General features: G+C 45.9%; 4 protein-coding genes and 1 pseudogene across 5 annotated transcripts; 3 read left to right on the forward strand and 2 right to left on the reverse strand.

Moving 5' to 3' along the window:
• Positions 1–17,283: 17,283 nt before the first annotated feature.
• On the reverse strand, positions 17,284–21,660 carry LOC100191916 (uncharacterized). 2 transcript variants are annotated; one of them, XM_008675432.3, is made up of 7 exons: positions 21,294–21,660; positions 20,334–20,717; positions 19,503–19,742; positions 18,962–19,073; positions 18,701–18,875; positions 18,241–18,481; positions 17,529–18,158 (listed from the first exon to the last, which is right to left on the reverse strand). In XM_008675432.3, the coding sequence occupies exons 3-7, from the start codon at positions 19,696–19,698 to the stop codon at positions 17,863–17,865; spliced, it is 1,020 nt and encodes a 339-aa protein (XP_008673654.1). In that variant the 5' UTR covers positions 19,699–19,742; positions 20,334–20,717; positions 21,294–21,660; the 3' UTR covers positions 17,529–17,862. The 2 variants fall into 2 exon arrangements, with proteins under 2 accessions (NP_001130812.1, XP_008673654.1); NM_001137340.1 differs by lacking the exon at positions 20,334–20,717 and having other exon boundaries at positions 17,284–18,158; positions 21,294–21,485.
• A 43-nt stretch (positions 21,661–21,703) lies between these two features.
• On the forward strand, positions 21,704–23,719 carry LOC118473162 (extensin-like). Its single transcript, XM_035961892.1, has 3 exons — positions 21,704–22,445; positions 22,557–22,698; positions 22,808–23,719. The coding sequence occupies exons 1-3, from the start codon at positions 21,704–21,706 to the stop codon at positions 22,899–22,901; spliced, it is 978 nt and encodes a 325-aa protein (XP_035817785.1). The 3' UTR covers positions 22,902–23,719.
• An 890-nt stretch (positions 23,720–24,609) lies between these two features.
• LOC109943506 (NADPH--cytochrome P450 reductase-like) lies at positions 24,610–25,579 on the forward strand (annotated as a pseudogene).
• On the forward strand, positions 25,389–36,427 carry LOC109943507 (protein NSP-INTERACTING KINASE 3-like). Its single transcript, XM_020546724.1, has 3 exons — positions 25,389–25,506; positions 25,589–25,626; positions 35,906–36,427. Exons 1-3 carry the CDS (start codon positions 25,504–25,506, stop codon positions 36,159–36,161), a joined length of 297 nt encoding a protein of 98 aa, XP_020402313.1. The 5' UTR covers positions 25,389–25,503; the 3' UTR covers positions 36,162–36,427.
• Positions 36,428–45,788: 9,361 nt separating this feature from the next.
• LOC103645323 (Late embryogenesis abundant (LEA) hydroxyproline-rich glycoprotein family) lies at positions 45,789–46,574 on the reverse strand. The gene has a single exon (XM_008668397.3). The coding sequence runs from the start codon at positions 46,572–46,574 to the stop codon at positions 45,903–45,905; it is 672 nt and encodes a 223-aa protein (XP_008666619.1). The 3' UTR covers positions 45,789–45,902.
• Between the last annotated feature and the right edge of the window lie 24,466 nt (positions 46,575–71,040).

The raw sequence follows: 71,040 nt of genomic DNA on the forward strand, positions 1-71,040 counted from the left end.
AGGGCGAGCGGGGCAACCGACTTGGGTCCTACATCCCAGGGGCCTCACCCCATATACCATACAGAGTACAGAACTAGTGAACTACGACTACATGCAGTTGTAGGCTGACGCCAAACTCAGAAACATGAAGGCACATAAACAATACACGCGGGACGGCGGACAGACACAATGTAAATACACATACGCGCGAGGGAGTACATATTCACAACGCATGGCAATAAGATCAGCAATGAATCAGTCCTCAGACCTCAGCCGATCAGGCTACCATTGTTAGGCAAGGCTATAGTTTTTAATTGTTTTAGCAAGTAATTATGCTTAACAAATTACATGAATTAATTTATTCTATTGATTCCTTGTAGATTGTCATTGATGTTATGCCTCCTAAGTAGTATGCTAGCAACTTTATGTATTGAGAATAATTTGTTAGATAATATTAATATTAAAGCTATCATTGATGATTTTGCATTAAAAAATGTTAGAAGACATTTTTAAGATGATCTATAATATATTTGAGGTAATGATCTGACTTCTTTTTTTAGCGCTCATTTTTTGATACATTAAATTATAAGTAAATATATACTAGTAAAAAATAGTAATTATAATATTGGGGCCTTATTTATAATGTTGTCCCGGGCCCCTCCAAACTCAGGAACGACCCTGCCTCTTCCTCCCCGCGTTGGCTAAAAGAAGAATAAAGATGTCGGCGTTTCGACCCCGGGGGTTCCTGGACCGACGAGTAAATTGTCGCCGCGTGCCCCAGCCCAGATGGGTCGACGCGAGACGGAGCGCGAAAGGGGGAAAGAGAGCTAGAGGGAGACAGACGTAAAAGGGAAAACCCACGGCCTTCGTGTTTGTCCCGAGCCCAGGTCGGGTGCGCTTGCAGTAGTGGGTTACAAGCGTCCGCGCGGGGGGGGGGGGAGCGAGAGGCCTATGCACGCGCCGTCCCGTCCTTCCCCGCGCGGCCAACCCTCTGTAAGAGGGCCCTGGACCTTCCTTTTATAGGCGTAAGGAGAGGGTCCAGGTGTACAATGGGAGATGTAGCAGTGTGCTAACGTGTCTAGCAGAGATCACCGCGTACAGCAGCTTCTGAATTTGTGGGTAGCGGATCTTGGTCTCGGACAGTACCTCACTGATGAAGTAGACCGGCCTCTGGACGGGCAATACATGCCCCTCTTCTCGTCTCTCAACCACGATCGCGGCGCTGACCACCTGAGTGGTAGCGGCGATGTAGATCAAGAGGGCTTCTCCGGTCGCGAGGGGCACCAAGATGGGCGCGTTCGTGAGGAGCGCCTTCAGGTTCCCGAGGGCTTCCTCGGCCTCAGGGGTCCAAGTAAAGCACTTGGCCTTTCTTAAGAGGCGGTACAGAGGCAGACCTCTTTCGCCGAGGCGCGAGATGAAACGGCTCAGAGCCGCAAGACATCCCGTGACCTTCTGTACGCCTTTCAAGTCCTTGATGGGCCCCATGTCGGTGATGGCCGCGATTTTCTCCTGGTTGGCCTCGATGCCCCGCTCGGAGACGATGAACCCCAAGAGCATGCCTCGGGGGACCCCGAAGACGCACTTCTCGGGATTGAGCTTTACGCCTTTCGCCTTGAGACACCGGAATGCCGTTTCAAGGTCAGAAAAGAGGTCGGAGGCTTTCCTCGTCTTGACTATGATGTCATCGACGTAGGCCTTGACCGTTCGACCAACGTGTTCGTCGAACACGTGGTTCATGCACCTTTGGTATGTCGCACCCGCATTCCTCAAACCAAACAGCATGGTAACGTAGTAGTACATGTCGAAAGGTGTGATGAAAGAAGTCGCGAGCTGGTCGGACTCTTTCATCCTGATTTGGTGATACCCTGAGTAGGCATCGAGGAAAGACAGGGTTTCGCACCCAGCAGTGGAATCCATGATTTGATCGATGCGAGGCAGAGGGTAGGGAACTTTTGGACATGCTTTGTTTAGACCAGTGTAGTCTACACACATCCGCCATTTCCCTCCTTTCTTTCTCACAAGCACAGGGTTGGCAAGCCATTCGGGATGGAATACCTCTTTGATGAACCCTGCCGCCATTAGCTTGTGGATCTCCTCGCCTATGGCTCTGCGCTTTTCTTCGTCGAATCGGCACAGAGGCTGCTTCACGGGTCGGGCCCCAGCTCGGATATCCAGCGAGTGCTCGGCGACATCCCTCGGTATGCCGGGCATGTCCGAGGGACTCCACGCGAAAACGTCGGCGTTTGCACGGAGAAAGTCGACGAGCACTGCTTCCTATTTGGGATCGAGCTCGGAGCCGGTCCGGATCTGCTTGGAGACGTCGTTGCTGGGGTCGAGAGGGACGGACTTAACCGTCTCCGCTAGCTCGAAGTTGCTGGCATGGTGCTTCACGTCTGGCGCCTCCTTGGAGAGGCTCTCTAGGTCGGTGATGAGGGCCTCGGATTCGGCGAGGGCCTCAGCGTACTCCACGCACTCCACGTCGCATTCGTACGCGTGTCGGTACATGGGGCCGACGGTGATGACCCCGTTGGGGCCCGGCATCTTGAGCTTGAGGTAGGTGTAGTTGGGGACGACCATGAACTTGGCGTAGCATGGCCTCCCCAACACCGCGTGGTAGGTTCCTCAGAACCCGACCACCTCGAACGTGAGGGTTTCCCTTCGGAAGTTGGAGGGAGTCCCGAAGCAGACGGGTAGATCGAGTTGTCCGAGGGGCTGGATGCGTTTCCCGGGGATGATCCCGTGGAAAGGCGCCGCGCCTGCCCGGACCGAGGACAAATCGATCCGCAGGAGCCCGAGGGTCTCGGCGTAGATAATGTTGAGGTTGCTGCCTCCGTCCATGAGGACCTTGGTGAGCCTGACGTTGCCGATGACGGGGTCGACAACGAGCGGGTATTTCCCCGGGCTCGGCACGCGGTCGGGATGGTTGCCCTGGCCGAAGGTGATGGGCTTGTTGGACCAGTCTAGGTAGACTGGCGCTGCCACCTTTACCGAGCAGACCTCCCGACGCTCTTGCTTGCGGTGGCTTGCCGAGGCGTTCGCCACTTGCCCACCATAGATCATGAAGCAGTCGTGGACCTCGGGGAACTCTCCTGCCTTGCGATCTTCCTTTTTGTCGTCGTCGTGGGCCCTGCCACCTTCCGCAGGTGGCCCGGCCTTGTGAAAGTGGCGCCGAAGCATGGCGCACTCCTCAAGGGTGTGCTTGACGGGCCCCTGATGATAGGGGCACGACTCCTTGAGCATCTTGTCGAAGAGATTAGCGCCTCCGGGAGGTTTCCGAGGGTTCTTGTACTCGGCGGCGGCGACAAGGTCCGCGTCGGCGGCGTCGCGTTTCGCTTGCGACTTCTTCTTGTCCTTCTTCTTGGTGCCGCGCTGAGTAGACGCCTCGGGGACATCTTCCGGCGGGTGGCCCTGGGGCTGCTTATCCTTCCGGAAGATGGCCTCAACCGCCTCTTGGCCAGAGGCGAACTTGGTGGCGATGTCCATCAGCTCGCTCGCCCTGGTGGGGGTCTTGCGACCCAGCTTGCTCACCAGGTCGCGGCAGGTGGTGCCGGCGAGGAACGCGCCGATGACATCCGAGTCGGTGACGTTGGGCAGCTCGGTGCGCTGCTTCGAGAATCGCCGGATGTAGTCCCGGAGAGACTCTCCCGGCTGCTGGCGGCAGCTTCGGAGATCCCAGGAGTTCCCAGGGCGCACGTACGTGCCCTGGAAGTTGCCGGCGAAGGCTTGGACCAGGTCGTCCCAGTTGGAGATCTGCCCCGGAGGTAGGTGCTCCAGCCTCCAGCCAGGCTCGAGCGGTGTCGGAGAGGAACAGGGGGAGGTTGCGGATGATGAGGTTGTCATCGTCCGTTCCACCCAGGTGGCAGGCCAGCCGGTAGTCCGCGAGCCACAGTTCCGGCCTCGTCTCCCCCGAGTACTTTGCGATAGTAGTCGGGGTTCGGAACCGGGTCGGGAACGGCGCTCGTCGTATGGCCCGGCTGAAAGCCTACGGACCAGGTGGTTCGGGCGAGGGACTCCGATCTTCCCCGCTGTTGTAGCGTCCCCCACGCCTGGGGTGGTAGCCTCGGTGCACCTTCTCGTCGAGGTGGGCTCGACGGTTGCGGTGATGGTGCTCGTTGCCGAGGCGACCCGGGGCCGCAGGCGCTGTGTTGCGCGTGCGCTCGGTGTGGACCGAGGCTTCCCGCATGAATCGGGAAGTCGCGGCGCGATGTTCCGAGGGGTACCCCTGCCTTCGGGAGGCAGAGCTTTCGACCCGTCGGACCGCGGCATCCTCCAGGTGATTCTTGAGCTCTCCCTGGATACGCCGCCCCTCGGTGGTTGATGGCTCCGGCATCGCGCGGAGAAGTATTGCCGCTGCAGCCAGGTTCTAGCCGACCCCACTAGAAGCTGGTGGCGGCCTTGCCCTGACATCGTCGGCGATGCGGTGCTGGATGCCCTGGGGTAGATGACGCGCTTCTTCGGCCGGAGGTTGGCCTGCCCATTCCTGTCCGATGTCCCGGCGGAACGGCTCAAGTGTTCCTGCTCCCTCGTCGAGCCTGGCTTGCATCTCGCGGATTTGCTCGAGCTGTGAGTCCTGACCCCCCGCAGGGACTAGGACCACAGCTAGCTCCCGAAGGATGTCAACGTGAGGCGCAGGCCTAGGGGGATCACCGTTCTCCGGTATACCAAGATGGTTGCCTTCGCCGAGACCCCCTAGATCGACGTGGAAACATTCACGACTTGGGCCGCAGTCCTCGTCGCCAAAGTTGCGGCTACCGTCAGAACAATCGGAGAGGCAGTAGTCGCATGCGGTCATGAAGTCCCGCATGGCACTGGGGTTACCAAGTCCAGAGAAATCCCAACAAAAGTCGGGCTCGTCATCTTCCTCGAAACCCGAGGGCCCGTAGGTCGAGACGGCTGTCAGCCGGTCCCAAGGTGACCGCATACCATACCCCGGAGGGTTCGGACTCGCCTCTATGAAAGCGTCCACCAAAGCGAAGTCGCTTGGTGGGGTCGAGGCTGAATCCAAAAGGAACGAGATGGGAATCGGTCGGTACCTCTTGGTCGACGGGCGGTGACGAAGTCACGTCAGGGGCAGACTGCACCGTCGTCTCAGGTATGAGGGTGATGCCCAGCAAGTCCTTTGTGAGCGTGCTGGCGTCGTTCGTTCGCTTGGAGTTGGCGTGTTGCGGGGAAACGACGCTCGTCTTCGTCTCAGGCGCGAGGTCGATGCCCGACGTGTCCCCCGTTGGGGCGCCGGCGCCGTCGACTCGCTCGACAGCCGACAAGGTGCCGCCTCCTGCTTGGCCTTGGTTGCCCCGCCTCCTCCTCCGTCGGCGGGGGAGGCGACGGGACAAACCCGAATGTTGTTCTTCCGCCACGTGGGGAAGACGTCGTCGATTCTGCCGCCGGCGGGCGGGTTATCGGCCGCCATTGTCGCTGTCGCGCGGCGGGGGAAGGAGTATCATGTCGCAGCTGCCGTCGAGGGACATGAACTCAAGACTCCCGAAACGGAGCACCATCCCGGGCTGGAAAGGTTGCTGGAGACTACCCATCTGGAGCTTGACGAGAAGCTGTTCGTCAACACGCAGCAGGCCCCTACCTGGCGCGCCAACTATCGGCGTTTCGACCCCGGGGGGTCCCTGGACCGACGAGTAAATTGTCGCCGCGTGCCCCAGCCCAGATGGGTCGGCGCGAGACGGAGCGCGAAGGGGGGAAAGAGAGCCAGAGGGAGACAGGCGTAAAAGGGGAAACCCACGGCCTTCGTGTTTGTCCCGCGCCCAGGTCGGGTGCGCTTGCAGTAGGGGGTTACAAGCGTCCGCGCGGGGGGGAGCGAGAGGCCTATGCGCGCGCTGTCCCATCCTTCCCCGCGCGGCCAACCCTCTGTAAGAGGGCCCTGGACCTTCCTTTTATAGGCGTAAGGAGAGGGTCCAGGTGTACAATGGGAGATGTAGCAGTGTGCTAACGTGTCCAGCAGAGAGGAGCTAGTGCCCTAAGTACATGCCGTCGTGGCAGCCGGAGAGGTTTTGGCACCCTGTTCGTGTGATGTCGTGGCCGTCGGAGGAGCGCTGGAGCCTGGCGGAAGGATAGCTGTCGGGGCTGTCGAGTCCTTGCGGACGTCTCCTTGCTTCCGTAAGGGGGCTGAGAGCCGCCGTCGTCATGGAGCACGCGGGGCGCCATCATTACTTGTTTTACCGGGGCGAGCCAGATAGGACGCCGGTCTTGTCCCCCGTAGCCAGAGCTAGCTTGGGGTAGGGTAATGATGGCCCCTCCTGTGGCGTGGTCGGTCCAAGCCCTGGGTAGGGCGAGGCGGAGGCTCCTCTGAGGTCAAGGTCGAATCTGTCTCCCGAGGTCGAGGCCGAGTCCGAGCCCTTGGGTCGGGCGAGACGGAGACCGTCGGCTGAGGCCAGGACTGAGCCCTGGGGTCGGGCGAGGCGGAGTTCGTCGTCTTCCGGGGCCGAGCCCGAGTCCGAGCCCTGGGGTCGGGCGAGGCGGAGTTCGTCGTCTTCCGGGGCCGAGCCCGAGTCCGAGCCCTAGGGTCGGGCGAGGCGGAGTTCGTCGTCTTCCGGGGCCGAGCCCGAGTCCGAGCCCTGGGGTCGGGCGAGGCGGAGTCCGTCGTCTTCCGGGGCCGAGCCCGAGTCCGAGCCCTGGGGTCGGGCGAGGCGGAGTTCGTCGTCTTCCGGGGCCGAGCCCGAGTCCGATCCCTGGGGTCGGGCGAGGCGGAGTCTGTCGTCTTCCGGGACCGAGCCCGAGTCCGAGCCCTGGGGTCGGGTGAAAGTCGCCTAGAGAGGGGGTGAATAGGACGAAACTGAAATTCTCAAAAATAATCACAACTACAAGCCGGGTTAGCGTTAGAAATATAATCGAGTCCGCGAGAGAGGGTGTAAAACAAATTGCAAGCAAATAAGGAGTGAGACACGTGGATTTGTTTTACCGAGGTTCGGTTCTCGCAAACCTACTCCCCGTTGAGGTGGTCACAAAGACCGGGTCTCTTTCAACCCTTTCCCTCTCTCAAACGGTCCCTCGGACCGAGTGAGCTTTTCTTCTCAATCACTTGGAACACAAAGTTCCCACAAGGACCACCACAAGATTGGTGTCTCTTGCCTCAATTACAAGTGAGTTTGATCGCAATGAAGAATCAAAGAAAGAAGAAAGCAATCCAAGCGCAAGAGCTCGAAAGAACACAAGCAAATCTCTCTCACTAATCACTAGGGCTTTTGTGTGGAGTTTGGAGAGGATTTGATCACTTGGGTGTGTCTAGAATTGAATGCTAGAGCTCTTGTAAGTAGTTGGAGTGGGAAAACTTGGATGCAATGAATGGTGGGTGGTTGGGGTATTTATAGCCCCAACCACCAAACTAACCGTTTGGTGGGGCTGTCTGTCGCATGGTGCACCGGATAGTCCGGTGCGCCAGCCACGTCACCAGGGTCGTTGGGTTCCGACCGTTGGAGCTCTGACTTCTGGGCCCGCCTGGATGTCCGGTGGCGCACCGGACATGTACTGTAGAGTGTCCGGTGCGCCAGTATGGGCGTGCCTGACTTCTGCGCGCGCTGGCGCGCATTTAATAGTCAAAGGTAAATCCTAAGATATGCATGGCGCGCAAAGGTTGCTTGAAATTGAGCCAATATAAATACTTATAAGATATGCATGGTTTGTTTCTTCAATTTTTTGACATTTTGGACCACGCTTACACCACATGTTTTGTTTTTGCAAATTCTTTTGTAAATCCTTTTCAAAGTTATTTTGCAAACAGTCAAAGGTAAGTGAATAAGATTTTGCGAAGCATTTTCAAGATTTGAAATTTTCTCCCCTTGTTTCAAATGCCTTTTCCTCTGACTAAACAAAACTCCCCCTAAATGAAATTCTCCTCTTAGTGTTCAAGAGGGTTTTGGTATATCAATTTTGAAATACTACTTTTCTCCCCCTTTTGAACACAATAAGATACCAATTTTAAAATTATCAATTTGAGAATCATACCAATTGAAAAACTCTTTTAAATTAGGTGGTGGTGCGGTCCTTTTGCTTTGGGCTAATACTTTCTCACCCTTTGGCATGAATCGCCAAAAACGGAGTCATTAGAGCCCTTGAATTACTCTCTCCCCCTTTGGTCATAAATAAATGAGTGAAGATTATACCAAAGACGGAGTGTTGCTCGGAGTGATGGCGAAGAATGAGTTACGGAGTGGAAGCCTTTGTATTTGCCGAAGACTCCAATTCCCTTTCAATACACCTATGACTTGGTTTGAAATAGACTTGAAGACATATTAGTCATAGCAAATGAAAGAGACATGATCAAAGGTATATAAATGAGCTATGTGTGCAAATCAGCAAAAGAAGTTCCTAGAATCAAGAATATTTAGCTCATGCCTAAGTTTGTTAAAAGTTTGTTCATCAAGAGGCTTGGTAAAGATATCGGCTAATTGATCTTTAGTGTTAATATATGAAATCTCGATATCTCCCTTTTGTTGGTGATCCCTTAAAAAGTGATACCGAATGACTATGTGTTTAGTGCGGCTATGCTCAACGGGATTATCCGCCATGCGGATTGCACTCTCATTATCACATAGAAGAGGAACTTTGGTTAGTTTGTAACCGTAGTCCCTAAGGGTTTGCCTCATCCAAAGTAGTTGCGCGCAACAATGGCCTGCGGCAATGTACTCGGCTTCGGCGGTAGAAAGAGCTACGGAATTTTGCTTCTTTGAAGCCCAAGACACCAAGGATCTTCCCAAGAACTGGCAAGTCCCCGATGTGCTCTTTCTATTGATTTTACACCCCGCCCAATCGGCATCCGAATAACCAATCAAATCAAATGTAGATCCCCTAGGATACCAAAGCCCAAACTTAGGAGTATAAACCAAATATCTCAAGATTCGTTTTACGGCCGTAAGGTGAGCTTCCTTAGGGTCGGCTTGGAATCTTGCACACATGCATACGGAAAGCATAATATCCGGTCGAGATGCACATAAATAGAGTAAAGAACCTATCATCGACCGGTATACCTTTTGATCGACGGGTTTACCTCCCTCGTCGAGGTCGAGATGCCCATTGGTTCCCATGGGTGTCTTGATGGGTTTGGCATCCTTCATCCCAAACTTGCTTAGAATATCTTGAGTATACTTCATTTGGCTTAGGAAGGTGCCCTCTTGGAGTTGCTTCACTTGAAATCCTAAGAAATACTTCAACTCCCCCATCATAGACATCTCGAATTTTTGTGTCATGATCCTACTAAATTCTTCACATGTAGACTCGTTAGTAGACCCAAATATAATATCATCAACATAAATTTGGCATACAAACAAGTCATTTTCAAGAGTTTTAGTGAATAAAGTAGGATCGACCTTTTCGACTTTGAATTCATTAGTGATAAGGATATCTCTAAGGCATTCATACCATGCTCTTGGGGCTTGCTTGAGCCCATAAAGCGCCTTAGAGAGCTTATAGACATGGTTAGGATACTCACTGTTTTCAAAGCCGAGAGGTTGCTCAACATAGACCTCTTCCTTGATTGGTCCATTGAGGAAGGCACTTTTCACGTCCATTTGATAAAGCTTAAAGCCATGGTAAGTAGCATATGCCAATAATATACGAATTGACTCAAGCCTTGCTACAGGTGCATAGGTTTCACCGAAATCCAAACCTTCGACTTGGGAGTATCCCTTGGCCACAAGTCGAGCTTTGTTCCTTGTCACCACACCATGCTCATCTTGCTTGTTGCGGAAGACCCATTTGGTTTCTACAACATTTTGATTAGGACGTGGAACTAAATGCCATACCTCATTCCTTGTGAAGTTGTTGAGCTCCTCTTGCATCGCCACCACCCAATCCGAATCTTGAAGTGCTTCCTCTATCCTGTGTGGCTCAATAGAGGAAACAAAAGAGTAATGCTCACAAAAATGTGCAACACGAGATCTAGTGGTTACCCCCTTATGAATGTCGTCGAGGATGGTATCGACGGGGTGATCTTGTTGGATTGCTTGGTGGACTCTTGGGTGTGGCGGTCTTGGTTCTTCATCCTCCTTGTCTTGATCATTTGCATCTCCCCCTTGATCATTGCCGTCATCTTGAGGTGGCTCATTTGCTTGATCTTCTCCTTCATCAACTTGAGCCTCATCCTCATTTTGAGTTGGTGGGGATGCTTGCGTGGAGGAGGATGGTTGATCTTGTGCATTTGGAGGCTCTTCGGATTCCTTAGGGCACACATCCCCAATGGACATGTTCCTTAGCGCGATGCACGGAGCCTCTTCATCACCTATCTCATCAAGATCAACTTGCTCTACTTGAGAGCCGTTAGTCTCATCAAACACAACGTCACAAGAAACTTCAACTTGTCCAAAGGACTTGTTAAAGACTCTATATGCCCTTGTGTTTGAATCATATCCTAGCAAAAAGCCTTCTACAGTCTTAGGAGCAAATTTAGATTTTCTTCCTCTTTTAACAAGTATAAAGCATTTGCTACTAAAGACTCTAAAATATGAAATGTTGGGCTTTTTACCGGTTAGGAGTTCATAAGATGTCTTCTTGAGGATTCGGTGTAGATACAACCGGTTGATGGCGTAGCAGGCGGTGTTGACCGCCTCGGCCCAAAACCGATCCGAAGTCTTGTACTCATCAAGCATGGTTCTTGCCATGTCCAATAGAGTTCTATTTTTCCTCTCCACTACACCATTTTGTTGTGGGGTGTAGGGAGAAGAGAACTCATGCTTGATGCCTTCCTCCTCAAGGAAGCCTTCAATTTGAGAGTTCTTGAACTTCGTCCCGTTATCGCTTCTAATTTTCTTGATCCTTAAGCCGAACTCATTTTGAGCCCGTCTCAAGAATCCCTTTAAAGTTTCTTGGGTATGAGATTTTTCCTGCAAAAAGAATACCCAAGTGAAGCGAGAATAATCATCCACAATAACTAGACAGTACTTACTCCCGCTGATGCTTATGTAAGCAATCAGGCCGAATAGATCCATGTGTAGGAGCTCCAGTGGCCTGTCGGTCGTCATGATGTTCTTGTGTGGATGATGAGCACCAACTTGCTTTCCTGCTTGGCATGCGCTACAAATCCTGTCTTTCTCAAAATGAACATTTGTTAATCCTAAAATGTGTTCTCCCTTTAGAAGCTTATGAAGATTCTTCATCCCAACATGGGCTAGTCGGCGGTGCCAGAGCCAACCCATGTTAGTCTTAGCAATTAAGCATGTGTCGAGTTCAGCTTTATCAAAATCTACTAAGTATAGCTGACCCTCCAACACACCCTTAAATGCTATTGAATCATCACTTCTTCTAAAGACAGTGACACCTACATCAGTAAAAAGACAGTTGTAGCCCATTTGACATAATTGAGATACAAAAAGCAAATTGTAGTCTAATGAATCTACAAGAAAAACATTGGAAATGGAATGGTCAGGAGATATAGCAATTTTACCCAATCCTTTGACCAAACCTTGGTTCCCATCCCCGAATGTGATAGCTCGTTGGGGATCCTGGTTTTTCTCGTAGGAGGAGAACATCTTTTTCTCCCCTGTCATGTGGTTTGTGCACCCGCTGTCGATGATCCAACTTGAGCCCCCGGATGCATAAACCTACAAAACATGTTTAGTTCTTGACTTTAGGTATCCAAATGGTTTTGGGTCCTTTGGCATTAGATACAAGAACTTTGGGTACCCAAACACAAGTCTTTGACCCCTTGTGCTTGCCCCCAACATACTTGGCAACTACCTTGCCGGATTTGTTAGTTAAAACATAAGAAGCATCAAAAGTTTTAAATGAAATGTTATGATCATTTGATGCACTAGGAGTTTTCTTAGGCAACTTAGCATGGGTTGGTTGCCTAGAACTAGATGTCTCACCCTTATACATAAAAGCATGGTTAGGGCCAGAGTGAGACTTCCTAGAATGAATTCTCCTAATTTTGCTCTCAGGATAACCGACAGGGTACAAAATGTAACCCTCGTTATCTTGAGGCATGGGAGCCTTGCCCTTAACAAAGTTGGATAATTTCTTAGGAGGGGCATTAAGTTTGACATTGCCTCCCTGTTGAAAACCAATGCCATCCTTAATGCCAGGGCGTCTCCCTCTATAAAGCATACTACGAGCAAATTTAAATTTTTCATTTTCAAGATCATGCTCGGCAATTTTAGCATCTAATTTTGCTATATGATCATTTTGTTGTTTAATTAAAGCCATGTGATCATGAATAGCATCAATGTTAACATCTCTACATCTAGTGCAAATAGTAACATGTTCAACGATAGATGTAGAGGGTTTGCAAGAATTAAGTTCAACAATCTTAGAATGTAATATATCATTTTTATCTCTAAGATCGGAAATAGTAGCATTGTAAACATCAAAATCTTTAGCCTTAGCAAGCAATTTTTCATTCTCAATCCTAAGGCTAGCAAGAGATATGTTCAATTCTTCAATCTTAGCAAGCAAATCATCATTATCATTCTTAAGATTGGGAATTGAAGTATCACAAGCATTTGAATCAACCTTAGCTAATAAATTGGCATTTTCATTTCTAAGGTTGTCGATTGTCTCATGGCAAGTGCTTAGCTCACTAGATAATTTTTCACATTTTTCAACTTCTAGAGCATAAGCATTTTTAACTTTAACATGCTTTTTGTTTTCCTTGATTAGGAAGTCCTCTTGGGAGTCCAAGAGATCATCCTTCTCATGGATGGCACTAATTAATTCATTTAATTTCTCCTTTTGTTGCATGTTTAAGTTGGCAAAAAGAGTGCGCAAGTTATCTTCCTCATCACTAGCATTTTCATCACTAGAGGATTCATATCTAGTGGAGGATTTAGATTTAACCTTCTTCTTTTTGCCGTCCTTTGCCATGAGGCACTTGTGGCCGACGTTGGGGAAGAGAAGTCCCTTGGTGACGGCGATGTTGGCGGCGTCCTCGTCGTCGGAGGAGTCGCTAGAGCTTTCATCGGAGTCCCACTCCCGACAAACATGGGCATCGCCGCCCTTCTTCTTGTAGTACCTCTTCTTCTCCTTCCTTCTCCCCTTCTTGTCGTCGCCCCTGTCACTGTCACTAGAAATAGGACATTTTGCTATAAAGTGACCGGGCTTACCACACTTGTAGCAAACCTTCTTGGAGCGGGGCTTGTAATCTTTCCCCATCCTTTGCTTGAGGATTTGGCGGAAGCTCTTGATGACGAGCGCCATTTCCTCATTGTCGAGCTTGGAGGCGTCAATGGGTGTTCTACTCGGTGTAGACTCCTCCTTCTTTTCTTCCGTCGCTTTGAATGCGACCGGTTGAGCTTCGGACGTAGAAGGACCGTCAAGCTCGTTGATCTTCCGTGAACCCTTAATCATAAATTCAAAGCTCACAAAGTTCCTGATAACTTCCTCGGGGGTCATTAGTGTATATCTTGGGTTGCCACGAATTAATTGTACTTGAGTAGGGTTAAGGAAAATGAGTGATCTTAAAATAACCTTAACCACCTCGTGGTCATCCCACTTTTTGCTCCCGAGGTTGCGCACTTGATTCACCAAGGTCTTGAGCCGGTTGTACATATCTTGTGGCCCTTCCCCTTGGCGAAGACGGAAGCGACCGAGCTCCCCCTCGATCGTTTCCCACTTGGTGATCTTGGTGAGTTCATCACCCTCGTGCGCGGTCTTGAGCACGTCCCAAACTTCCTTGGCGCTCTTTAACCCTTGCACCTTGTTGTACTCTTCCCTACTTAGAGAGGCGAGAAGTATGGTTGTGGCTTGGGAGTTGAAGTGCTCAATTTGGGCCACTTCATCAATATCATAATCTTCATCCCCTACGGATGGTACCTGTACACCAAACTCAACAACATCCCATATACTTTTGTGGAGTGAGGTTAGATGAAATCGCATTAAATCACTCCACCTAGCATAATCTTCACCATCAAAAGTTGGTGGCTTGCCTAATGGGACGGAAAGTAAAGGTGTATGTTTAGGAATGCGAGGGTAGCGTAGGGGGATCTTACTAAACTTCTTGCGCTCATGACGCTTAGAAGTTACGGAGGGCGCGTCGGAGCCGGAGGTGGAAGGTGATGAAGTGTCGGTCTCGTAGTAGACCACCTTCCTCATCTTCTTTATCTTGTCGCCACTCCGATGTGACTTGCGGGAAGAAGCTTTCTTCTCCTTCCCCTTTCCCTTTTTGCGGGACTCTTCCGATGAAGCCTTCCCGTGGCTTCTAGTGGGCTTTTCGTCGGTTTCCATCTCCTTCTTGGCTTGTTCTCCCGACATCACTTCGAGCGGTTAGGCTCTAATGAAGCACCGGGCTCTGATACCAATTGAAAGTCGCCTAGAGGGGGGTGAATAGGACGAAACTGAAATTCTCAAAAATAATCACAACTACAAGTCGGGTTAGCGTTAGAAATATAATCGAGTCCGCGAGAGAGGGTGTAAAACAAATCGCAAGCAAATAAGGAGTGAGACACGTGGATTTGTTTTACCGAGGTTCGGTTCTCGCAAACCTACTCCCCGTTGAGGTGGTCACAAAGACCGGGTCTCTTTCAACCCTTTCCCTCTCTCAAACGATCCCTCGGACCGAGTGAGCTTTTCTTCTCAATCACTTAGAACACAAAGTTCCCACAAGGACCACCACAAGATTGGTGTCTCTTGCCTCAATTACAAGTGAGTTTGATCGCAATGAAGAATCAAAGAAAGAAGAAAGCAATCCAAGCGCAAGAGCTCGAAAGAACACAAGCAAATCTCTCTCACTAATCACTAGGGCTTTTGTGTGGAGTTTGGAGAGGATTTGATCACTTGGGTGTGTCTAGAATTGAATGCTAGAGCTTTTGTAAGTAGTTGGAGTGGGAAAACTTGGATGCAATGAATGGTGGGTGGTTGGGGTATTTATAGCCCCAACCACCAAACTAGCCGTTTGGTGGGGCTGTCTGTCGCATGGTGCACCGGACAGTCCGGTGCGCCAGCCACGTCACCAGGGTCGTTGGGTTCCGACCGTTGGAGCTCTGACTTCTGGGCCCGCCTGGATGTCCGGTGGCGCACCGGACATGTACTGTAGAGTGTCCGGTGCGCCAGTATGGGCGTGCCTGACTTATGCGCGCGCTGGCGCGCATTTAATGCGCTGCAGGTAGCCGTTGGCGCCGAAATATCCTTTGCTTCGATGTCACACCGGACAGTCCGGTGAATTATAGCGGACTAGCCGTTGCGAATTCCCGAAGCAGGCGAGTTCCTGAGGCGCCGTTCCTTGGAGCACCGGACACTGTCCGGTGGCACACCGGACAGTCCGGTGTGCCAAACCAGGGCACACTTCGGTTATCCCTTTGCTCTTTTGTTGAACCCTGTTCTTGGTCTTTTTATTAGCTAAGTGTGAACCTTTAGCACCTGTATAACTTATGCACTAGAGCAAACTAGTTAGTCCAATTTATTTGTGTTGGGCAATTCAACCACCAAAATCATTTAGGAAATAGGTGTAAGCCTAATTCCCTTTCATCGGGCGAGGCGGAGTTCGTCGTCTTCCGGGGCCGAGCCCGAGTCCGAGCCCTAGGGTCGGGCGAGGCGGAGCTTCCTATGGCGCCCGAGGCCGGACTTGGCTGCTGTCAGCCTCACTCTGTCGAGTGGCACAGCAGTCAGAGCGGCGCAGGCGGCGCTGTCCTCTTGTCAGGCCGGTCAGTGGAGCGGCGAAGTGACTGCGGTCACTTCGGCTCTGTCGACTGAAGGGCGCGCGTCAGGATAAGGTGTCAGGCCTTCTTTGCACTAAATGCTCCTGCGATATGGTCGGTCGTCGTGGTGATTTGGCCAAGGTTGCTTCTCGGCGAAGATTGGGCCTCGGGCGAGCCGAAGGTGTGTCCGTTGCTTGAGGGGGCCCTCGGGCGAGACGTGAATCCTCCGGGGTCGGCTGCCCTTGCCCGAGGCTGGGCTTGGGCGAGGCGAGATCGTGTCCCTTGAGTGGACCGAGCCTTGACTTAATCGCACCCATCAGGCCTTTGCAGCTTTGTGCTGATGGGGGTTACCAGCTGAGATTAGGAGTCTTGGGGGTACCCCTAATTATGGTTCCCGACAAAAGAGAAAGACGACTCGGTCAGTTTTGGACCAAGTAGGACCTAAACAGTGAATATGTGAATGACTCTAATAGGCACACTTTAAAAATTTATAGATCGAGTTGACACACTCGCACAAGTTAAGGGACCAGAAATACACTTTACTCAGTATTTAATATGTTCACAATTTAGAAAAACAAACTTAACAAGATTGTATTAATATGAACAAAATAAGTCTAAGCTTGCCCAAACATCATTATATAGGAGAAAGGACATCTCTGAAGGCTACGCTTGTGCAAAATAATGTATTACACTGTAGGCTATACATTTACAAAGTGAAGTTTATAATAAAAGATAAACATCCTGTTCGCTTGGCTGGCCTTGTTCGTTTGGCTATAACTACTTTTACTGTTTCTACAATATTTTTGTCTCTATGGATTATAGCTACAGCAGTCCAAACAACTGGTTTTAATATGAAATGAACAGTGCATTAAGTCGTTGGAAATAGCCTTTAAGCAGATGGTACTCATCGTTGGAGGCGTCAACTAATGTGGCTAGCAACACGTCTTGGCCCTCAGGGCGTGTATAGTGGAGAGACACCGAAACGGTTCTCCAAGCACAAGAGACAACTAACTCTATTATATAATTTAGTGTCTATAAATATAGTCTATTAATAAATACAGAAGTAAATGCGTTTGTACAACATTGTATCGATACAACAGACGACGAATTCGTACAATAGGAAGTGAGGCATCTGTTGATACATGGGTTTCGAGCCAGAGAGTTTCTTCATGGAGAGACGACTTTACGATTTTTTGCAAATACCCTCTTTAAATATCTCAAGAGCATCTACATTAAACATCACTATACATGCCCTCATGCTTTCGTTCTCAGTAATTTTACCCACCCACTAATCTCTTCCTAGAGGCACACAATCCAAAACTGCAATCATCCGCGCTACATGTGTATAAAAGCATGTACAAACTATATACTATATCACGGTTCTTCAAACTCTAAATATATCTAAGAAACTTCTTCATACATAACTCAATGTAGGTAAGTCTTATATCTTATTAATAACCCCTCAATATACGACTCATTTATATGAGTTGTATGAGTGAAAATATACAACTCATTTAGGGCATGTTCGGTTAGCTCTCAATCCATGTGGATTGAGTGAGATTGGTTGGGTTTAAATCACAAAGAAGTCAAACTTCTTATTTTTTTCAATCCCATCCAATCCATGGGTAAGGGAATTAACCGAACAAGACCTTATATGAATTGTATGAATGGAACATATCTAGACTTAGAGAATCGAGATATTACTTAACCAAAATACGTCTCTTTATTTTTTGTACTTACCCCTTAAGATATAGGGTTTTTAAGCTGGTATCCTCAGTTTTGCTAGTGTTCCTCATTTTACCCTTAGTTTTGTTTTTCTGCTCAGTTTTGTTTTTCTGCTCTATAACACTAGAAGGACAAAACTGAGAAAAAAAACACGACTAAGAATAAAAATGAGGACATTAGCAAAACTGAGAGCACCAACTTTAAAAACCCTAAGATATATGTTATTTATGTATTTATGTAGTAGGTTGTAGATGCCCTAAACACAAGCTACAGTCGTAGTTATTACAACATTACGAGCAATAGACGTATTCTTACACATGATAATTGTCGTCATTACACACAACCGCGACTTGACATCAGGTCAAGTATAGCTATATGACTTTAAAGTCCACAACCTACACTCGGTCGAAATATATTCTATACAAGGCCATACAAACAGGTACTAACCAGTGCCATCACATTAGGCATGCCAGATAGCATACAGAGACAATACCAGATCCCTACCAGCTCCCAGCTTCGGCTTATTCATATTCACAATCGCAACTAACACCACCAAACAACTCATAGGCTATGGGTGCGTGGGTGCCTAGGAGAAATCACGGTCTGGGAAGAGCAGTGGGGCGATGAGGGTCCAGATGTACAACCCGGCGGTGACCCATTCCGTGCAGATGCGCACCCAGACGGTCGTCCATCCAACATCCATCAGCTCGGAGCTCTCTGATGCAGCGCTCGTCCAGCCGGTCAGGAGCATGGCTGAATACATGCTTGCAAGGGCGAAGATGAGGTGGAAGAAGGTGTAGGAGTAGCTCACGGGTCGCGGTTCGCTTTCTTTGCCATCGCCTTTGCCGTCCTCCTCGTCACCGAGTAGCGGGTTTTTGGCTCCTGCATGCATTTTTTTTCATCACAGTGACAGTCGGCCAAGCATCCGGCTGTGCAGGCGGTTGTAATTGGAGAGTATCCTTACCAGATCTAGGAGATGATGGCGGTGAAAGGAATGTAGTCGAGGATCCAGCACGGACTGCTGAGTACACAACAGAGAGCACCGTAGTGAGCATCCCGAGTATAAGAGCACTCATTGAAACCTGCTTAGAATGCCTGTGAAGCCCATTGCACTCATAGTCATCCGGTTCACTCGAGAGACTCGTGTAGCACAGGTATGCGCAGTAAACAGAAATGACAGAAGCAGGCATAACGCTTCCATGGACCTGGGAAACAAAATGGTATTCCATTACGCATATAAACAACAACATTTATGAGGCATCAGCAGAAAACTCTATGGACCGATGCATTAGAAATTTGGATCATTAAGACAAATCAAATGATTCAGGTTTCTTGGAGCCTACCAATAGTTATTTCAAAATTGCACATAAATACTTGTTCTTATTATAGCTTGAAGAGATTTGATGTTTGAAGAGGTATGTTACCTGAGGATGTAAAGCAACTATTGCAAACGCAAAAGCAAGGATGAGTGTCATGACGATAAAGAACACATTGAGACCACAGTCATGACCGGATGGATTAAACCACATGAAGAGCACACCAGAGAAGGCCAATGTAGAAAGATAGCAAACCACAGTCACTACCAGCAAAGCTATTTCCCTGAAATATCAAATAAGATGCCGTGATCAACATCACAAGAGATAAAGTGTGTTCAAGCATCACTAGCTTGTGCTCAGCACACTAACCATTTCCGCTCTTCTTTCTCAACCCATGAGTCATTCCAATTATTTGTGAAGTCTAAAAGCATCACAACCTGTACTAGAAGAAAGAAGCCAGATCCAAACTTCGAAAGTACCTCTGCAAACCAATGTAAAAAAATAGTGAAACTTCACTGAAAAAGACAATTGGCTCATAAGGATTACAGGGCACCACGAGAATCTACCAGTAGTTAGAAATGCAAAAGGAGGTATATGTAGTGCAATCTATGAATTAACTGAAGCTGTCTGAAGTTCTCTGGCTTTGGAGATAATGTCAACACAAGGAAAAAAAAGAAACCGACAAATTGAGGTATCAGCCTGAACATAATCTATCGGTATTCGGTAATGCAAAACTTTCAAGCCCAAATACACAAGTGATAAAATTATCATGAAAAGAGATTATTTTAGATATCTGCAAACAATATTCATAAGCATCTTGTTACAACAAACATGTTAAGATATGCACACTCAAATTTGCACTAAAGATAGCATAATATGAATGATGAGGAAAACGAGGTTACTGACTTACCGTAAATAGTAATGACAATGTTCGGCACACAGAACATAAGAACAATGAGAACAGCCCATACAGCAATCTTTGCAATCCAGCCACCATGGTGCCAGGCATCTCGCCGGTCATTCTGGTCTTTCACACCAATCATCACGAGAGAAAATATTGCAAAGAACAAGAAGTTCCCCAGGCTTACACGAAGAACAGCATTCATTTGAAACCATTCTTCTGGTGGTGTTTGATCAAACGCATTTATCCCTGCAATGCAATACATTACAGACTTACTAGACCACTTACAGGACCATTAAATCAATGCCTCAAAAGTCCATCTGATTTATCATAAGCTCAATAATTTGATGGAACAAAATTCCAAAACAAAAATTCGACAGTTTTACAAATCAAACATTCTCTGCATCAGTACACCAGCATGCATTTATGGTAAATAGGCAAAGTTGTTCCCAGTGATGACAACAAGACCACACAAATCATCAACGATGCATGTGTCAAAATCATGCTGAAGTATTTTAAAAAAACATTAATGCCCTCTTAGGAAAAACGGATGGGATTTTTTTTCTTGAATCCTGTGTCTTCCTTTCAAAATTCCTACACAGTTCCCATGAAATTCCTTAAGTTTCAAAGAGGCTCTAAGGAGTAAACAGCCATCTGTGCTCGATTCTCAACCTGTGCAAGACTTATGGCTTATGAACATGCACTGTAACAAAAATCACAGTTCTAGATATTTACAGCACAAGAAAGGAATAACACTCAGGGGCTGTGCCTAAGAAAAAAAAACCTGGTAAATGTCAATCCCTTGTGGAAAGTTCTATAGCATCCTTTTGGTTTACATACCAGATGTCTTTTCTGTACAGCACCGAACTTTAAGGGATTTGCAATTTTGCCATCATCATCATTGGGCTTCACCACTTTGCCATTGGTCCCACAAATCATAGACAGACGGACTCACAAATCATAGACCGAGGTGGTATAATAGCAAAGAGTCAACACTTGTGGGTTGCAAAATTGCAAATATTAGAACTTTCGACAACAACTAGTAGCAACCTCTGCTGTTGTTGTCCAGAAAAAACCCTCTGCTGTCTGCAAGTACTCTATGGGAACGACGAAACAGTAAAATATTCAACTGAAGGAATGCATTTCATTTTGTGGAGCAAAAGGACACTCCACATTACTTTTCTGCATCTTAAGCCTTCAGGACATGGAGAAATTTAGTGAATCCTACACATTCGAGAGAGCAAATGTTTACAAATTACACGTAAAGCTCATGAAATTATCTGACTTCCGAACTCAAAATCATCATCTAGATCAAGCTAAAAACTGAAATCGTGCATGTTGAGGAACATAAAAAATGTTAAATGGATGACCCACAACAGTGACTAAAATAGGAGGCATCCGTGGCGGGATTTCTAGGGAATAAGTTTTAGTCCCATCATTTTATTCCATTTAATCCCTAATTTGCTAATAGTTTCCGTATTTGGCAACTTAGGAAATAAAATGAAAATTAGTCCCGGAAACCAACCATCCCCGAATTCCCCAAGTCAGCCCACAGCAAATAGGAGGCATTCGGTGGCGAATTCCCAGCCAAACAAAGGGTAAGGTCGATCTAGCGGCACGCTACATCGCAATTAACAAAATTAACTAGCACTGCCACAAAAATTGAAGATAGGAACTCCACGCAGGTTTATCGATCTTAGCAATTGGAGGGAGAAACAGCAAGAGCATTCAAAGGAAGAGAAATTAGGGCTATAGGATGGGGTTGGGGTTGCTGGAGAGAGAAGCAATTGTGGGACATACATGGGATATGCTTGAGGAGCGGCGCGGCGAACTGGCGGAGCAAGAAGGAGAGGATAAGGGAGGCGGCGAAGAGGCCGCAGTAAGCGAGGCGCGCGGAGCGGCGGGACACGGCCGATGCCGCCGACGTGCAGAGGTTGCAGGTGCAGCCCGCGCAGGCGGACGCCAAGCACGATGCGCACCACATCCTGCGCCGGCGATCCTCTCGCTCCCGCGTGCGGAGCCGGGCTCCTCTTTATCCTCGTCGGCTTTGGAGCCCGCTGAGTCCTCCCTCTCAAAGTCCCAGCTCTGTGGTGCTTAAAAAAAAGTCCCAGCTCTGTGCGACGGTGCCTATGCCTGTCTCGTGGATCTACAAATGGGAAATGGCAGCGTTGACGGGTTTCCTATACCCACTAATATTAATATAAAAAATAATGCATCCAATTAATATCTTTACTACTACTTATATTAGCAGTATAGACGTCCACACAGAACGTTCTGCCGCCGCAACCCGCAGCCACCCCGCAGGCAACCGCCCGCATCCGCGGCAGCGCCGCAGCCGCGGCTTCCATCAATCGCCAGCGCGCCCTCCGCACTCCTGCCATCCGAGGAAAGCCTTCCATCCATGGGGCCGTTGCTGCAATTCCCCCTGCGATCCGCGCTCCCTCCATTGCCCATGTGATCCGCGCTCCCTCCATTGCCACCACCTCCTCTCCCGAAATCTCGCACCGCGCGTCCGCGCCCCTACGCCACCACCTCCTCCTCCACTCCTCACTGCGCCGCCACCACCTCCTCCTCCTCTCCCCTCACTGCGTCGGCCCCTGGATCCTCGCCCCATCCTCTCCAACCGCCTCTGCGCCGTCCCCTGGATCTCGCGTCGCGCGTCCGCACCACGCCCACCGCACACGCCGCGATGGGTGGAAAGCTGTCCGCGGACCCCCCCTAATCTCTCGTTGCCCCAGCCTCTCCAACCGCCGCCTCATCCCCTCAAGCGCGTCAATAACTGGATCGTCAAGAACTCGTGGGGATACATCCGCCTCAAGCGCGACGTCGGCACCCAGGGCGATCTCTGTGGCATCACCATGAAGAACTCCCATCTGTGTCCGCGCCGCGCTATCCAAGGAAGGCGATTCATACGCCCCGGATCGACGCACGATTTGCGCTCTCTACGGAACAGTAAGTCAGCCTGACCACTCTCCCTCTGTTTCCCTCTCGCCGAGTTCTACTGGTTAGGGTTTTGGTCTCACGCCCTAGCAAGGCACATGTCTTCGCCTCCCCCTCCTCCAGTCGGCCTCCACCGCTCTTCTTCGGTGCCGAGGAGGAGATCCCAGGTGCTCGATGGAATGCCCAAAGGACACACGGTGACCCCCACACCAAACACTTCTTCCTCCACCGCTCTTCTGTCCAAGCACTACAGGCTGCATCCCAGGTGCTCGATGAAATTCCCAAAGGGCTACAGCAATAGTAATTCACATGAGTAGGATGCTTGATTTCTAATAAAAGGATAGTAATGTTTAACATGTGTTTTGTTTCTTCAGTATCATGGAGGCACCAACTTCGACAGGACCTCCGGTGGGTCGTTCATCGCCACTAGCAAATGCGTCGATCGACGAATACGGTAGGTCGTCATGACTGTTTCAGTTTCTGCATGTTCTAGTCCGCTGAGGCAGTCAAAAAATAATTAATTAGAACAATCAGCTTGACATGAAACTGGATGCCGAGGAAAAAACTGACAAGTAAATTGTGTGTCCAAGTTAGAAAACCAATGTATAGCAACTTGTAGTGCAAGTGGCGTAGTAAATATGTGTTCTGTAATCTGTAGCAGCTTGATTTTGTAGTCCTATAATAAGTTAACAACTAACAGACCACTTCTAAAGTAGGCTTAGAAACTGCATATGATTTATATTCAAGAATAGAAATAGGCACTATTAGTGTCGGTCCGATTAAAAAAGAGAAAAATGTTATGATGGACATGCTTTAATTATTCCCTTTAGCTGAAAAGCCACTCGGGAGGTACAAATACGACCAAATCATACTCTAGAACATGATTCAACAAATAAAACTTATAATGAGAAGTTTAGAATTTAGAAAATAAAATAGACATAATCATACTTACTCATTTCCGAAGTTCATCCACATTGGATGATAACCAACTAGTGCAGATATACCATTAACCACATGACCACTGGACACCACATGCCATTGGGTCCATGTGAGGTTGGCTGGGAGCGGGCCTGATAGGTTGCTGAAGACTAAAGTACTGGATATCCCATTGGTACATTGCTAACTGCAATGGAACCATGTTATATGTTGATTTGTAGTACAACAATTGTTGGTTTGAAGTGCTCTACAAACTGACGATTCTCCCAACTTTTTGATCGATTCCATGATCATATTCTTATAGAAGGCTTTTGCTTGCAACTTCTGGAAGCAGTAAGGGTACCAGTAATCACAAAAACAACTAACAGGAGAGGTCGACACCTTCCTGGATTCTCAAACCACAGCAAAGAAGAATGAACCGGGTAAGTGTTTGGGAATATGCAACATTAGAAACTTTAGTTATATCAGAATCAAGTGGAACAGAATCACAGAGTGAGACATGGAAGCATGAAGTAGCATAATGTAACCATCAATCCAAACAGACTTTTTATCATGATAAAAAATTCTGAGTTCATATCATGTTTTTAAAAGATCACACTCCAGAAAAGAGAAAACAACAAGCTGCCAAAATTCTAAATGTTTCCATAGGTCACAGAAATCAAAGTAAGCTTGCAGCGGTGGATCAAGCATGTCAAAGCACACGTGTACATTGTCAAAACTCAAAAACAACTAAAATGATATTGTTTGAGAATGGCATTACCACTAAAGCATTGATCCTCATTTATTTGATGGTTGTCATGTGAGTCTATTCACATCTTTCTTTTTTTGGATGATTCGTTTAAACCTCACTGTGTACAGGGCAGAATCACAGTCCCTGCATCGCTGGCTTGCCATGTTTTTATCTCTTTTGCCACATCCTAGGTCAACTATTGCTATTGCTTTGAGTTCAGATGGAAAAACACTTGCATCCACAAGATCATTTTATACAAACTGAACTGAAAGACATTTATTTTGTTAGTGGCAACCATACAGTGAAATTAATTGACTGTCATATAGGAGGTGGCACATGTTCTCATTTACATTAATTACATTCCTCAAACCTTTTAATTTATCTATGATCTATCTATGGTCATCATACCCTAATGTGATAATGTTGGACTGTCTTGTTCATATCGGTGTGGCATATCATTATGCTTGAGGTGGTGGTATGTACCTTCCATTAGGGAGGCCTCTTGACAACTTATGTCTCAGTAGGATGGCTCCCTCCAGAATTCATGTAACATGTGCATTAGTTTATGAGCCTTCACCAACAGGAAGGATCCACCAAGGAGTTTGTTCAACATGGATGAAGGTAGGCTCTTCTAAAAATTCCTTTGTTGGTCATTGAGCTCCTGAATTTCCAGCAATAACGAAGTTACTAATAGTATGATTTGTTATTCTTTGGTTTGATCATATGCTTGACAGAATACAATTCCTCTGGAATATAGCGAAGAATGCAGCTGGGCTCTCATCTTTGTGCGGTAGTCAAATTTCAAGTTACTTGCTGATTCGTCCACGCCTATTATCATGATTGGTCCTGGGACAGGGCTGGCTCCTTTTAGAGGCTTCTTGCAGGTTTGTTTTCCAAGAATCTAGTGGATGTGTATTTGCAAGGCTGCTTGAGAGTAGTTTAACTTATTCTTTCACTCCCTCCCTTCTGGCATGAAAGGTTAGCATTGAAACAATCTGGGGCAGAATTGGGCACTTCAATTCTTTTCTTTGGATGCAGGAACCGTAATATGGTAAGGGTCGCTGGTTATGAACACAATTGATTGTGTTATCGTTGTGTTTATCAGCAAAAATTGATAGAATTTGTTCTGAATTACCACCCTTCAGGACTACATATATGAAGATGAGTTGCAAACTTTCCTTGAGGAGGGGGCGCTTTCTGAGCTAATTGTTGCATTCTCTCGGGAAGGGCCAACGAAAGAATATGTGCAACATAAGATGGTGGAAAAGGTCAGATACAACATACACCCTTCCTTAATATACTGTCACTTTTTTGTTTCCTTGACCTCTTGTTTGCCTTCTTCCACAATGGATCTTGATTCTGAAGATGAAGACGAGGAGCTGAATGTTCCAGTAGTCAAGGAAAATGGTATTTATACCTTATCTGTTGCCTGTTTTTGCTGGTGGTGTTTTGGGTTGTTTGGATTATGAATGCATTTACTTGTCTCTAGGCAAAGCTGGTGGGAAGAAACAGAAAAGTCAAGAAAAGGTAGTTCCTTGAATTTTTCAAAAAGAAAGGTCATTCTTGGTTTCCTACCTATTATAGTTTCTTGGTTGTTCTATGAGAACATAGTTGAAGTAGAATTGGCTGTTGACAGTGATAGTCGCCTAGAGGGGGGGTGAATAGGGCGAAACTGAAATTTACAAATATAAACACAACTACAAGCCGGGTTAGCGTTAGAAATAAAAACGAGTCCGCGAGAGAGGGCGCAAAACAAATCGCAAGCGAATAAGTAAGTGAGACACGCGGATTTGTTTTACCGAGGTTCGGTTCTCGCAAACCTACTCCCCGTTGAGGAGGCCACAAAGGTCGGGTCTCTTTCAACCCTTCCCTCTCTCAAACGGTCCCTCGGACCGAGTGAGCTTTTCTTCTCAAATCAAAGCCGGGAACAAAACTTCCCCGCAAGGGCCACCACACAATTGGTGCCTCTTGCCTTGATTACAATGGAGTTTTGATCTCAAGAACAAGTGAGAAAGAAAAGAAGCAATCCAAGCGCAAGAGCTCAAAAGAACACAAGCAAATCACTCTCACTAGTCACTATGGCATTGTGTGGAATTTGGAGAGGATTTGATCTCTTTGGTGTGTCTAGAATTGAATGCTAGAGCTCTTGTAGTAGTTGGGAAGTGGAAAACTTGGATGCAATGAATGGTGGGGTGGTTGGGGTATTTATAGCCCCAACCACCAAAAGTGGTCGTTGGGAGGCTGTCTGTTCGATGGCGCACCGGACAGTCCGGTGCACACCGGACATGTCCGGTGCCCCCGCCACGTCATCACTGCCGTTGGATTCTGACCGTTGGAGCTCCTGTCTTGTGGGCCCGCCTGGGTGTCCGGTGCACACCTGACATCTACTGTTCCTTGTCCGGTGTGCCGGAATGGGCGCGCCTGACTTCTGCGCGCGCTGCGCGCGCATTTATTGCGCTGCAGGTAGCCGTTGGCGCGGAGAAAGCCGTTGCTCCGGAGTTGCACCGGACAGTCCGGTGCACACCGGACAGTCCGGTGAATTATAGCGGACTAGCCGTTGGAGTTTCCCGAAGCTGGCGAGTTCCTGAGGCCGTTCTTCCTTGGCGCACCGGACACTGTCCGGTGTACACCGGACAGTCCGGTGAATTATAGCGGAGTCGCCTTAGGAAATTCCCGAAGGTGGCGAGTTTGCGTTGGAGTCCTCTGGTGCACCGGACATGTCCGGTGGTGCACCGGACACTGTCCGGTGGCACACCGGACAGTCCGGTGCGCCAGACCAGAGGTGCCTTCGGTTGGCCCTTTGCTCCTTTGTTGAATCCAAAACTTGATCTTTTTATTTGCTGAGTGTGAACCTTTGACACCTGTATAATCTATACACTTGGGCAAACTAGTTAGTCCAATTATTTGTGTTGGGCAATTCAACCACCAAAATTAATTAGGGACTAGGTGTAAGCCTAATTTCCTTTCAATCCCCCCCTTTTTAGTGATTGATGCCAACACAAACCAAAGCAAATATAGAAGTGCATAATTGAACTAGTTTGCATAATGTAAGTGTAAAGGTTGCTTGGAATTGAGCCAATATAAATACTTACATGATATGCATGAATTGTTTCTTTCTTATTTAACATTTTGGACCACGCTTGCACCATATGTTTTGTTTTTGCAAACTCTTTTATAAATCCTTTTCAAAGTTCTTTTGCAAATAGTCAAAGGTAAATGAATATGATTTGCAAAGCATTTCTCAAGATTTGAAATTTTCTCCCCCTGTTTCAAATGCTTTTCCTTTGACTTAAACAAAACTCCCCCTAAATGAGATCCTCCTCTTAGTGTTCAAGAGGGTTTTGATATGCCCTTTTTGAAATGCTACTTTCTTCCCTTTTTGAACACAATAGGATACCAATTGAAAATATTCAACACTAAGTTTTTGAAATTGGTGGTGGTGCAGTCCTTTTGCTTTGGGCTCTTACTTTCTCCCCCTTTGGCATGAATCGCCAAAAACGGAATCATTAGAGCCCTTGAAGTGCTATCTTCCCCTTTGGTCATAAATAAATGAGTCAAGATTATACCAAAGATGAAGTTCGGTCCTTTTGCCTTGGGCTCTTACTTTCTCCCCCAAAGACAAAGTCCTTTTCTTTGATGCTCAGGCTTTTCTCCCCCAAGAATGGAGAAACTCTTGGAGCGACGGCGAAGGATGAGTTACGGAGTGGAAGCCTTTGCCTTTGCCGAAGACTCCAATACCCTTTCAATATACCTATGACTTGGTTTGAGATAGACTTGAAAACACATTAGTCATAGCATATGAGAGAGACATGATCAAAGGTATATATAAAAGAGCTATGTGTGCAATCTTAGCAAAAGAAATTGCGCGAATCAAGAATATTGAGCTCATGCCTAAGTTTGTTAAAAGATTGTTCATCAAGAGGCTTGGTAAAGATATCGGCTAATTGATCTTTAGTGTTAATGTAAGAAATCTCGATATCTCCCTTTTGTTGGTGATCCCTAAGAAAATGATACCGGATGGCTATGTGTTTAGTGCGGCTATGCTCGACGGGATTGTCGGCCATTTTGATTGCACTCTCATTATCACATAGCAAAGGGACTTTGGTTAACTTGTAACCGTAGTCCCGCAGGGTTTGCCTCATCCAAAGTAATTGCGCGCAACAATGGCCTGCGGCAATGTACTCGGCTTCGGCGGTGGAAAGAGCGATCGAATTTTGCTTCTTTGAAGCCCAAGACACCAAGGATCTTCCCAAGAACTGGCAAGTCCCCGATGTGCTCTTCCTATTGATTTTGCACCCCGCCCAATCGGCATCTGAATAACCAATCAAATCAAATGTGGATCCCCTAGGATACCAAAGCCCAAACTTAGGAGTATAAGCCAAATATCTCAAGATTCGTTTCACGGCCGTAAGGTGAGCTTCCTTAGGGTCGGCTTGGAATCTTGCACACATGCATACGGAAAGCATAATATCCGGTCGAGATGCACATAAATAGAGTAAAGAACCTATCATCGACCGGTATACCTTTTGATCCACGGACTTACCTCCCGTGTCGAGGTCGAGATGCCCATTGGTTCCCATGGGTGTCTTGATGGGTTTGGCGTCCTTCATCCCAAACTTGTTTAGAATGTCTTGAGTGTACTTCGTTTGGCTAATGAAGGTTCCCTCTTGGAGTTGCTTCACTTGGAATCCTAAGAAATACTTCAACTCCCCCATCATAGACATCTCGAATTTCTGTGTCATGATCCTACTAAACTCTTCACATGTAGACTCGTTAGTGGATCCAAATATAATATCATCAACATAAATTTGGCATACAAACAAGTCATTTTCAAGAGTTTTAGTAAAGAGTGTAGGATCGGCCTTTCCGACTTTGAATCCATTTGCAATAAGAAAATCTCTAAGGCATTCATACCATGCTCTTGGGGCTTGCTTGAGCCCATAAAGCGCCTTAGAGAGCTTATAGACATGGTTAGGATACTCACTGTCTTCAAAGCCGGGAGGTTGCTCAACATAGACCTCTTCCTTGATTGGTCCATTGAGGAAGGCACTTTTCACGTCCATTTGATAAAGCTTAAAGCCATGGTAAGTAGCATAGGCCAATAATATGCGAATTGACTCAAGCCTAGCTACAGGTGCATAGGTTTCACCGAAATCCAAACCTTCGACTTGGGAGTATCCTTTCGCCACAAGTCGAGCTTTGTTCCTTGTCACCACACCATGCTCGTCTTGCTTGTTGCGGAAGACCCATTTGGTCCCTACAACATTTTGGTTAGGACGTGGAACTAAATGCCATACCTCATTCCTAGTGAAGTTGTTGAGCTCCTCTTGCATCGCCACCACCCAATCCGAATCTTGGAGTGCTTCCTCTACACTGTGTGGCTCAATAGAGGAAACAAAAGAGTAATGTTCACAAAAATGTGCAACACGAGATCGAGTAGTTACCCCCTTATGAATGTCGCCGAGGATGGTGTCGACGGGGTGATCTCGTTGGATTGCTTGGTGGACTCTTGGGTGTGGCGGCCTTTGCTCTTCATCCTCCTTGTCTTGATCATTTGCATCTCCCCCTTTATCTATGCCGTCATCTTGAGGTGGCTCATTTGATTGATCTTCTTCTTCATCAACTTGAGCCTCTTCCTCATTTTGAGTTGGTGGAGATGCTTGCGTGGAGGAGGATGGTTGATCTTGTGCACTTGGAGGCTCTTCGGAATCCTTAGGACACACATCCCCAATGGACATGTTCCTTAGCGCGATGCATGGAGCCTCTTCAATACCTGTCTCATCAAGATCAACTTGCTCTACTTGAGAGCCGTTAGTTTCATCAAACACAACGTCACATGAGACTTCAACTAGTCCAGTAGACTTGTTAAAGACCCTATATGCCCTTGTGTTTGAGTCATAACCAAGTAAAAAGCCTTCTACAGTCTTAGGAGCAAATTTAGATTTTCTACCTCTTTTAACAAGAATAAAGCATTTGCTACCAAAGACTCTAAAATATGAAATGTTGGGCTTTTTACCAGTTAGGAGTTCATATGATGTCTTCTTGAGGATTCGGTGAAGATATAACCGGTTGATGGCGTAGCAAGCGGTGTTGACCGCCTCTGCCCAAAACCGATCCGAAGTCTTGTACTCATCAAGCATGGTTCTTGCCATGTCCAATAGAGTTCGATTCTTCCTCTCCACTACACCATTTTGTTGTGGCGTGTAGGGAGAAGAGAACTCATGCTTGATGCCCTCCTCCTCAAGGAAGCCTTCAATTTGAAAATTCTTGAACTCCGTCCCGTTGTCGCTTCTTATTTTCTTGATCCTTAAGCCGAACTCATTTTGAGCCCATCTCAAGAATCCCTTTAAGGTCTCTTGGGTTTGAGATTTTTCCTGTAAGAAGAATACCCAAGTGAAGCGAGAATAATCATCCACAATAACTAGACAGTACTTACTCCCGCCGATGCTTATGTAAGCGATCGGGCCGAATAGATCCATGTGTAGGAGCTCCAGTGGCCTGTCGGTCGTCATTATGTTCTTATGCGGATGATGAGAGCCAACTTGCTTTCCTGCCTGGCATGCGCTACAAATCCTGTCTTTCTCAAAATGAACATTTGTTAGTCCTAAAATGTGTTCTCCCTTTAGAAGCTTGTGAAGATTCTTCATCCCAACATGTGCTAGTCGGCGATGCCAGAGCCAGCCCATGTTAGTCTTAGCAATTAAGCATGTGTCGAGTTCAGCTCTATCAAAATGTACTAAGTATAGCTAACCCTCTAACACACCCTTAAATGCTATTGAATCATCACTTCTTCTAAAGACAGTGACACCTACATCAGTGAATAGACAGTTGTAGCCCATTTTGCATAATTGAGATACAGAAAGCAAATTGTAATCTAAAGAATCTACAAGAAAAACATTGGAAATGGAATGGTCAGGAGATATAGCTATTTTACCAAGACCTTTGACCAAACCTTGATTTCCATCCCCGAATGTGATAGCTCGTTGGGGATCTTGGTTTTTCTCGTAGGAGGAGAACATCTTCTTCTCCCCTGTCATATGGTTTGTGCACCCGCTGTCGAGTATCCAACTTGAGCCCCCGGATGCATAAACCTACAAAACAAGTTTAGTTCTTGACTTTAGGTACCCAAATGGTTTTGGGTCCTTTGGCATTAGACACAAGAACTTTGGGTACCCAAACACAAGTCTTGGAGCCCTTGTGCTTGCCCCCAATATATTTGGCAACTACCTTGCCGGATTTGTTAGTCAAAACATAAGATGCATCAAAAGTTTTAAATGAAATGTTATGATCATTTGATGCACTAGGAGTTTTCTTTCTAGGCAACTTAGCACGGGTTGGTTGCCTAGAGCTAGATGTCTCACCCTTATACATGAAAGCATGATTAGGGCTAGAGTGAGACTTCCTAGAATGAATTCTCCTAATTTTGCTCTCGGGATAACCGACAGGGTATAAAATGTAACCCTCGTTATCCTGAGGCATGGGAGCCTTACCCTTAACAAAGTTAGACAATTTTTTAGGAGGGGCACTAAGTTTGACATTGTCTCCCCTTTGGAAGCCAATGCCATCCTTGATGCCCGGGCTTCTCCCACTATAGAGCATACTTCTAGCAAATTTAAATTTTTCATTTTCTAAGTTATGCTCGGCAATTTTAGCATCTAATTTTGCTATATGATCATTTTGTTGTTTAATTAAAGCCATATGATCATGAATAGCATCAATGTTAACATCTCTACATCTAGTGCAAATAGATACATGCTCAACGATAGATGTAGAGGGTTTGCAAGATTTTAATTCTACAACCTTAGCTTGTAGCATGTCATTCTTAGTTCTAAGGCCGGAAATAGTAGCATTGCAAACATCAAGATCTTTAGCCTTAGCAAGCAATTTTTCATTTTCAATTCTAAGGCTAGCTAGGGAAGCATTCAACTCATCAATCCTAGCAAGTAAATCAACATTATCATCTTTAGGATTTGAAGTTGAAACATTGCAAACATGAGAATCAACCTTAGCATTTAAACTAGCATTTTCATTCCTAAGGTTGTCAATCATCTCACGGCAAGTGCTTAGCTCACTAGATAATTTTTCACATTTCTCAATTTCTAGAGCATAAGCATTTTTAACCTTAACATGCTTCTTATTTTCCTTAATAAGGAGGTCCTCTTGGGAATCCAAAAGGTCATCCTTTTCATGAATAGCACTAACTAATTCATTTAATTTTTCCTTTTGAGCTATGTTAAGGTTGGCAAAAAGGGAACGCAAATTATCTTCCTCATCACTAGCATTATCATCACTAGAGGATTCATATTTAGTGGAGGATTTAGATTTAACCTTCTTTTTGCCGTCCTTTGCCATGAGGCACTTGTGGCCGACGTTGGGGAAGAGAAGCCCCTTGGTGACGGCGATGTTGGCGGCGTCCTCGTCGTCGGAGGAGTCGCTAGAGCTTTCATCGGAGTCCCACTCTCGACAAACATGGGCATCGCCGCCCTTCTTCTTGTAGTACCTCTTCTTCTCCTTTCTTCTCCCCTTCTTGTCGTCGCCTCGGTCACTGTCACTTGATATAGGACATTTAGCAATAAAATGACCGGGCATACCACATTTGTAGCAAACCTTCTTGGAGCGGGACTTGTAGTCTTTCCCCCTCCTTTGCTTGAGGATTTGGCGGAAGCTCTTGATGACGAGCGCCATTTCCTCATTGTCGAGCTTGGAGGCGTCTATTGGTTGTCGACTTGGTGTAGCCTCCTCCTTCTTTTCCTCCGTCGCCTTGAATGCGACGGGTTGAGCTTCGGATGTGGTGGGTTCGTCAAGCTCGTTGATCTTTCTCGAGCCTTCGATCATGCACTCAAAACTTACAAAATGCCCGATAACTTCCTCGGGGGTCATTTTAGTATATCTAGGATTACCACGAATTAATTGAACTTGAGTAGGGTTAAGGAAAATAAGAGATCTTAGAATAACCTTAACCATTTCATGGTCATCCCACTTTACGCTCCCGAGGTTGCGCACTTGGTTCACCAAAGTCTTGAGCCGGTTGTACATGTGTTGTGGCTCTTCCCCTTTGCGAAGCCGGAACCGACCGAGCTCCCCCTCGATCGTTTCCCGCTTGGTGATCTTTGTTAGCTCGTCTCCCTCGTGCGCGGTTTTGAGCACATCCCAAACCTCCTTGGCGCTCTTCAACCCTTGCACTTTGTTATACTCCTCTCTACTTAGAGAGGCGAGGAGTATTGTTGTCGCTTGAGAGTTGAAGTGCTCGATTTGGGCCACCTCATCCTCATTATAATCCTTATCCCCTACAGACGGTACCTGTGCACCAAACTCAACAACATCCCATATACTTTTGTGGAGTGAGGTTAGATGAAATCGCATTAAATCACTGCACCTAGCATAATCTTCACCATCAAAAGTTGGTGGTTTGCCTAATGGGACGGAAAGTAAAGGTGCATGTTTAGAAATGCGAGGATAGTGTAGGGGGATCTTACTAAACTTATTACGCTCTTGGCGTTTAGAAGTTACGGAGGGCGCATCGGAGTCGGAGGTTGATGTTGATGAAGTGTCGGTCTCGTAGTAGACTACTTTCCTCATCCTCTTTTGCTTGTCCCCACTCCGGTGCAGCTTGTGGGAAGAAGATCTTTCCTTCTTCTCTTTGTGGTGAGAAGAAGATTTCTTCTCCTTCCCTTTGTTGGAGGAGCTCTTCTTCTTCTCCCTCCTTTTGGTGCGGGACTCTTCCGATGAAGTGCTCCCGTGGCTTGTAGTGGGCTTTTCGCCGGTCTCCATCTCCTTCTTGGCGTGATCTCCCGACATCACTTCGAGCGGTTAGGCTCTAATGAAGCACCGGGCTCTGATACCAATTGATAGTCGCCTAGAGGGGGGGTGAATAGGGCGAAACTGAAATTTACAAATATAAACACAACTACAAGCCGGGTTAGCGTTAGAAATAAAAACGAGTCCGCGAGAGAGGGCGCAAAACAAATCGCAAGCGAATAAGTAAGTGAGACACGCGGATTTGTTTTACCGAGGTTCGGTTCTCGCAAACCTACTCCCCGTTGAGGAGGCCACAAAGGCCGGGTCTCTTTCAACCCTTCCCTCTCTCAAACGGTCCCTCGGACCGAGTGAGCTTTTCTTCTCAAATCAAAGCCGGGAACAAAACTTCCCCGCAAGGGCCACCACACAATTGGTGCCTCTTGCCTTGATTACAATGGAGTTTTGATCTCAAGAACAAGTGAGAAAGAAAAGAAGCAATCCAAGCGCAAGAGCTCAAAAGAACACAAGCAAATCACTCTCACTAGTCACTATGGCGTTGTGTGGAATTTGGAGAGGATTTGATCTCTTTGGTGTGTCTAGAATTGAATGCTAGAGCTCTTGTAGTAGTTGGGAAGTGGAAAACTTGGATGCAATGAATGGTGGGGTGGTTGGGGTATTTATAGCCCCAACCACCAAAAGTGGCCGTTGGGAGGCTGTCTGTTCGATGGCGCACCGGACAGTCCGGTGCACACCGGACATGTCCGGTGCCCCCGCCACGTCATCACTGCCGTTGGATTCTGACCGTTGGAGCTCCTGTCTTGTGGGCCCACCTGGGTGTCCGGTGCACACCGGACATCTACTGTTCCTTGTCCGGTGTGCCGGAATGGGCGCGCCTAACTTCTGCGCGCGCTGCGCGCGCATTTATTGCGTTGCAGGTAGCCGTTGGCGCGGAGAAAGCCGTTGCTCCGGAGTTGCACCGGACAGTCCGGTGCACACCGGACAGTCCGGTGAATTATAGCGGACTAGCCGTTGGAGTTTCCCGAAGCTGGCGAATTCCTGAGGCCGTTCTTCCTTGGCGCACCGGACACTGTCCGGTGTACACCGGACAGTCCGGTGAATTATAGCGGAGTCGCCTTAGGAAATTCCCGAAGGTGGCGAGTTTGCGTTGGAGTCCTCTGGTGCACCGGACATGTCCGGTGGTGCACCGGACACTGTCCGGTGGCACACCGGACAGTCCGGTGCGCCAGACCAGAGGTGCCTTCGGTTGGCCCTTTGCTCCTTTGTTGAATCCAAAACTTGATCTTTTTATTTGCTGAGTGTGAACCTTTGACACCTGTATAATCTATACACTTGGGCAAACTAGTTAGTCCAATTATTTGTGTTGGGCAATTCAACCACCAAAATTAATTAGGGACTAGGTGTAAGCCTAATTCCCTTTCAGACAGCTATGAAGTTACTCTGATGTCATGTCAGAATTTCTTCAACCACTATTTTTACCTAGGAACAATCTTGTATATCCTGTGAAGCCATCTCACATCTTATTGTGGAAAAAAGAGTTAATTGATTCAGCATAGTAAAGCATAAGAATATTTTGGAAATTAGATCATGCTTCCAAAAAATACTTGTCTTTTTCATATTCTTATTTAGAAATTAGATCATGCTGCTTTTGCATCATAAGAAAAAAAATAGCCATGATTATTAGCCCCTGTAAACAACGAACCATAAGCATCATTGTGACCCATCTCACCTCAGCATCCCAGATACGACCAGTCATCAAAGAAGTCTGATGTGTTTGGATTTGGGGTTCTGTTAGTCAAGTTGATCACTGGTTAGAAAGCGTTGGATTTTGGAAGAGTAGCAAAACAGAAAGGTAGAGTGCTCGACTGGGTAGGCATGCATCTTGTGTTTACTTATCCAATTTCAGATTTTCTTTAAAACTTATAGATAAAAATCGCCTATGTTTCCTTTATTATATTTTATACCTTGTTTTGCTTTGCCCTTCAGTTCAGTCTCTTGAGAGTTCTTTGAGAATTGCAAGCTTTTGTCATTGCCATGACCATGTTTCCAGGTTAAGAAGGTGGACAAAGGCCTGGGTAGCAACTAGGACATGGTTGAGTCAGTACCACCTATCTCACTGGCCTAGAATGTCCGAGGTGATCAGGATGTTGGAAGGAGACAGGCTCACAGAGAGATGGGAGGTGTCGCAGAACGTGGACACGCCAGAGTTCGTCTCATCGGAGCTCCTACTTCAAAAGTACATGGATTTTGCAGCGGACGAATGCTCGCTTGGTGTAGAAGCCATGGAGCTCTCTGGACTAAGGTGACCATCTGATCGATCGGATCGGCCATCGCACAGGTCGCATAGGTGTCTTGCCATATCAAGCCTATATTATTGTTGTATTACATTGGACAGATAGGGAAGGGAAAAAATCCAGTGAATTGTAGGGTGTGATCTGTCTGCCTATACTTGTGGTGGCATTCATTTGTGCAAATGATTTTGATATATTGATGTCGAGAATATATATGTTGTTTATTTCTATGTAATCGTTGCACACTATAATTTTATCAAACAACTTTTGTATTGTTGCAAGGGGCGACAAAAATCCGGTGGATTGTAATGTGTGATTTGTCTATATATAGTTGTGGTGGTATTCATTTGTGCAAATGATTTGTGGTATATTGATGCCGAGGATATATATGTTTGTTTTTATGTAATTGTGCGTACGTGGCAACGCACGGGCACATACCTAGTATATTATTAAGCCAGTATAAAAAGGTGATAACTAATTTTAGTTTAAACTTTATTATATGGAGTTTATTTTACCTAGAGTTTATTTTAACTAGAACATATTCAATTAATAATATTATAAAACATATTTATAAGTTAGGTTGATTTTAATGTGGATTTTTTTAAAACTTGAGTTTGCGGGTATGGACAGTGGAAGAATAAATTCATATCCATATACTTGTTAAGTTTTCATTTGAACCCATTAACTAAACATATAGATAGAGAAATTAGTTCAAACTATGCTATAATAGAGCAAAAAAACTACTGGGTTTCGGATAGCGAGTATTCATTGCCATCTTTACGTGGATAGCTTATTCCACACACCATGCCCCATTGATCGCCTGCATCTAGGTTGGTAATGCATGATATAATTGTTTCTTTACAATTTGTTTGAGCTCTTAAATAATTTTAGTTTAAAAATAAATAGAAATAAAGTTTGATCTTAATTTGATCTAACTCTTAGATTTTATATTGTAAAATTTAAAGCTCATTACTACCCCTATCGACAACAGCATCGGATGCTAATTCCTTCTTTAAAAAGTGTTTATCTTAGTTTAATTGTCTTTCTCTTCACTCTTACTTCCTCTATTCTTTTAAAAACGTGAGGGTCAAACTTTCTTAAAATTTAATTAAAAGATATTGTCGGTACCGTGTAACCGGGTACCCACTTGTACTGTGTCAAAACATATACCCATGTGATTAGCTCTAACCGCATGCTGAGTAACTGAGCAGCCGAGCTCACGGGTCCAGACCCGCCTAACAGGACTACTGGCATCGAGGCTAGCTCCCCACTCGGGGAGAGGTCCGGTGCTACCACGTGTCCCTAGGGTGAAAGTGCTCATGGACCACTACCATGGGTCCGGACCCCCTTAGGTGGGACTTGGATCCCTACGTATGTCGTCTGGACCTCATGGGCGGGTCCTTAACCTCCACGAGTACTATCCGAACCCCCGCACAAGGGTCCCGGTCTTCCCCGCCTGGCATCCAGACCCCCAGTAGATGGGACCCAAGTCTTCAGGCCAACATGTGTGCCCTTAGTTCCCATTTTCCACTCGGGCTAGGGTCCGGTGCCGCCACGTGGCTCATAGACACGTGGCAGGAGCCTTCGGCTAGAAGCAAAACCGTCGCACGGTTTGGGAAATGGAGACGAGTCCGATTTGGGAGCTAGGTAGAGCTTCTACAGGAGCCAGGTCCGGTTTGGGAGCCCTCCTATATAGGCTCTTAGACTTATTTTTCTTGCTGAAACTTTGTCACAAGTGGCCTTCAACTTAATTCACCAAACTTTCCGTGTCAGCTATAGTTTGACGAAAATTTGGTATAACAAACTGTGGCACCAACCAATAGGCCTTAGGGGATAATTGGGACTGCTCTAGGTTCCAACTCCAGCATGGAGCTATAGTTTATAATATAACTTTAAGTAGTCTAAAAGGTATTTTTAATTTAAATAATAAACAAATGGCTTATATAAATGTCTTTTAAAAGTTCACAACTCCAGCTCCACGATTTTCTAGAGCACCTAATGACCTACTCTACTAACTCTACCAAATTTTCCGGAGCTAGAGCAGTCCCAAACACCGCCTTAATAAAAATTGACTATCTAGTTATCTGTCAATTAGTTAGCTGAAGGTTTAACTAAAAATAGCCCATCTATTAATACTCACTAGTACAATGCCCTTCCCTTGAAGCACATAATTTGACAAAATATTAGTGTACAACGATTATATCAAAACGAGCAATACATATTATCGTCAACCTTAATATGTTACAAATAATTTATTAATATCCAATACAAAACTAAACTCGGGATCTGAAATGCATGCTCCTCTCCCTCAACTGTTTAACCACACATCGTCAGCGGCGACACCTCCTTTCTCCTCTCCCTCGGTTGTTCTTGCACCGCTGCCTACATGGGTGCATGGAGGCAGAGAGTCACAACAGCGGTTCGAAAGTATGCCAATGGAGGGAGGTCAATGTTCTATGGTGATACAACTGGGTGAGGGAGATGGAGATGGGAAAAGATGGGAAGTTGGGGGGTCAATATACGACGATAACAACAAGAAGGAGGAGGAAGCACTCATGATGGTTGCATGGTTGGTTGCGCATGTAAGAGATATGGCACATCTTATCTGGTTGTTAGGCAAGACATGGGAGACAAAACATATCTATGTGATTTAAAGGAGTACAGATGTTTGAATACACTAGATTAATTTAGCTATTTTTCTACTAGATAAAACTTAACTCTTGTATTAAAGAATTCTAAGCTTGTGAAAAAAATATTAGCAATATTTGTATTCTAGATAAACTTATTATGTTTTTATATATGTTCTGTTAAGATTTAAAATATTTGACTTCTAAAAAAGTGAGAATGGTGTTTTTATGACTTATGGGATAGAGAGAGTAACTCATCTCTACTTTAATAAAGCACCACTTTCAACAGTCGTGTGTTGCCCCCTCTCCCCGCTCTGCGTTATTCGTCCCATCCCCCTCCCCAACACACCATTGAATTCAACCCCCTTCCCGAGTCAACTCAATAAGATCGGTGTAGGCAGGGCAACAACCACCATGTGGGCGGCGTGTGAGGCATGCCAGACGATGGTCACCAGCATCGGTCGTCGCTCCGCCTGCTTCACCTAATGCGGCCTCTTCACGCTCTCACTCTTCGCATTCTAGGCGCTCCGCAAGGTCGTCGCGCCCCTCCTCTAGTTAATCCCATGTGCATGGCCCTGACCCGAATCCCTACTGAAAGTTCCCTTTGCACGGGAACAAGATCTTGGATGTCGCCTAGAGGGGGTGAATAGGCAAATGAAAATTATCACCGAAAACTTAGAAATTCTTACGTTACTGGAAGTCTGATCGCAGCAGTATGAAGATCACATCGAGTAGGTTGTAGCAGAATCGAAGTCCCTATCTCAAAGTAGCTTGTACTTCAAAAATGACTTGTACCAAAGATAAAGTATAGAAGTGCAAAGAGTAATCAAAGAAAGAGACAAAGAACAACACAGCAAGAGCACATAACACACATGGATATATCTCGTGATTCGACCAAGCCTGAAATGCTTGCCCAGTCCACATTGGAGTTACCCAACCTAGCTTGAAGCCTATTTCAAATCCTTCCTCCGTTTGCTCAGATCTTTCACCAAGTGGCAGATCGAGGCTTCCACTATGTTAAGGTCGGTTACAGCAGGGCCGAGGCTGGTTACAATCTCCTCGACAGCACTCTGACAGAGTAACACCTTCGCTTGCTCTTGCTCTCTCTAACTTGTAGCAGCACCCCTCTACTCTCTTTTGGCTTATAACTGCGCCAACACACAAGCTAGAGAGAAATATACAAGATAGGGAGGTAGAAATGATTTGCAATAAGACGAATTATTGCTGGACTTGGGAGCCTTGGACACTTGATTATGGGCGCCTAGGGGTCCTTTTATAGCCCCAAATGAGCCCCTAGGTGTTGCCCTTCCTTGCAAAGAAGATGCCAAATCTTGGAAAAACTGCTATGTTCACGGAGGCACCGGTCTAGGTCCATGTACCCTGAGTCCGGGATCCGATTGACACTTTCCTTCCCTAAAAACTAGTCGTTGTTGCACCGAACCAGTCCTGTAGTAGGCCATGTGCGCCACAGACTAAGTCTTGTAGTAGGTCCGGTGCACCACAGACTAAGTTTTATAGCAGGTCTGGTGCATCACGGACCAAGTCCTGTAGAGAGCCATATAGATGGTCTGGTGCACAGGATCGACACTGTAGCTAGTCTAGTGATTTTTATCCAAAAAAACACGAGACCAACCAGTTCACTCTTGGCGCATGGACCCACTACTAGAGATGGCCAAACGGGTCGCCCAGCCCGGTTCGGGCCCGATGAAGCCTGGCCCATTTTGGGCCCGGTCCGCCAGGCACGGCTAGAAAACCGGGCCGGGCCATCTAAGCCCACATGCTCGTTTTCCTGTCCGAGCCCGGCCCACAGCGGGCCTAAACGGGCCGGGCCAACCCGTTTAGCATGGAAAAAGCGGGCCGAAAACGGGCTAAATGGGCTGGTAAGCACGATTTAGTGCAAAAAGCGGGCTAACGGGCTTAGAGGTAAACGAGTCGTGCCGGGCTAGCCCACCGTGCCTAGTTTCCTGTCCGAGCCCGGGCCCGCTTATTCGTGCCGGGCCAGGCCGAGCCCGCATAAATCCAGGCCGTGCCGGGCTCGGATCGGGCCCAAACAACGGGCTTCATGCTGGGATCGTGGGCCTCGTGCTTATTGGCCATCTATACCCACTACTGTAGCAGGTCCGGTGCACCATAGGACCAGTCTTGTAGCAGGTCTGGTGCACATAGAGAGGCTGTAATGAGTCCATTTTCTCCATTTCTTCTCCAATCGATCTCAACTCTTGAGAGGACCTTCTAGTGACTTATACACACACAACTACAGTATAATCAAATTGACTAAGTCCCAGAAAGTTACACTTTTCCCATTCTTTTCTTAGCTTTTATGTTTCTCCTCAAATAGAGCTCGGAATGGCACTTTCTCTACAAACTGAGTTAGAGAGCAAACCAAAGCATAAAACATGTAGTAAAAGGTGTATGCAACATAGTTGAACACTCAAACCTTGCATACTTAACATTTTTTATCGTTTTACCCATTTTGGCCTGTTTGAGGTTGATGTTGGACTCCAAATCATATTATCATCCATGAGCTGCAACACATTGTAAAGGTCACATAGAACATATCCAAACATAGGAACAACTCAAACTAAGGTCAAAGTAAACTTAGCTCCTTTTGGGTTGCTTCTAGGTTCTGGCTTTGACACTACTCCACCTTCTAGTGACCTTGTTCATTTCTTGAGCTTGATCTTGAGCCTTATGATTTACACCACATAACCATAGATGTTACCTCATTTGTTGTAAGCCATGTCCTTACGTAGCGATTCTCGATGCACCGTAGCGATTCTCAACTCGATCAACCTTGACTTAGCAAGTCTTCTTCTTCACCGTTAGCTTTGGGTTCCTCGGCCACCTTGACCTTCTCCTGTGCACTTGGTACCTCGAAGCTCTTCTTGCCTCCATCCTTGGCTTGATCAGTTGTCTCTAAGGTATGCACATAGAGTCTCCACATAAGCAATGTTCTCCTTTACTTATGATGTCCGCAACCATAATCAATTCAACCTTTGGACCATCAGACTTGAACTCTTCTGTTGAACTATACAAGCTTTGCACTACGTACCTGTTTCAACACTTAGCACAAATGTTAGCCCTTTAATTGGGTTGTCATCCAAACCACCAAAACCCACAAGAGAGATTTCACCTACCCCCACCTTTCAATCGGCTCCATTTGTCGATTCATTTGATCCAAACCTTCATGGAGACTTCTCCCTGCTCCCGCAGGGATTAACCAGCTCCACAAGACTCCCAATCGCGAGTGGTTTGAGACCGACACGCACTATAGGAAAACTAGGAAAAAATGTTGGCCTCGTTAAGAATGTCGGTTTTTGTAGGCCGACGTACCTCAAATTAAGTACGTCGGCTAGATCTCTTATCGATGTTCCTAAAGTTAAGAACGTCGGCCTTGCCTAGCTGACGTTCTTAATTGATTTAAGAAATTGCGCATCGGCTTTCCCCTCTTCTCCTTTCTCTCTTTCGTCTTTTCTCGTGCCCACACCCGTGACCTATTCACCACCGCCGCGTTCCCTCCTGCTCGTGCCTCCACCACCACACATTCGTGCCCACGCGTTTATCGTTATCACGTCTCTGCCACCGCGCGCCTGCCCCAGCGCCTCCATCGCCCGCGCCTACGCCTTCCACCATGTTCACGTGTCGACGTCGCCATCGCGCACGTACGTGTGCCTACGCCAATGTTGCTCCTGCCCCCTCGCCGCCTCGCGCCTACTCCACCACGGCGAAGTGCCTCGTTGCCAGTCGCCTCGTTCCGTCTCCGGTGAGGGCCCCTGCTAGCCACGCGCCCACAATACAACCACCATGTCACTTGGTCATCCTTGTGGCCTCGCCCAAGCACCGAAACGACGCCTTTGAAGGCCACGTTACCACCAGAGCCCCTATTCAATGACACCACCGAAGAAGCATCGTTCTTGCCGGTAGAACTCTCCTTGCAGTCATATTTTTTTAGCAGCCTTGAATTACTACTGTTGCCCTTATGGGTGTCCTGTATGGTGGTGTTTGTCATGTGTATCCTTCTGTGTATGAGGGGACAATGGTTAATATAAGTTGGTATATTTATTAGGAATTGATTCATTTTGATGTTTGGATAGCCAACAAAAGACTAGTTGGGTTGTGGAAATGGTGATAATGGTTTATAGAAGTTGGTATATTTATTAGGAATTGATTTATTTTGATGTTTGGATAGCCAACAAATCACTAGTTAGGCTGTAGAAATTGATTCCTTTATAGATGAAGAAAGTATTGTGGTTAATGTGGCCACTTACACATAAATTGATGTCATGATATTCGTATTAGAGATCATTTTTGTTGGGTGTTTCTATATCTCTACAAGAGTTAGTGATATATCATGTGTCACAAGAACCTAGAAATAGAATACATGCTTAGTGATGTTAAAATTTTCCTAAGAGCTCACCTAATGCGTCTTCAAAATGAAGGACCACAACTTTGCACTATTTCTTTAGTTTCTTTTGTTAGACAGCTAACATTACTATGGTGAGTATTTTTGGAACAAAGGAAGGTGCACATAAGTTTGAATAGGGTAATCATATGTTATTTGTATCATTTACATATTTAATATCTCTATTTGGTTGCTAGTGATGTGTAGGTACTACCATTTACCTCAAGCACTTCTGCTTAAGGTAAATGGTGCTACCTATTTTTCACGCACACACTTAGGAAATGTAGTGATAAAACAAATCATAACAAAATAAATGATAATTCACATTTTTCTGAATAAGACAAGTAGTGAAAATTTTCAAAAAAAATCAACGACATCATGTATTTAGAACAAAGGTAGTATTAGAAAAAAAATTACTTTGGAAAGTAGGAAGGTCAAGTATTTTAGGATAAGTTCATTTGTTTTGGGGCACAAGTAGTAAAACACCCGTGCTTTCCTACGGGGATAGTTTATTTATTTATTTTGTATTTTAAGTTTATTTGTGAGGAGTCTAGGAGTTCCACACACCCTAGGCCCAGATGAGTCCCTATGTGTTGTGGAGTTCGAGCACACCACATGCCCATGGGCCCGTGCCGCCCTTGGACAAAGGGGTTGTCGATGCCCCTTGTTAGGAGGGCTCTAGACGAGCCATGTCTACCAACCACCCACGTCACGACTAGTAAGAAGTTGGTGGAGATAATGACTTGTTGCGCTTGTGCGACAGAACAGGTACAATTATGGCCGCATCGTGCCACTTGCTGGTTGTCAAGACCGGACATTTTGGATGTGGCACCAGTGTGCCACTATGGTTGCATGGATGACGTGTGCCACGCCTTGAGAAGTCCTTGGTCAACCGCAATGTGTAGGAAACGCTTCTATAGGGTCGCGAACTGTAGTAGCCAGGGTCAAGCTACAAGTCTGACCCCACATGTCAGTTGTAACACCATCTCCCTTGTTCTGTAAAAGGGAGATGGTGGCCCCTACATAGGCAGGACTTATTCCAATATTCTTTTCCATTCTTCCTTTCGAACACCTACACACATAGGCTGCTAGGGACTTCTCCTTGGATGGACTTCTTCTCACATAACACTTAGGTGCTCTCGCAACTCAAGCAATATAAAACAATCCATAAAGGGGACGTCGGGTACTATGCATTAGCGACCGAAACCTTTTCACATCGCTATCTTTTAGGCATTGTCCACACTCCCTTGTTGCGCTCTCTCTCTCTCCCTGGTTACCTGGGCGGGGCCTAATCGACCATTGTGGTGTCGATATCGCGGTGGTCGCCAAACCTCTATTGAACCTAAATGGGGTACTCGTTGTATCCCTAACTATCGCACGATGGCACTTGTGATGTGATCCTCCCTTGTGATCGCCAAACCCCTGCTCGAAGCTTCTCGTAGTTGGTCGGGATCCCCACCATCAGATAGGCGAGGACCTCCTCATCATGTAAAGGGACAGCGGTGAGCTCGGTGGCAAGCCTCATGATCTTGTGAAAGAAGTTGGCGGCTGACAAGTTATGTTTCTTTGATGTAGCAAGGTCCACGAGAATTTGTGTCGTGTGCGCCTTCGTGGATGAGACGATTTTTTAGGGAGTCATAGACCTCCTTGGAAGACATGACAATGATGATGTCTTGAAAGACTTCCTCAGTCATCAATGAGAGAAGGCCACTCAATAGTTATTGATCTTGATCATACCAGCTAGCATACGCCAAATTAGACTCCAACTGTACCCGAGACCATTGATGCAGCGATCTTCACGGAGGCGGCATTGGATCCATCAAGGTATTCTAGAAGCTTGTAGCTCCATAGATACGGAAGAAGTTGAGCACATCATATGAAGAAATTGGATTCAGTTAATTGAATTGTGATGTCTTGGTATATGGGGATCGACGCATGGTGGTAGAAGCAATGTCGTTTGACATGGGAGGAGGAAGAAGGATGCATGGTAGAGAATTTAAAAAAAAATCTTAGCTCTGGTACCATGTTAAAGTGACGCAAGACAAAATTCTATTGGAACTATACTCATATATGTACATAGTTGTACATTAGGATATTTTATATGGCAAGTAACAATACTGACAAGATTAGAAGACACAGTCTCAAGTCTTTATATGACACATAACAGTACTATCAAAGTTAAGGAGACAGTTCTAGATCCAACATAATCAAGAGTCATGACATTTTACTGCTATATACAATCTTCTATCTTTAAGAGCATCTCCAACAACATGACCTATAAAAATGCCTTATAATTTAAAAATAAGTAAATTTTATAGAATTTAGGGCACCAACAAAACACCCCGCTCCAACAGTAAAGCCTCAAATCTAGATTATAGGGCAGCCCACTACGGTGTAGTATATTTGAGGCACTTGAGAGGGTGCCCTATAGTTTTTTGACAAAATTTGTTGAATTGAGGCACTGTTGGAGTGATTTTTCCTGTGTAGAGCCCTATATTTCGATTTGATGAATTAGTTTGAGGCATTGTTGGAGATGCTCTAACAACCGTGACCGTATTTATAAAAACAATACATCATCATCTACAGCATTAATTCAATTACACCCTACTCTCCACGAAATATATTTTAATATATATTTTTAAAAACTCTTAAAATTAGGTAATTTAGAACAAAGCCAATGCAAAGGGAACTCGAGCAGCGAATCGGAGACCCCGGCAGTGGATCCGATCAGAGCTTGGTGTGGTCGTGGCACACCTGGCTCTGGACTTTCATCTCTGGTACGCCGAAGATGATGTGGCAGTCAGAGTACGCCACCGCGCTCAGCTTGAGCACGCTGAAGATCGCAACCTTCCCGGGCACCCTGGCGCTGGCGTCCAGCGGCACCGCGCCGGCCTCCATGTCCTTGACCAGCTGCGTCAGCTCGGCGCCGAAGCTGCCCGACATCACCGTCATCACCAGCTCCATGGTGCCGTCCCCCTTGCTGGGGATGCGGCCGGGGTCGACGGCGGCGACGGCCACCAGGACGCCCCGGTACAAGAGCTGGACGGACCCCGACGCGTACGAGAAGGACGCCAGGTTAGGGTTGTGCACGTCGACGGTGAGGAGCATGGTGAGGTTGAACTGGAACTCGGGGCCCGGACCCGGGACGAAGCCGATGACCCGCGAGGAGACGAGCCGCGTGGTGGGGTCGCGGACGCGGAGCACGGTGAGGAAGAGGACCAAGAGGGTGATTCCCAGCAGCAGGGCGGCGCCCAGTGAGACGAGGAGGCAGACGCAGACGCAGCGGCGCCGGCGCCGGCGGATCTGGCTGCGAAGCTCGTCGGCCTGGTTCTTGGAGTGGTTGGAGGAGCCCGGCGTGGTCGCGGTGTGCGTGGGGAGCACGGCGGCGTCGGAGTCCATCGGGACGGACGTGGCGGTCGGCGGCGTGCACCGTCTGGGCTGAACGTAATGGGCGCGGGAGTGATGGTGGATGGATGGAATTACAAATTTGCGATGCGTTTGGAAAGCAAGGGGGGAGGGAGTTTTTAACGAGGCGGTTGGCTGGTTTAGTGGTGCACGAACGGGGCTACGGGAATGGTACTTTACTGAACTGAAACCGCACGTATTTGAGCTCCGTGGCGTCTAAATTGGTCCGTTGAATTTATGGGTACACTGCTCCTCCATCCCTCCTCGTTCGTATTTGAGCTGCTGTGCCGTGACGTAGCATCAGTAAAAGTTAACTCAGGCGTGGGTAAAAATAAGTAGTTTTATAGATTCTAGGCAACACTGTAGTTTTTAGTAATAACATAATATTTTATAGCTAAGGTGTCTGGTTGTATTCCTAGAAATTATGATTTCAAAACTATGGTAGTCTAGATACCACAATATTTTTGGAACATTGGAAACTACACTTCAACCCAAAATTTACATAGCAATGGCTATCTTTTGTTAATATCTTGATTTACAATGTTGTATCCAAATAATGTTTCAATAAACTATGGTATTTTTAGAGCGGGCTAAAATTATAGTATTGTCATGACAATTGTGAAGTAAAGTATCGTAAAACCATAGTTTTGAGAAAACATTGTTGCCAAACATGCCTAGGTAAAATGAGCATGAAACAAAAAATGGTGGATAATTTGGTAGTGCACTGCATAAACATTTGCACAAACAATCAGAACTCAGATATACGAAGCCAAATCATGTGCAATAGTATTCATAAACCTTGTTAAATTTCCATTGATTCGGACTAAAGTCATTAGTAACATATAATGTTAAATCACGAGTATTAGGGCGTGTTTGGCATGTCTCCACAGCGAAACTCTAAGGAGGAGTTGGCTAGAGCCTACCAAACACCTTAATTCTAGAGTTGCAAACTTGATGGAGTTTTTTTGAACCGCAGTATAAAATTTTGGAGTACCTCTTTTGTTGCTCCAAAATCTTTAAAAAACAACCTAGACATAGAGTTTGAAGTCATTTACCTACCATTGCCACTGTTTATGAGAAAGCAATCTAAACTCTGAAGCAGAGATGCTCTACCTAGAGTTTTGGAGTAAAGCTACTCTAGAATGGAGCAAAGTGATGCCAAACCTGTTGGAAAATTAACAGGGCCTAAGATTAATTTGATAATGCAACATAAAACGAAAAACCCGGATCTACTGGCAGATAATATCCACAACATTAGAACAGAACATATCTGAACTAACTCAACAAGATTAACACATAAAAGAAGAATCGACAATGGGTATAACCATAAGACTGTCATTGCAATAAACTAAAAATACAGATTTACTCACAGTGATATCCATGAGTGTTGGAGAAGCACCCGAGCGGACGTGTGTGAAGCACTTCCCAGAAACCTGATTCGTCGACACCCGTGCGGGTCGTCAAAACACTAGCGGTGGTTCGGAGACACCACTCTCCCTTGATCTGCTGCACGACAAACGAAGGGACGACAGGGCAGAGAAGCGACGACGTAGAGAATTGAGAAGAAGAGGACGAGTTAGTTGCTATTCGCCTATGTCCTCCGACTGAAGGACGACTACCCTTTTATAGACAGGCCGCTGCAACCCCTTGATTCAGTATGCTAAATTCCAGGAATCGCCCCTGAAATATCTCTACGTGCAACCGTCCGGAAATCTCGCACGTAACGTGCGTGCCCATTACTCCTGGTTGACGTGACAGTCTAGGTGTGATATTTGATAACCAAATAAACAAAAGGCAAAACTTTAACTGTCGTTCAGAACTCGTCATGACACGATCGCACATCGTCGCAAGTCACGCGATAAATAACGCGAAAAAACGTGAAACGCGAGCGAGCGAGCGCGTGGCAGCCTCGATAGCCCTTTATTTGTCTCATGTGAAGAGTATGGAACACTCCCACATATAAGCTGGTTCTGTCCTACCTAGATGGACGATATGGGACTAAAGTCTCATGTCATCTCTACACACCACCTTGGCTTCCTTATTGAATTGGGCCACACACTAGTGGACCTAATTCCAGCAATCCCCACCAAAGCCAAGGTCACCAATTGACTCAATCTCTACGCTTTCATATACCAACTTTACAGTGCAGACCCGATACGGGTTGAGCTACACCTTGTAGTACAGGATTCACCTCCTCACGACTTTGCAATGGACAAAGTCTTGAATTGCTAGTCTTGTGTAAGATGGTTTCACCTATAGGCATCACTGATACTATGCCGCATAAAGCCATGCCTCTGATTGGAGCGTTACAGTCCCATGTCTTTTAGTGAATTTATTTGAGATTACCCACATCTCATAGACTGTGACCTCACAATCAAACTCATATAGGTGTATTCTTACAAGTGTACCCTGTAGGACAGTACCTTGCCTGTTACAGGCCTCAGAATACATTAAGAAAAAAGTTAACCTCCTTTGTAGTACGGAGAGTACGCATCTTTTAGCGGAAAACGAGTAAAATAAGTGGGCCTAATTCCAACAACCCCCCTTTGGGCAAAGCCTTTATGCTTTAGAATGTCCATTGTGACTTCATGTTTAATTTTGTCAAATGCTTTCTCAAACTCTTGTTTTAAGACGACCATCTCTTTTTTATTGCTTGCAAAGGTGCAGTTACTCAAAAAACCAAGTGGGGCAGTCTTGTATGACCTACCCTTGATGAATCTATATTGATTGGCGTGAATTAGCTTTGTGATTACTTTCTGTAGTCTGTTGGTAAGCAGCTTGGTTAGGAGTTTGACACTAGAGTTCAATAGAGAGAGGTTTGTAGTCACTGATAGTGATAGTGAATGGTGTGTCCTTTGGGATGAGAACAACATAAGATCCATTAATACTTTGCATGCAGATTGTCCCATCGTAAAAGCCCTGGCAAAGTGCATAGAAGTCAGGAGAAACTATAGGCCAACACTTCTTTATGAAGTCTATGTTGAAGTCGTCCGGGCCTAGCGATTTGTCTGGTGGAAGCTTGCTAACAATAGAGTTAATTTCATCGAGAGAGAAAGGCTCCTCTAAGCAATTCAAGTTTTCTACGGTATGGATCAGGGAAGGCATGTCAAAGGGCATCGCCTTGTATTCAGACGTACCTAGGGCCTGTTTGGTTCGTGACTAACTACGCCACACTTTGGCTAAGGTTAATCGTTCAAATTGAAGAACTAACCTTAGACAGAAAAGTTAGGCAAAGTGTGGCAAGTTAGGCAGGGAACCAAACATGCCCTAGTCTTTCCTTGTATGCCTCAAATAATACTTTAGATTTGTCTTCATGGCTAAAGACTTGTTGGCCATTGCTATCCTCGATGGAGGCAATAGAGTTATGTCGGTGCTTAACTGTTGCGTTGGCATGGAAGACTTTCATGTTTGTATCTCCACAGGTGGCCGATTTGATGGTCCCTCTTTGTTTCCAGTAGATTTTTTAGAGATTCAGGAGAGTTTGCAATCTGTGCAGGAGGAGGTATTTAAAGTTCCATTCTTGAAATAGTGAGATCTTTAGCTTCTTCAATATAGTCCAGGAATTGAACTATTAGTTTGGTATTCTCAGTTGTATCCATTCGATTGCGTAGACTCTTGTGCCAGCCTTTTGAGTGCCTTCCTTGTTTTATGAATTTGGCAATCAACCTTTTAGTCGGGTCATGGTGTGATACGCCTGGGCCTTCTAGGAGTGCGTAAGGGCGAATAGAGGAGCAGCGCAGCCTGGGACAGGGACCTGAGAGCGTATGGTGGAGAAGAGCGAGAGGAAGAAGCAGGAGCAAGATCACCGTCGGCCAGGGTGACCGAGGTAATCGCCCCACAGGGAGATTGTATTTCCTTCGATGCCTAGTTACATGCTACTGCTTCCCCTTTATAGACCAGGGTCGGCATCAACTGATAAGAGATAAACTTGCTTAACAACTCCCTGCTATTATTTAGCTAACAACTCCCTGCTATTATCTAGCTAACAACCCAGCTATTATTTAGCTAACAACTCCCTGCTATTATCTAGCTAACAACCTAGCTATTATTTAGCTAATCCTTATCTGCTGGAACTTAAGAATTATCTGCTGGAACTTAGGAATTATCTGCAGCAGACTTATCTGCTAGAGCAGAGCTGCTGGCTTCACTGCCCCGGGTCTGGATCTGGCTCTCCCTCTGCTGCCTCCTAGTATAAGTCTGCCCCACAAATGCATCTGTAACATTTCTCCCCTCCTGGAGAAACAGGTCGTCCGCGACCTGTATAGCTGGATATCGTAGTTGGAAATCCTCTAGCTGAACCCAGGATGCTTCTGCTGCTGGACGGCCCACCCAGTAAACTAACACTTCCCACACACCTCTGTTAAGCCTTGCCTTGGATACCTTCTCAGGTGTAGGTACCACCCTGCCATGTAACAGATCTGGAAGAGGCACCACCTCGTCTGGCAACTGTCCAATAAATTTCTTTAATAGTGACACATGAAAAACATCATTAATTTTTGCCTTTGGAGGGAGCTGCAATTTATAAGATACGTCCCCCACTAACTGTGTAACCTGGTAGGGCCCAAAGAAACGAGGTCCCAACTTGGATGTAGATGCTGGTGTCACGCCCACGGCCGACCTTTGCTGTAACCGGAGCCACACCCAATCCCCAACCTGGAATTTCACCTCCCGTCGAGTCTGGTCTTGGTACTGCTTCATTGTGACTTGGGCCTGGACCACCCTCTCCTTGATTTCTACTAAGAACTCATCCCGATCGCGAAGCTGGCCATCCACCGCAGCTACTCGCGCTTTACCCGGCTGGTAAGGTAGTAATGGCGGGGGGTCACGCCCATAGACTACCCGGAAGGGTGAACACTTGATGGCAGTTTGATATGAAGAATTATAGCTGTACTCCGCCCATGGCAGCCACTGGAGCCAAGTCTTCGGCCTGTCACCTGCTAAGCAGCGCAGGTACATTAATATCACTCTGTTTGTGACCTCCGATTGACCATCTGTTTGTGGGTGAAATGCGGAACTCATCTGCAGCTTTACCCCTGCCATCCGAAACAATTCTGTCCAAAAGTTGCTGGTAAATACCACATCTCGGTCACTTACTATCGAACAGGGCAGGCCATGTAACCTGACAATATCGTCAAAAAATGCCCGTGCTACTGAAGCTGCTGAATAAGGGTGACCCAGGGGAATGAAGTGAGCAAATTTGGAGAAACGATCAACCACTGTGAGGATAACCGATTTACCCCCCACCTTTGGAAACCCTTCTGAAAGTCGCCTAGAGGGGGGGTGAATAGGCGAAGCCTGTAGATTAAAACTTTATCCCCAACTAGATCCTTTGATTAGTGGTTAGAACAAGAAATATGATTATCGGAGTATAAGAACTAAGTCCTTTGCTTGAAACCAAAGTTGCTATGAAATAATGCGGAATTGATAAACAATACAACTACTAGATATATGGATAGTAAAGCAAGAAGGCTTAGATGAGAAGAGCAATAAGTAAAGTTCTTTCTTGCGAAGGGTTGCTCCACCAAATGAGAATTAAACTTGAAGCAACACCAAAAGATGTTAGTGGAGAATGGCGCAAGAAAACTTAGAGAAGGGAAAGCAAACAAATCACAAGCAAGAAACACAATGAACACGGGTGATTTGTTTTACCGAGGTTCGGCCCTCGAAGGCCTAGTCCCCGTTGAGGAGTCCACTCAAGGACGGGTGTTGGGGACCTTCGGCGTCCGAAGGTCCTCAAAAACAGAATTTAACAGTATTTCTGTAGTACAATATGTGAACAGGTACCCTCAGACTAAAATCGGCATTGCAGCAGACCGGAATAATACGAAGCTTGATACAGAGCCGAAGGTGTTGAGCAGGAAAGCTTCGGCGTAACGGCAGAGAGTGAAACCGACTTAAAGATGAAAAGGCTATTCAGACCTCAATAGATTACTATAGAGTTATTGTCAGATGTAAAGGGCATGAATGTAATTTTGTAAGGGCTGTGTCCCGTGTCTATAAATAGGTGAACAGTATCCCCGTACTGTTCACGCTGACTTGGCATTCGCTTTTTGCGTCACGCTTGTACAATCATTTCCTTCCGATTGAAGGTACACCTGTTGTTCAATAATATTTTTGTTTATACTCAACAATAATAAATGATTGTTCATGTTTTCCTTTACATTCTTCATATTTCATCCTTCGTCATTATTTAATTAATTTATGAAGGTATGTCCTTCATAACCTTCGTCCGCAAGTCATTATGTCCTAAGGGAAATAGTGCTTCGGAGGACGAAGGGCATTAACGATTAATACTTTCTATGTTGCCTTGTTCTTAAACTCTTAGCACTTGAGAACAAGTCCCCAACATTGGCGCCCACCTCCGGTGAACTCACTTCCATTTCTTGAGCTTTTCAACATCTTCGGCAAGCATCACCTTCGTCATGCCGCCGAAGAAGGCTTCAGCACCAGGGGCTAGCACGCTGCAGCCGTTGGACCCCAATCAAGATGTCCTTTCTCTTAGAGAGGCACGAAGCCAGAAGAGGAAGGCTGCCAGTCCAACACCTCCAGAGGATGATCTAGATCAGGAGATTCAAAATCTGGAAATCCTTCAGCAGCAGGTTCAACGCAAGAAGGAAAAAATGGCCAGGGTAGCTGAATTGCAGAGGCAGATAGACGAAGCCTCTGAAGAAGTTCGTCATCTTGCTCAGGACGAGCAACATCGAAGGCCTCAGCATCAAGACCTTCATCAGGACGGTTTTCCCAACGAAGATGATTGGTATGATAATTTTCATCATGGGAATTTTGTTTTTGATGATGCTTCTCCTCTGTCCGCTGAGCTGCAGGCTACACCTTGGCCCCCGTCCTACAAGCCGCCTCAGCTCCCTGTATTTGATGGCCACTCAGATCCGAAGCAGTTTTTGATGAGCTACGAAGCAACAGTGTCTTCGTATGGTGGCAATGCTTCAGTCATGGCCAAATCTTTCGTTATGGCTGTCAGAAGTGTTGCTCAAACCTGGTATTCCTCCCTTCGGCCAGGAACGATCACTTCATGGCAGAAACTGAAGGATTTGTTGTTAACCAGCTTTCAAGGATTTCAGACGAAGCCGGTCACTGCTCAGGCTTTGTTCCAGTGCACTCAGGACCACGAAGAATACCTTCAGGCATATGTCCGAAGGTTCTTGCGTCTGAGGGCACAGGCACCAACGGTGCCCAATGAAATTGTCATCGAGGCCATGATCAAGGGGCTTCGGCCAGGTCCGTCAGCTCAGTACTTCGCCAGGAAGCCTCCTCAAACTTTGGAGAAGCTTCTCCAGAAAATGGATGAATACATTCGGGCTGACAATGATTTTCGCCAAAGAAGGGAGGAGGCTTTCAGGTTTTCTGAAATGACCAGGGGCTTCGGAGGAAGGTTTTATCCGAGGCATGTGAGATCAATTCACAATTCTACACAAAATGATGACAGAGGAAGCCAACAGCAAAGGCCACAATGCTCCTCACAGGCTTCTGGACAACAGCAAAGCTCCTTCCGGCCACCAGCTCCAAGAGGCAGAGGCGCCAGGGGCTTCGGAGGAAGATTTGGCGATCAACCGAGAAAAATCTTTTGCTTATTCTGCGGTGAGAACAAAGGCCATACTACCAGGATGTGCCATGTTACTATACAGAAGCAAAAGGAAATAGCTGAAGCAGCAGCACAACAAGCCCAGCCGAAGCAGGTCATGCATACAGCTTCGTATCATTCGCCCTACATCCCAGAATATGTGGGCAATCATCCTGCAGTCTCTGCTGCTTCGGCAAGTCAGCCTTCAGCTTCCTGGCAACAGCCTCCGCCTCCACCTCCGTTGCAACAAGGCCAGCAGCCAGAAGGGAGCCAATATGCTCCACATCAAAGGGACTTCAGAGAACAGTCCGAAGCTCGCACGGTCAACAGCACCGTGCCAGAGTCAAAGCACATCTATTGACAAATATCCTACCTTAATAGCAATCTTTTTCATTCAGTTTTATTTTCTGTAATAAAGGACATTGTTTAGGTTTCATGTAATTAGTTTCGTTGATTCCTACAAGAAAAATATGTTTTCTTCACAGGTTTGTGATAATAAAAAGGACCTTCGGACTATCGAAAATCCTTCGAAGCAACAAAAAGTCGTTCTAAGGAACGCAGAGTAAGTCTGACGAAGTTACAAAAAGTCGTTCCGAAGGGAGCGCAGTGTAAGTTTTCTGCTCCAAAGTCGTTCCAAAAGGAATGCAGAGCATACAGCGAAAAGTCAACGCTGATACCGCCTAAGTAAAAGGCGAAGAAGCTCCAAAGACGTTCCTAAGGGAATGCAGAGCTTATACCGCCTAAGTAAAAGGCGAAGAAGCTTCAAAGACGTTCCTAAGGGAATGCAGAGCTTACAGCAAAGAATCAGTGCTAATACAAAAATGTTGTGTGGGGATATGTGTGTATCTTTCGGAACAAATGTCATCTACGTAACATAACATCATCACATCATTTTGCATAGCATAAGCATCATACATCATGTTGCATATGGCACAAGAAGGGGACACAATATTGATCTTCGGAAGTATGATTTGAAAGAATGAAAATCGTGGTCACAAGGAGACACAATCTTCATCTTCGGAGTATAGCTTCGGAGAATTTTTTCACGAAGCTTGGATATTCTTCGTCTAAGCACTATGGACATTGTTGTGATACATAAAAATTTTTTTCTTCACGAAGCATGAAAAGAAGGGAAGGTGTTTTTTCGTCGAAGACTCAAAAATGGTACGTGTTTAAAGTTTCATGCATCGTAAAGAATTGAATCATAAAACAAGTATATTACATACAGGATTACAGAATATTACACAAATCATATATCAAATGTTTTTTGCAATAGCACTTAGTCTTCCCTAAGTACTATCTCTGCAGCTTCGTTCAGCAGTCGATCGACAACCTGATCCATGATAGCTTCGGCCATCTTTTTAATTTCGTCGTCATCTTTAGGCTGAGGGCCCGAAGATGCTTTAGTAGGATCTGAGTGAGGACGGGATACTATTACATCACTATTACAGATCGCGAACGAACTATAAAATTAAAAATTATAACGCGATGAAAACTATTCGTTAGTACCTATTTGCCCTTCGGGCTCTGCGTTTTTCTCAGCAGCCTCGGCTACTTTTCTAGCCTCATGAATCCCTTTCTCGCTTTTCTGAATGATTTCTTGGGCCATTTCTCTACCACCGTTGTCCCAGATGTCGGTGAAAAATTTTCCCCCAACCGCGCTAGCTTCGGCTGAAGGATCTTTTATATCTTCAGTGGACAAGGTGGCTTCGGACTGCGATAAAATCTTTACATGTTCACATCCTTTCCCCTCCAAAATGGTGGCAATCCCTCTGGCACCAGAAAAAGCGCAGATGTCCCCGCGACTATTTAAAATTTCTTCAAAGGCCTCCGCCTCATGATTGATCCATTCCAGGGGACCTTCGGGGTTACCTCTTATAAAGTTTTCTTCTTGCGAAAATGCGCCAACGCTGGCGAAGCTAGTTTTTATTTTCTTGACACACTCTATAGATTTGTCGAAGCATTTCTTCTTGGCTGACCGAAGCTCTTTAACAGTTTCTTTTAAATGATTTGCCCATTGGTCGCTGAGTTCTCGCCTTGTTTCTTCAAGTATGCATTCCTCTTTAGCTCTGGCTAATTGTTTACGAAGGTTTTCAATTTCACGCTTCTGAGCTTCGGCCTGACCTTTGAAAATAGCTTCGTCTTCTTTTATTTTATTTATTAAGGAATGCAATATTTTGTCTTTTTCGAGACCTTCGTTCCTCAGTTCAATTACTTCGGAACGAAGGTTGCTCAGGGCTATAGTACATCCTTCGTCCTCAGCATCTTTCTGTGCTCTGAGGGCATTGCTGAGTATCAGGCCCTGCAGACAGGAATATGTCTGTGTCAATAGTTTTAAACAAACGAAAAATTTTGAACTCAACAAAAATATAAGAATTCCATTTGTCGCACCTTTAAACTGTTGTAAGCTAGGCTGTCAGCCAGATCGTTCTTTGACAGCACCGAAAGTCCGTCTTCTAAAGTTGGGAATCCGAAGCTTCTGCTCATCTCCCGACAGACAGAAATTTCCTTGCTGTCAGGGAGGCAATACAAGAAATCTTCTTCTCCACTGCCATTAAATATCAACGCCCCCTTTGGATATTTCAATTTTTGGGCATAGTGTTGGGCCTCTTGTTCTTCTTTTTCTGATAATTTTTTCCCCGAAGCATGACGAAAAATATAATCACGAATTTTGGGGGATGCTTCGGGGGTAACAACACCAGTTCCTTCAGCAAAAGTTGGCTTTGTTATTTTTTCTGCCTCACTTTCCAAGGTTTTTGCCTTTGTGGGCTCTGAGGGCCCAGCTTCGGCTTCAATTTCTTGCTCTGGAGCTGCAGAACCAGAAATTTCAGCTGTTGTTTCAAAAGTAACAGCAGCCTTCTTCGGAGGTGTGCTCGAAGATATGATCGTTTCCAGTACATCTAGCACATTAGCCATTCTTTTTCTCTTCGGAGTTGCAGCTGGCACTTTTTCATTTTTTGATGTCCCAATAATTGCTGAAGGACTCAAGATTTCTGATGTTTTAGAGTCCTCGGTTGCTTCCTTTACCTCTTCCATTTTTTCTGTGAATGGCGCTTCGGCCTTCTCTTTCGTTTCTGGTAGCAAAATTTTTGATTGCTCCAATTTTGTCTTCGTTGGTACTTCGGCTGTTTCTGCGACTTCTGGCAGCAGGGTTGGCTCGGCTGGTTTTTCAGCTTCGGTGGCCGAAGAAGTCTCTCCGGTAAACTCAGGCACCGAAGCTGGTTCAATATAACGCGGCCGATGCGTAAGAACCTTTATCTTCTTCCTTTTCGGTTCTGGCTCGCTAGGAGCAGCTGCAGTTTCTTCTTTTGCAGAGGTTGTATTTTTTCTCTTCTGCCTTCGAATGGGGTAGCGATAGTCAGGGTAGACAAACCCGATGGCATCAAATACCCGATTCAGCCTTTTCTTTTTTCGGCCTCCGAAGGCTGCTGACATTGCAGTATCTTCGGCCTTCGAGTAGGTCCCAAGCAGCTCATCACTTAAATTGTCAATGCTTTTCAACCACTCATCATCTGGCTCAATAAATTTATCTCCAAATTTAAAAGTGTACTTAAACCTGACAAGTCCACCTTCGTCGGCCTCTTTAATGGTTTCTTGTGGCATTTCCCATTTCTCCGCAAGCGGCCACACCCGGAAGGCAATATGTTCTTGTACTAAATCTCTTGTTCCAATAAAAGAGCAGATGACGCCGAAGGCCCTCTGGCATTCTTCGGCAGCTTCATTCATTTCCACCTTCGGCCTCCGAAGGCCGAAACTTTGCCAAATAGGACGCATAATTATACCTTTGATATCTTCTCGTGCTGATAGGTCACTCTTCACATAAAACCATTCTGTCATCCAATCCCCGGGCCATCTCTTCCGAAAGGTTGGTACGGGACAGCTTGCCCCGGACCGAGAGACGAAACTGTAGCAGCCAAAGTTATTGTGGTACTGTTCTTTGCCCCAAGGCTTTGTTTCATATAACAATTCATGTATATTACAGAAGCTTCTTGCGTCAGGCTTCAGACCTTGGCTTCTCGTGGCCCACACGAAGATATTTAGCCTTATAATAGCCTCTGGAGTAAGTTGATGAAGATAGACTTCGAAGATTTTCAACACCTCCACGACGAAGCTGCTCAAGGGGAATCGCAATCCGGCTTTCAAAAAGCTTCGGTACACCACAACTTCATTTTCTTCAGGGTGTGGACAAGTCTTTTCCCCTTCGTCCGCCCTCACAATGGACAGATCCCGGAAATACCTTCCTCTCATATTAACAAGATGATTCTCTTTGATAGTTGATTTACCATAAACTGAATGGCTTGGTCGCCAGGGGCGATCTTCGGAGTCTTCGCCACCGCTGTCCACATCATAACTTTCACTGTCACCAGTATCTTCAGACAGCCCTTCCAGAATTTCCCTGGTGATCTTTTCTGTGTTGGTCTTCGACATTGCTATAAGAAACCCTAAGTTCTTCTCTTCATCAAGACTCAGCTTCATCTCAGCAGCAGCCTTCTTAGCAGCTTCAGACATCTTCGGAAACACTAAAAAACTGTTTTCAAAGCCGAAGCTTCAAAGCTAAAAGCTCAGCAGATCACAGTGCACAAGAGCTAAAAAATGAGTGAGCAGGAGTGGTTGGCCAGAAAGCGTGCAAAATAAGTTTGCGGTATGGCCGTATTTATACGCTTGATGCGTTGAAAGTTGAAAGACCCCACTTGTCATTGAATGTTGCTATTCTAGCAAAGGGAAGGTGTTTTTTCGGACCTTCGGCATAAAGCCTTCGTTCATATCGCAATCTGAATTTATTATTTCAAACAAATTAATATTGCGAGGGGCTACTGTTGGGGACCTTCGGCGTCCGAAGGTCCTCAAAAACAGAATTTAACAGTATTTCTGTAGTACAATATGTGAACAGGTACCCTCAGACTAAAATCGGCATTGCAGCAGACCGGAATAATACGAAGCTTGATACAGAGCCGAAGGTGTTGAGCAGGAAAGCTTCGGCGTAACGGCAGAGAGTGAAACCGACTTAAAGATGAAAAGGCTATTCAGACCTCAATAGATTACTATAGAGTTATTGTCAGATGTAAAGGGCATGAATGTAATTTTGTAAGGGCTGTGTCCCGTGTCTATAAATAGGTGAACAGTATCCCCGTACTGTTCACGCTGACTTGGCATTCGCTTTTTGCGTCACGCTTGTACAATCATTTCCTTCCGATTGAAGGTACACCTGTTGTTCAATAATATTTTTGTTTATACTCAACAATAATAAATGATTGTTCATGTTTTCCTTTACATTCTTCATATTTCATCCTTCGTCATTATTTAATTAATTTATGAAGGTATGTCCTTCATAACCTTCGTCCGCAAGTCATTATGTCCTAAGGGAAATAGTGCTTCGGAGGACGAAGGGCATTAACGATTAATACTTTCTATGTTGCCTTGTTCTTAAACTCTTAGCACTTGAGAACAAGTCCCCAACAACGGGTCTTTTTCAACCCTTTCCCTCTCTCCACCGATCACACAAGGATCGGTGAGCTCTTCTTCTTCTCAAGGATCACTCTCGATCCCGCAAGGACCACCACGCTCTTTGGTGTCTCTTGCTAGCTTTTACAAGCCTCCAACACTTTGGAGGAAGTTTGAATGGGAGTCAAAACACCACGCGCAAATGAACACAAAGATGAAGCACACACTATCTCTCAATGAATCTCACAAGGCACTAGAGCTAAATCACACAAGAGGCTTTCTTTTGCTTGCTCTTGCTTTTGTGGCACTTGTGTAGGTTGTAGTGGTCTAAATCTTGTGTATAGGATGGATCAATGAATATATGTGGTTGGGAGGGCTTGAGTATGTCAACTATATGACTTGGAATGTTGCTTGGGCTCCCTCTTTTTGAAGTGGCCGGTTGGGGTGGTATTTATAGCCACCATCCAATTTTGTAGCCGTTGGAGAAGCTGCTGGCGATGGGCGCACCGGACAGTCCGGTGCACACCGGACATGTCCGGTGTGCCAGCCACGTCATCCTATCCGTTGAGATTGGAGCTGGTCGACCGTTGGAGGCTTTGTCCTCATGTGGCACCGGACAGTCCGGTGCAGCACCGGACACTCCGGTGCAGCACCGGACAGTCCGGTGCCCCTCTGACTTCTGCTCTGACACTCTGAATTCAACTGTACACTTTGCAGAGTCGACCGTTGCGCGCAGATGACCGTTGCTCCGCTGGCACACCGGACAGTCCGGTGTACACCGGACAATCCGGTGAATTTTAGCGGAGCGACCTCCCACTTTCCCGAAGCAGACTAGTTCAGAGCCGCTTCACTCTGGAGCACCGGACACTGTCCGGTGGTGCACCGGACAGTCCGGTGAATTATAGTGGGCTACGCCTGAGAAACCCGAAGGTGAAGAGTTTGAAGGCAATCCTCCCTGGTGCACCGGACACGGTCCGGTGGTGCACCGGACACTGTCCGGTGGCACACCGGACAGTCCGGTGCGCCATACCAGGGAGCACTTCGGTTTCTCTTTGCTCCTTTCTTTTGAACCTTGTCTTGTTCTTTTTATTGGTTTTGAGTTGAATCTTTGGCACCTGTAGAACATGTAATCTAGAGCAAACTAATTAGTCCAATTGTTTGTGTTGGACATTCAACCACCAAAATCATTTAGGAAAAGGTTTAAAGCCTATTTCCCTTTCAATCTCCCCCTTTTTGGTGATTGATGCCAACACAAACCAAAGCAAATATATAAGAGAATAATTGAACTAGTTTGCATAGGATAGGTGCAAAGATTGCTTGGAATTAAGCCAATATTCATTTCATAAAATATGCATGGATGCTTTTCTTTGTTTTTAACATTTTGGACCATGCTTGCACCTCAAGTTTTGTTTTTGCAAATCCTTTTGTAAATTCTTTTCAAGGTCCTTTTGCAAGACAGTCAAAGGTAAATGAATGAGATTTTGAGAAGCATTTTCAAGTTTTGAAATTTTCTCCTTTTGATCCAAATGCTTTTCCTTTGACTAAACAAAACTCCCCCTCAAATAAATTCTCCTCTTAGTGTTCAAGAGGGTTTTAAGATATTAAGTTTTGAAAATACTACTTGCTCCCCCTTTAGAACACAAAGAGATACCAATTTGAAATTTTCCAATTGAAAACCATTAATTTTAAAAATTAGTGTGGTGGTGCGGTCCTTTTGCTTTGGGCCAATACTTTCTCCCCCTTTGGCATGAATCGCCAAAAACGGATACTTGTAATGAAATATAGGCCCTCTTCTTTCTCTCCCCCTTTGGCAAACAATTGAAATATTCAATTGAAATAGAGATATGAGTGAAGATTATACCAAAGTGAAGAACTATGTGAAATACCGGCAAAGAGTGGATAATACCGATGGAGTTGAGTGGAAGCGGCGTCTTTGCCGAATACTCCATTTCCCTTTCAATCCTATGACTAAGCATGAGAATATACTTGAAAACACATTAGTCGTAGACATAAAAGAGATATGATCAAAAGGATATGTTATATTAAGCATGATGAAAGGGAATTAGGCTTACACCTAGTTCCTAAATTATTTTTGTGGTTGAATTGCCCAACACAAATTGATAAACTAACTAGTTTGCTCTAGATTATACGTTCTACAGGTGCCAAAGGTTCATCTACAACTATACTAATTCGACTGTCCGGAATACCGTAGATTATTCCGGACAGGAGAAGCTTTTTGGAAAAACAGGCCAAGCGCGGACCGTCCGGGCTCTTGCGGCGGACCGTCCGCGACATCGGGATACCCCTCGGACAGAACCAATGCAAAAACACAAGTTTCCACTACAGACTGTCCGGAGGAAAAGCGAAGACCGTCCGAGCCCTCACGCGGACCGTCCGGCCTCAGGCGCGGACCGTCCGGTCGGTAAGAAAACGAAAAACCCGAAGGTGACGGGTTCGGAGAAATGAATTATAGGGGGCCTCGCGGACCGTCCGGGGTGCACGACCGGACCGTCCGCGACTGGCTCTGTCTGACATCTGACGTCGCATTAAATGCAATATAGCCGTTGATATAGCCGTTACTGCTGACCGTTGCATTTTCAGCCGTTGATCTACAGGGGCGGACCGTCCGCACCAGGAGGGCGGACCGTCCGCGCTCAGCAGAATGGCCCAACGGCTAGGAAGTGGTTGGTGGCTATAAATACAACCCCAACCACCTCCATTCACTTCATCCAAGCATTCCAACCTTCAACATTCAATACAAGAGCTAGCAATCCATTCCAAGACACATTCAAAGCCTCCATCTCTCCAAGTTTCACTATTGAGAAAAGAGATCATTAGTGATTAGTGGCTTGAGAGAGAAAGTGATCCGTGTGTTATTTGTCGCTCTTGTCGCTTGGCCTTTTTCAATCGTGCTTTCTTGATTCTTTCATCGCAATCAAACTCACTTGTAATTGAGGCAAGAGACACCAAACTTGTGGTGGTCCTTGTGGGAACTTTGTGTTCCAAGTAATTGAGAAGAGAAAGCTCACTCGGTCCGAGGGATCGTTTGAGAGAGGGAAGGGTTGAAAGAGACCCGGCCTTTGTGGCCTCCTCAACGGGGAGTAGGTTTGCAAGAACCGAACCTCGGTAAAACAAATCTCCGTGTCTCACTTGCTTATTCGCTTGAGATTTGTTTTCCATCCTCTCTCGCGGACTCGTTTCTTTATTACTAACGCTAACCCCGGCTTGTAGTTGTGTTTATATTTGTAAATTTCAGTTTCGCCCTATTCACCCCCCCCCCTCTAGGCGACTATCAATTGGTATCAGAGCCCGGTGCTTCATTAGAGCCTAACCGCTCGAAGTGATGTCGGGAGATCACGCCAAGAAGGAGATGGAGACCGGCGAAAAGCCCACTACAAGCCACGGGAGCACTTCATCGGAAGAGTCCCGCACCAAGAGGAAGGAGAAGAAGAAGGACTCCTCCAAACGGAAGGAGAAAAAGTCTTCCTCTTCTCACCACAAAGAGAAGAAGGAGAAATCTTCTTCCCACAAGCCGCATCGGAAAGGCGACAAGCACAAGAGGATGAGGAAAGTGGTCTACTACGAGACCGACACTTCATCAACATCGACCTCCGACTCCGATGCGCCCTCCGTCACTTCTAAGCGCCAAGAGCGCAAGAAGTATAGTAAGATACCCCTACACTACCCTCGCATTTCCAAACATACACCTTTACTTTCCGTCCCATTAGGCAAACCACCAACTTTTGATGGTGAAGATTACGCTAGGTGGAGCGATTTAATGCGATTTCATCTAATCTCGCTCCACAAAAGTATATGGGATGTTGTTGAGTTTGGTGCACAGGTACCGTCGGTAGGGGATGAGAACTATGATGAGGATGAGGTGGCCCAAATCGAGCACTTCAACTCTCAAGCAACGACAATACTCCTCGCCTCTCTAAGTAGAGAGGAGTATAACAAAGTACAAGGGTTGAAGAGCGCTAAGGAGATTTGGGATGTGCTCAAAACCGCGCACGAAGGAGATGAGCTCACCAAGATCACCAAGCGGGAAACGATCGAGGGGGAGCTCGGTCGGTTCCGGCTTCGCAAAGGGGAGGAGCCACAACACATGTACAACCGGCTCAAGACTTTGGTGAACCAAGTGCGCAACCTCGGGAGCAAGAAGTGGGATGACCACGAAGTGGTAAATGTTATTTTAAGATCTCTCATTTTTCTTAATCCCACTCAAGTTCAATTGATTCGTGGTAATCCTAGATATACTAAAATGACCCCCGAGGAAGTTATCGGGCATTTTGTAAGTTTTGAGTGCATGATAGAAGGCTCGAGGAAAATCAACGAGCTTGGCGACCCATCCGAAGCCCAACCCGTTGCATTCAAGGCAACGGAGGAGAAGAAGGAGGAGTCTACACCAAGTAGACAACCAATAGACGCCTCCAAGCTCGACAATGAGGAAATGGCGCTCGTCATCAAGAGCTTCCGCCAAATCCTCAAGCAAAGGAGGGGGAAGGACTACAAGTCCCGCTCCAAGAAGGTTTGCTACAAGTGTGGTAAGCCCGGTCATTTTATTGCTAAATGTCCTATATCTAGTGACAGTGACCGAGGCGACGACAAGAAGAGGAGAAGAAAGGAGAAGAAAAGGTACTACAAGAAGAAGGGCGGCGATGCCCATGTTTGTCGAGAATGGGATTCCGACGAAAGCTCAAGCGACTCCTCCGACGACGAGGACGCCGCCAACATCGCCGTCACCAAGGGACTCCTCTTCCCCAACATCGGCCACAAGTGCCTCATGGCAAAGGACGGCAAAAAGAAGAAGGTTAAATCCAACTCCTCCACTAAATATGAATCTTCTAGTGATGATAATGCTAGTGATGAGGAGGATAATTTGCGTTCCCTTTTTGCCAACCTTAACATAGCTCAAAAAGAAAAATTAAATGAATTAGTTAGTGCTATTCATGAAAAGGATGACCTTTTCATTGCCCAAGAGGATTGTCTAATTAAAGAAAACAAGAAACATGTTAAGGTTAAAAATGCTTATGCTCTAGAAGTAGAAAAATGTCAAAAACTATCTAGTGAGCTAAGCACTTGTCGTGAGATGATTGACAACCTTAGAAATGAAAATACTATTTTAAATGCTAAGGTTGATTCTCATGTTTGTAATGTTTCAATTCCCAATCCTAGAGATAATAATGATGATTTGCTTGCTAGGATTGAAGAATTAAACATTTCTCTTGCTAGCCTTAGATTAGAGAATGAAGATTTAATTGCTAAGGCTAAAGATTTTGATGTTTGCAAAGTTACAATTTCCAATCTTAAAGATAAAAATGATATTCTTCATGCTAAGATTGTGGAACTTGATTCTTGCAAACCCTCTACATCTACCATTGAGCATGTCACTATTTGTGCTAGATGTAGAGATATTGATGTTAATGCTATTCATGATCACATGATCTTAATTAAGCAACAAAATGATCATATAGCTAAACTTGATGCTAAAATTGCCGAGCACAACTTAGAAAATGAGAAATTTAAATTTGCTCGTAGCATGCTTTATAATGGGAGACGCCCTGGCATTAAGGATGGCATTGGCTTCCAAAGGGGAGACAATGTCAAAATTAGTGCCCCTCCTAAAAGATTGTCAAATTTTGTTAAGGGCAAGGCTCCCATGCCTCAGGATAACGAGGGTTACATTTTATACCCTGCCGGTTATCCCGAGGATAAAATTAGGAAAATTCATTCTAGGAAGTCTCACTCTGGCCCTAATCATGCTTTTATGTATAAGGGTGAGACATCTAGCTCTAGGCAACCAACCCGTGCCAAGTTGCCTAGAAAGAAAACTCCTAATGCATCAAATGATCATGCCATTTCATTTAAAACTTTTGATGCTTCTTATGTGCTTACTAACAAATCCGGCAAGGTAGTTGCCAAGTTTGTTGGGGGCAAACACAAGAATTCCAAGACTTGTGTTTGGGTACCCAAAGTTCTTGTGTCTAATGCCAAAGGACCCAAAACCGTTTGGGTACCTAAAGTCAAGAACTAAAATTGTTTTGTAGGTTTATGCATCCGGGGGCTCAAGTTGGATACTCGACAGCGGGTGCACAAACCACATGACCGGGGAGAAAAGGATGTTCTCCTCATATGAGAAAAACCAAGATCCCCAACGAGCTATCACATTCGGGGATGGAAATCAAGGTTTGGTCAAAGGACTTGGTAAAATTGCTATATCTCCTGACCATTCTATTTCCAATGTTTTTCTTGTTGATTCTTTAGATTACAACTTGCTTTCTGTTTCCCAATTATGTCAAATGGGCTACAACTGTCTTTTTACTGATGTAGGTGTCACTGTCTTTAGAAGAAGTGATGATTCAATAGCATTTAAGGGTGTGTTAGAGGGTCAGCTATACTTAGTAGATTTTGATAGAGCTGAGCTCGACACATGCTTAATTGCTAAGACTAACATGGGTTGGCTCTGGCACCGCCGACTAGCCCATGTTGGGATGAAGAATCTTCATAAGCTTCTAAAGGGAGAGCACATTTTATGATTAACAAATGTTCATTTTGAGAAAGACAGGATTTGTAGCGCATGTCAAGCGGGAAGCAAGTTGGAATCCATCATCCACACAAAAACATCATGACGACCGACAGGCCGCTTGAGCTACTCCACATGGATCTATTCGGCCCGATCGCTTACATAAGCATCGGCGGGAGTAAGTATTGTCTTGTTATTGTGGATGATTATTCTCGCTTCACTTGGGTATTCTTTTTACAGGAAAAATCTCAAACCCAAGAGACCTTAAAGGGATTCTTGAGACGGGCTCAAAATGAGTTCGGCTTAAGGATCAAGAAAATAAGAAGCGACAACGGGACGGAGTTCAAGAACTCACAAATTGAAGGCTTCCTTGAGGAGGAGGGCATCAAGCATGAGTTCTCCTCTCCCTACACGCCACAACAAAATGGTGTAGTGGAGAGAAAGAATCGAACTCTATTGGACATGGCAAGAACCATGCTTGATGAGTACAAGACACCGGACCGGTTTTGGGCCGAAGCGGTCAACACCGCCTGCTACGCCATCAACCGGTTATATCTTCACCGAATCCTCAAGAAGACATCATATGAACTCCTAACCGGTAAAAAGCCCAACATTTCATACTTTAGAGTTTTTGGTAGCAAATGTTTTATTCTTGTTAAAAGAGGTAGAAAATCTAAATTTGCTCCTAAAACTGTAGAAGGCTTTTTACTTGGTTATGACTCAAACACAAGGGCATATAGGGTCTTTAACAAGTCCACTGGACTAGTTGAAGTCTCATGTGACGTTGTGTTTGATGAAACTAACGGCTCTCAAGTAGAGCAAGTTGATCTTGATGAGATAGGTGAAGAACAGGCTCCATGCATAGCGCTAAGGAACATGTCCATTGGGGATGTGTGTCCTAAGGAATCCGAAGAGCCTCCGATTGCACAAGATCAACCATCCTCCTCCATGCAAGCATCTCCACCAACTCAAAATGAGGATGACGCTCAAGTTGATGAAGAAGAAGATCAATCAAATGAGCCACCTCAAGATGATGGCCATGATCAAGGGGGAGATGCAAATAAGGAAGATAAGGAGGATGAAGAGCAAAGGCCGCCACACCCAAGAGTCCACCAAGCAATCCAACGAGACCACCCCGTCGACACCATCCTCGGCGACATTCATAAGGGGGTAACTACTCGATCTCGTGTTGCTCATTTCTGTGAACATTACTCGTTTGTTTCCTCTATTGAGCCACACAGGGTAGAGGAAGCACTTCAAGATTCGGATTGGGTGGTGGCGATGCAAGAGGAGCTCAACAACTTCACGAGGAATGAGGTATGGCATTTAGTTCCACGTCCTAATCAAAATGTTGTAGGAACCAAATGGGTCTTCCGCAACAAGCAAGACGAGCATGGTGTGGTGACAAGGAACAAAGCTCGACTTGTGGCCAAGGGATACTCCCAAGTCGAAGGTTTGGATTTCGGTGAAACCTATGCACCCGTAGCTAGGCTTGAGTCAATTCGCATATTATTGGCCTATGCTACTTACCATGGCTTTAAGCTTTATCAAATGGACGTGAAAAGTGCCTTCCTCAATGGACCAATCAAGGAAGAGGTCTATGTTGAGCAACCTCCCGGCTTTGAAGACAGTGAGTATCCTAACCATGTCTATAAGCTCTCTAAGGCACTTTATGGGCTCAAGCAAGCCCCAAGAGCATGGTATGAATGCCTTAGAGATTTCCTTATTGCTAATGGCTTCAAAGTCGGAAAGGCCGATCCTACTTTGTTCACTAAAACTCTTAACAATGATTTGTTTGTATGCCAAATTTATGTTGATGATATCATATTTGGGTCTACTAACGAATCAACTTGTGAAGAATTTAGTAGGATCATGACACAAAAATTCGAGATGTCTATGATGGGGGAGTTGAAGTATTTCTTAGGATTCCAAGTAAAGCAACTCCAAGAGGGCACCTTCATCAGCCAAACAAAGTACACTCAAGACATTCTAACCAAGTTTGGGATGAAGGATGCCAAACCCATCAAGACACCCATGGGAACTAATGGGCATCTCGACCTCGACACGGGAGGTAAGTCCGTAGATCAAAAGGTATACCGGTCGATGATAGGTTCTTTACTTTACTTATGTGCATCTCGACCGGATATTATGCTTTCTGTATGCATGTGTGCAAGATTCCAAGCCGGCCCTAAGGAAGCTCACCTTACGGCCGTAAAACGAATCTTGAGATATTTGGCTTATACTCCTAAGTTTGGGCTTTGGTATCCTAGGGGATCCACATTCGATTTAATTGGTTATTCGGATGCCGATTGGGCGGGGTGCAAAATCAATAGGAAGAGCACATCGGGGACTTGCCAGTTCTTGGGAAGATCCTTGGTGTCTTGGGCTTCAAAGAAGCAAAATTCGGTCGCTCTTTCCACCGCCGAAGCCGAGTATATTGCCGCAGGTCATTGTTGCGCGCAATTGCTTTGGATGAGGCAAACCCTGCGGGACTACGGTTACAAATTAACCAAAGTCCCTTTGCTATGTGACAATGAGAGTGCAATCAAAATGGCCGACAATCCCGTCGAGCATAGCCGCACTAAACACATAGCCATTCGGTACCATTTTCTTAGGGATCACCAACAAAAGGGAGATATCGAGATTTCTTACATTAACACTAAAGATCAATTAGCCGATATCTTTACCAAGCCTCTTGATGAACAGTCTTTTAACAAACTTAGGCATGAGCTCAATATTCTTGATTCGCGCAATTTCTTTTGTTAGATTGCACACATAACTCATTTATATATCTTTGATCGTACCCCCTTCCTATGCTATGACTAATGTGTTTTCAAGTCTGTTTCAAACCAAGTCATAGGTATATTGAAAGGAAATTGGAGTCTTCGGCGAAGACAAAAAGGCTTCCACTCCGTAACTCAACCTTCGCCGTCGCTACTTACCTCTCTCCATCCTTGGGGGAGAAAGCAAAAGGACTTCGTCTTTGGTATAATCTTAACTCATTTGTTTATGACCAAAGGGGAAGACACTACCAGGAGGGCTCTAGTGATTCCGTTTTTGGCGATTCATGCCAAAGGGGGAGAGAGTAAGAGGCCCAAAGCAAAAGGACCGCACCACCACCAACCGCACCACCACCAATTTCAAAACTTAGTGTTGAATATTTTTGGTATCCTATTGTGTTCAAAAAGGGGAGAAAGTAGTATTTCAAAAATGATATATCAAAACCCTCTTGAACACTAAGAGGAGGATCTTATTTAGGGGGAGTTTTGTTTAGTCAAAGGAAAAGCATTTGAAACAGGGGGAGAAAATTTCAAATCTTGAAAATGCTTCTCAAAATCTTATTCATTTGCCTTTGACTATTTGCAAAAGAACTTTGAAATGGATTTACAAAAGAATTTGCAAAAACAAAACATGTGGTGCAAGCGTGGTCCAAAATGTTAAATTAGAAAGAAACAATTCATGCATATCTTGTAAGTATTTATATTGGCTCAATTCCAAGCAACCTTTGCACTTACATTATGCAAACTAGTTCAATTATGCACTTCTATATTTGCTTTGGTTTGTGTTGGCATCAATCACCAAAAAGGGGGAGATTGAAAGGGAATTAGGCTTACACCTAGTTCCTAAATTATTTTTGTGGTTGAATTGCCCAACACAAATTGATAAACTAACTAGTTTGCTCTAGATTATACGTTCTACAGGTGCCAAAGGTTCATCTACAACTATACTAATTCGACTGTCCGGAATACCGTAGATTATTCCGGACAGGAGAAGCTTTTTGGAAAAACAGGCCAAGCGCGGACCGTCCGGGCTCTTGCGGCGGACCGTCCGCGACATCGGGATACCCCTCGGACAGAACCAATGCAAAAACACAAGTTTCCACTACAGACTGTCCGGAGGAAAAGCGAAGACCGTCCGAGCCCTCACGCGGACCGTCCGGCCTCAGGCGCGGACCGTCCGGTCGGTAAGAAAACGAAAAACCCGAAGGTGACGGGTTCGGAGAAATGAATTATAGGGGGCCTCGCGGACCGTCCGGGGTGCACGACCGGACCGTCCGCGACTGGCTCTGTCTGACATCTGACGTCGCATTAAATGCAATATAGCCGTTGATATAGCCGTTACTGCTGACCGTTGCATTTTCAGCCGTTGATCTACAGGGGCGGACCGTCCGCACCAGGAGGGCGGACCGTCCGCGCTCAGCAGAATGGCCCAACGGCTAGGAAGTGGTTGGTGGCTATAAATACAACCCCAACCACCTCCATTCACTTCATCCAAGCATTCCAACCTTCAACATTCAATACAAGAGCTAGCAATCCATTCCAAGACACATTCAAAGCCTCCATCTCTCCAAGTTTCACTATTGAGAAAAGAGATCATTAGTGATTAGTGGCTTGAGAGAGAAAGTGATCCGTGTGTTATTTGTCGCTCTTGTCGCTTGGCCTTTTTCAATCGTGCTTTCTTGATTCTTTCATCGCAATCAAACTCACTTGTAATTGAGGCAAGAGACACCAAACTTGTGGTGGTCCTTGTGGGAACTTTGTGTTCCAAGTAATTGAGAAGAGAAAGCTCACTCGGTCCGAGGGATCGTTTGAGAGAGGGAAGGGTTGAAAGAGACCCGGCCTTTGTGGCCTCCTCAACGGGGAGTAGGTTTGCAAGAACCGAACCTCGGTAAAACAAATCTCCGTGTCTCACTTGCTTATTCGCTTGAGATTTGTTTTCCATCCTCTCTCGCGGACTCGTTTCTTTATTACTAACGCTAACCCCGGCTTGTAGTTGTGTTTATATTTGTAAATTTCAGTTTCGCCCTATTCACCCCCCCCCCCTCTAGGCGACTATCACATGATCATAATTCTATATAACATAGATTGCTCCCCCTAAATATGTGCATGGAGAGGAACATATATTTTGGCCTTAAA

This window comes from Zea mays, chromosome 1 (assembly GCF_902167145.1).
Source record: "Zea mays cultivar B73 chromosome 1, Zm-B73-REFERENCE-NAM-5.0, whole genome shotgun sequence".
Lineage (NCBI taxonomy): Eukaryota > Viridiplantae > Streptophyta > Magnoliopsida > Poales > Poaceae > Zea > Zea mays.

Excerpts from the sequence above, each read along its gene's own strand:
- LOC118473162 (XM_035961892.1), top strand. The coding sequence starts at position 21,704 with ATGCATCCAATTAATATCTTTACTACTACTTATATTAGCAGTATAGAC. Across the intron at positions 22,446-22,556 it reads TTTGCGCTCTCTACGGAACA|TCGGCCTCCACCGCTCTTCT; the intron begins GTAAGTCAGCCT and ends CCCCTCCTCCAG. Across the intron at positions 22,699-22,807 it reads CACTACAGGCTGCATCCCAG|TATCATGGAGGCACCAACTT; the intron begins GTGCTCGATGAA and ends TTGTTTCTTCAG.
- LOC109943507 (XM_020546724.1), top strand. Across the intron at positions 25,627-35,905 it reads AACAGAAAAGTCAAGAAAAG|GTTAAGAAGGTGGACAAAGG; the intron begins GTAGTTCCTTGA and ends CCATGTTTCCAG.
- LOC100191916 (NM_001137340.1), bottom strand. The coding sequence starts at position 21,477 with ATGTGGTGCGCATCGTGCTTGGCGTCCGCCTGCGCGGGCTGCACCTGC. Across the intron at positions 19,743-21,293 it reads GCTCCTCAAGCATATCCCAT|GGATAAATGCGTTTGATCAA; the intron begins GTATGTCCCACA and ends ATTGCATTGCAG. Across the intron at positions 19,074-19,502 it reads CATTGTCATTACTATTTACG|AGGTACTTTCGAAGTTTGGA; the intron begins GTAAGTCAGTAA and ends ATTGGTTTGCAG.
- LOC103645323 (XM_008668397.3), bottom strand. The coding sequence starts at position 46,574 with ATGGACTCCGACGCCGCCGTGCTCCCCACGCACACCGCGACCACGCCG.